Source organism: Dendrobates tinctorius, unplaced genomic scaffold, assembly GCF_039654945.1.
Source record: "Dendrobates tinctorius isolate UK_male_01 unplaced genomic scaffold, ASM3965494v1 ptg000086l, whole genome shotgun sequence".
In the NCBI taxonomy this organism is placed as follows: Eukaryota; Metazoa; Chordata; class Amphibia; order Anura; family Dendrobatidae; genus Dendrobates; species Dendrobates tinctorius.
In genome coordinates this window covers 7,146,475-7,218,563 of record NW_027361754.1, presented here as the reverse complement: position 1 = coordinate 7,218,563, position 72,089 = coordinate 7,146,475, and the positions used below count along the sequence as shown (strand labels likewise).

The 72,089-nt window shown below is 45.2% G+C and overlaps 1 protein-coding gene and 1 long non-coding RNA gene across 3 annotated transcripts; one reads left to right on the top strand and one right to left on the bottom strand.

Moving 5' to 3' along the window:
• Positions 1-36,227: 36,227 nt before the first annotated feature.
• Positions 36,228-70,816, bottom strand: LOC141097646 (uncharacterized). Of its 2 annotated transcripts, none has more exons than XR_012234019.1 (4): positions 70,713-70,816; positions 64,671-64,775; positions 38,069-38,333; positions 36,228-37,539 (listed from the first exon to the last, which is right to left on the bottom strand). It is a non-coding gene; the product is annotated as an uncharacterized lncRNA (long non-coding RNA). The 2 variants fall into 2 exon arrangements; XR_012234018.1 differs by having other exon boundaries at positions 64,671-64,772.
• ATP12A (ATPase H+/K+ transporting non-gastric alpha2 subunit) lies at positions 45,943-60,659 on the top strand. Its single transcript, XM_073584980.1, has 23 exons — positions 45,943-46,176; positions 46,602-46,760; positions 47,547-47,606; positions 48,140-48,343; positions 49,470-49,583; positions 50,092-50,226; positions 50,431-50,548; positions 50,696-50,964; positions 51,400-51,598; positions 51,821-51,930; positions 52,011-52,145; positions 52,228-52,420; positions 52,512-52,687; positions 52,877-53,013; positions 53,107-53,257; positions 53,337-53,505; positions 53,649-53,803; positions 53,939-54,062; positions 54,150-54,295; positions 55,120-55,253; positions 55,483-55,584; positions 59,933-60,024; positions 60,390-60,659. The coding sequence occupies exons 1-23, from the start codon at positions 46,165-46,167 to the stop codon at positions 60,416-60,418; spliced, it is 3,123 nt and encodes a 1,040-aa protein (XP_073441081.1). The 5' UTR covers positions 45,943-46,164; the 3' UTR covers positions 60,419-60,659.
• Positions 70,817-72,089: the final 1,273 nt, after the last annotated feature.

The window sequence follows — 72,089 nt, the reverse complement described above, 5'->3', positions numbered from 1 at the left end:
CCAGCTAGTGGCACATCATGCCGCCGCTATGAGGCCCATGTGAGGCAGGGGGACCCGCCTGCCCCCGGCGCTGACTCCCCCTGCCGCCATCACAGCAATGATGAAGGAGAGAGCGTCAGCTGACGCTCCCTCCCATCATTCCCCGCTCTGCTTCTGACACAGCAGGTGCGCGATGACTTCATCGCGCTCTCACTGTGTGGCGGCAGAGCAGGAGACAGGAGCCGGGAGCAGCGCGGGCACGAGGAGGTGAGGACTTTGATGCCAAAGGAGGAGAGGATCTGTAGTAGGAGGCAGTGGTCAACTGTGTCGAATGCAGAGGACAGGTCTAGAAGCAGGAGTATAGAGTATTGTCCGTTTGCTTTGGCTGTAAGTAGGTCGTTAGTAATCTTGGTCTGGGCTGTCTCAGTGGAGTGATGGGGGCGGAAACCAGATTGTAGATTGGCAAAGAGCAAGTTAGATGAGTGGTGTGAGGAAAGTTCAGCGTGGACGTGCAGCTCCAGGAGTTTGGAAGCGAATGGGAACAGTGATATTGGGCGATAGCTGGACATAGCGGTTGGGTCGAGGTTTGGCTTTTTGAGGATAGACATGATTGTGGCATGTTTAAAAGCAGAAGGGAAGGTACCGGACTTTAGCGATAGGTTGAAGAGGTGGGTTAGGGATGGGATATGTGTGGTGGTGAGGTTGGGGAGGAGGTGGGATGGGATGGGGTCAAGTGCACAGGTTGTGAGGTGCGATTTGGAGAAGAGGCGATTAAGCTCTCCTTCAGTGATGTTGGAGAGGGAGGTTATGGGGTTTGGGCATTGGTCTGGCATACAAAGGGGTTGTGGTGGTTGAACAATGAAGACTTGCCTTGTTTGGTCAATCTTATTTTTGAAGTGTGTGGCAAAGTCCTCAGCAGAGATGAGGGAGGTTGGAGGGGGCAATGGTGGGTGGAGGAGGGAGTTGAAAGTTTTGAATAACTGTTTGGGATTGTAGGATAGGGAAGGTATGAGGGTTGTGAAGTAGGCCTGTTTAGCAGAGGTGAGGGCAGATTTGAAAGCGAGTGTTGCATGTTTGAATGCAGTGAAGTCATCTTGCGAATTTGTTTTCTTCCAACGCCGCTCTGCAGCCCTGGACACTTGCCAGAGCTTTTTAGTGGTGTTATTGTGCCAGGGTTGTTTGTTGGTACGTGCGGCTGGGCTGTATATACCATGTGCGGCTGGGCTGTATATACCATGTGGGGCTGGGCTGTATATACCATGTGTGGCTGGGCTATATATACCATGTGGGACTGGGCTATATATACCATGTGGGACTGGGCTATATATACCATTTGGGGCTGGGCTATATATACCATGTGGGGCTGGGCTATATATACCATTTGGGGATGGAATATATACCATGTGGGGCTGGGCTGTATATATCATGTGGGGCTGGGCTGTATATACCATGTGGGGCTGGGGTATATATATCATGTGGGGCTGGGCTATATATCCCATGTGGGGCTGGGCTGTATATATCGCATGTGGGGCTGGGCTGTATATATCATGTGGGGCTGGGCTGTATATATCATGTGGGGCTGGGCTGTATACTATGTGGGGCTGGGCTATATATACCATGTGGGACTGGGCTATATATACCATGTGGGACTGGGCTATATATACCATGTGGGGCTGGGCTGTATATACCATGTGCGGCTGGGCTATATATACCATGTGGGACTAGGCTATATATACCATGTGGGACTGGGCTATATATACCATGTGGGGCTGGGCTATATATACCATGTCGGGCTGGGCTATATATACCATGTGGGGCTGGGCTATATATACCATGTGGGGCTGGGCTATATAGAATCATAGAATCGTAGAGTTGGAAGGGACCTCCTGGGCCATCTGGTCCAACCCCCTGCTCAAAGCAGGATTCGCTAAATCATCCCAGTCAGATGTCTGTCCAGCCTCTGTTTGAAGACTTCCATTGAAGGAGAACTCACCACCTCTCGTGGCAGCCTGTTCCACTCATTGATCACTCTGTCAAAAAGTTTTTTCTAATATCTAATCTGTGTCTCCTCCCATTCAGTTTCATCCCATTGCTTCTAGTCTTTCCTTGTGCAAATGAGAATAAAGTTGATCCTTCTACAATGTGACAGCCCTTTAGATATTTGTAGACAGCTATTAAGTCTCCTCTCAGTCTTCTCTTTTGCAAACTAAACATTCCCAAATCCTGCAACCTTTCCTCATAAGACAGGGTTTGCAGACCGGTCACCATTCTGGTCGCTCTTTTCTGAACTTGCTCCAGTTTGTTGATGTCTTTTTTAAAATGTGGTGCCCAAAACAGGACACAATATTCCAGATGAGGTCTGACCAAAGAGGAGTAGAGGGAAATAATGACTTCACGTGATCTAGACTGTATGCTTCTGTTAATACATCCTAGAATTGCATTTGCCTTTTTTGCTGCTGCATCACACTGTTGACTCATATTCAGTCTGTGATCTATTAGTATACCCAAGTCTTTTTCACATGTGCTGTCACTTAGCCCTATTCCTCCCATTCTGTATATGCTTTTTTCATTTTTATTGCCCAGATGTAGTACTTTGCATTTCTCCCTGTTAAAAACCATTCTGTTAGTTGCTGCCCACTTCTCCAGTTTATTTATATCTTTTTGAATCCTCTCTCTCTCTTCTCTAGTATTAGCTATCCTTCCTAGCTTTGTGTCATCAGCAAATTTAATCAGTTTACCCTCAATTCCTTCATCTAAATCGTTGATAAAGATGTTGAACAATACAGGGCCCAGGACAGAGCCCTGTGGTACCCCACTTGAGACATTCTTCCAACTGGATGTGCAGCCATTTATGACCACTCTTTGGGTCCGATCACTAAGCCAGTTATGAATCCACCTAACAGTTGCCTTGTCCATTCCATACTTAGTCATTTTTTCAATAAGGATTGTATGAGAGACTTTGTCAAATGCTTTGCTGAAGTCAAGATATAATATATCTACAGCATTTCCTTGATCCACCCAATCAGTGATTCCGTCATAGAAGGAAATTAAGTTAGTCTGACATGACTTATTAGTTACAAACCCATGCTGACTCTGTTTAATCACTTCATTCTTATCCAGGTACTGACATACATGTTGTTTAATAATTTGTTCAAAGATCTTTCCTGGTATAGAAGTCAGACTCACCATATATATATACCATGTGGGGATGGAATATATACCATGTGGGTCTGGGCTGTATATATCATGTGGGGCTGGGCTGTATATATCATGTGGGGCTGGGCTGTATATACCATGTGGGGCTGGCCTATATATACCATGTGGGACTGGGCTATATATCCCATGTGGGGCTGGGCTGTATATATCCCATGTGGGGCTGGGCTGTATTTATCATGTGGGGCTGGGCTGTATATATCATGTGGTGCTGGGCTGTATACTATGTGGGGCTGGGCTATATATACCATGTGGGGCTGGGCTATATATACCATGTGGGGCTAGGCTGTATATACCATGTGGGGCTGGGCTGTATATACCATGTGGGGCTGGGCTGTATATACCATGTGTGACTGGGCTATATATACCATGTGGGACTGGGCTATATATACCATGTGGGGCTGGGCTATATATACCATGTCGGGCTGGGCTATATATACCATGTCGGGCTGGGCTATATATACCATGTGGGGCTGGGCTATATATACCATGTGGGACTGGGCTATATATACCATGTGTGACTGGGCTATATATACCATGTGGGACTGGGCTATATATACCATGTGGGGCTGGGCTATATATACCATGTCGGGCTGGGCTATATATACCATGTCAGGCTGGGCTATATATACCATGTGGGGCTGGGCTATATATACCATGTGGGGATGGAATATATACCATGTGGGGCTGGGCTGTATATACCATGTGGGGCTGGGCTATATATACCATGTGGGGCTGGGCTATATATCCCATGTGGGGCTGGGCTGTATATATCCCATGTAGGGCTGGGCTGTATATACAATGTGGTGCTTGGCTGTATACTATGTGGGGCTGGGCTATATATACCATGTGGGGCTGGGCTATATATACCATGAGGGGCTGGGCTATATATACCATGTGGGGCTGGGCTATATATCCCATGTGGGGCTGGGCTATATATACCATGTGGGATGGAATATATACCATGTGGGGCTGGGCTGTATATACCATGTGGGGCTGGGCTATATATACCATGTGGGGCTGGGCTATATATCCCATGTGGGGCTGGGCTGTATATATCCCATGTAGGGCTGGGCTGTATATACAATGTGGTGCTGGGCTGTATACTATGTGGGGCTGGGCTATATCATAGAATCATAGAATTGTAGAGTTGGAAGGGACCTCCTGGGCCATCTGGTCCAACCCCCTGCTCAAAGCAGGATTCGCTAAATCATCCCAGTCAGATGTCTGTCCAGCCTCTGTTTGAAGACTTCCATTGAAGGAGAACTCACCACTTCTCGTGGCAGCCTGTTCCACTCATTGATCACTCTAACTGTCAAAAAGTTTTTTCTAATATCTAATCTGTGTCTCCTCCCATTCAGTTTCATCCCATTGCTTCTAGTCTTTCCTTGTGCAAATGAGAATAAAGTTGATCCTTCTACAATGTGACAGCCCTTTAGATATTTGTAGACAGCTATTAAGTCTCCTCTCAGTCTTCTCTTTTGCAAACTAAACATTCCCAAATCCTGCAACCTTTCTTCATAAGACAGGGTTTGCAGACCGGTCACCATTCTGGTCGCTCTTTTCTGAACTTGCTCCAGTTTGTTGATGTCTTTTTTAAAATGTGGTGCCCAAAACTGGACACAATATTCCAGATGAGGTCTGACCAAAGAGGAGTAGAGGGAAATAATGACTTCACGTGATCTAGACTGTATGCTTCTGTTAATACATCCTAGAATTGCATTTGCCTTTTTTGCTGCTGCATCACACTGTTGACTCATATTCAGTCTTTGATCTATTAGTATACCCAAGTCTTTTTCACATGTGCTGTCACTTAGCCCTATTCCTCCCATTCTATATATGCTTTTTCCATTTTTATTGCCCAGATGTAGTACTTTGCATTTCTCCCTGTTAAAAACCATTCTGTTAGTTGCTGCCCACTTCTCCAGTTTATTTAAATCTTTTTGAATCCATGTGGGATTCATAGCCCATGTGGGGCTGGGCTATATATACCATGAGGTGCTGGGCTGTATATACCATGTGCGGCTGGGCTGTATATACCATGTGGTACTGGGCTGTATACTATGTGTGGCTGGGCTATATATACCATGTGGTGCTGGGCTGTATACCATGTGCGGCTGGGCTATATACCATGGTGCTGGCCTGTATACCATGGTGGGGCTAGGCTATATACCATGTGCTGGGCTATATACTATGCGGCTGTGTTATATACCATGGGGGGTACATTTTACATTATTTTCTATGGGGGAGGCTGTGTTATATAATATGGGGGGCTGCATTATATTCCATGGGGAGGTGGGCTGTATAATATTCTATTTGGGGCTACATTATATTCTATGGGGGGCTGTATTGTATTTATTATATTCTATGGGGGGGTAATTGCATCATACTCTGAGGGGGCTACATTATACTATATGAGGAGGCTACTGTTGTGAGCTCATCTGTTCATTCACCTTTTGTGTCCGAGGATCTCCCTCTTCTGGTGAAGGAAGGTAGTGAGGCTGATTTGGATGAAAGAAACTAAACACCTGATCAGGTGGATTGTGACTGGGTAATGGAAACTTCAGACAGGATATAAGGCAGCCGACGCCCTTCTGAGTGGCTGGTGATTTCTCTGCTGGATTCTTGGAGACCAGTCTGATTCGTGCTTCCCAAAGATACGTTTTTGCTCTGCTATTGAACTTATTAGTTTTGGTTTTGTTTACCTTGTTTTCTCAGTTCTGCCATCCCCGGCTGGGGGTGTGCTGGATTCTTTTTCCTTGATCAGTGTTCTCTTTTGCTCTGCTTTCAGAATATTCTGAGTGCTGATATAGGGTTTGAAGTCCAGTGACTTCAGGGTCCTTTTTGCTTATCAGTTGTGTTGCTAATATTTTTAGCAGGGTTTTCTCGGATTGCAGACAGCAGCTTTTCTGTCCTGTCCTTTTTAGTTAGCTTGGGCCCCATCATTTGCTCAACCTATCTTTCTATCTGTGTTAGTGTTTTCATCTTGCTTCACCGTCATTATATGTTGCGGGCTGCCTATTGCTTTGGGGTCTGCTCTGGGGCAGTCAGTTTTTCCCTTTTCTCTCTTTAGGCTTATTTAGATCTCCGGCTGTGACGAGGTGTCTAGGATCACCGTCGGAACACTCCACGGCTACTGCTAGTTTTGTGATAGGATTAGGGGTCTGCAATCCGCTAGTTTCCAACCTCTCTGATTTTCTGGGCTGAGCTTGTGTTTTGTTTTTTCCTCCTCGGTGACTCAATCAGAACAGCTACATTGTATTCTATGGGGGGCTGCATTATATTCTGTGGGGGGGCTAGATTATATTGTATGGGGGCTTCATTATACATTATGAGGGGGCTCCATTATATTCTATGGGGGCTGCATTATAGTATATGAGGGCTAGACTGTATTCTATGGAGGGGCTACATTATACTATATAAGAGGCTGCATTATATTCTATGGGGGGCTGCTTTATATTCTATGGGGGGGGTTACATTATATTCTGTGGAGTGGCTGCATTATACTCTAAGGGGTGGCTGCATTATACTATAAGAGGGGGGCTGCATTATATTCTATGGGGGTTACATTATATTGTATGGCGAGGCTGCACTATACTATGTAGGGTGGCTGCATTATGCTTTATGGGGTGGCTGCATTATACTATATGTGGGCTGCATTATACTGTATCGAGGACTATGGGAAATACATTATATGATAAACTATGGGATGTATTACACTATGGGAAGTGTATTATACTATATGGAGGGCTATGAGGAGTGTATTATACTATATGGAGGACTATGGGGCACATTATATTATATAGAGGACTATGGGGAGTGTTCTATACTATATGGAGGACTATGGGGCACATTGTATTATATGGAGGAGTATGGGGTGTAAACTGTAGATGTGCTGCTGATAACATGATACTGTATGGTGATCTGTTAGTGATCCATTAGTGATTGTTCTGTCGCCATCATTCTTTCTCAGACGGTGGAAAGAGGCCGGGAAACAAGTGTTGAACGACTTCAATATTGTTGATCACACTCATTTAGCGGCCTGAACTCGCATGTAACTACAACCGAAATGCTTCTGTGTGATGTGCAATATGTTAGCATTTGGGGCCCCAATTTAAACTTTGCCTAGGGCCCCACTTTGCCTAAAACTGGCCCTGCCTCAATAATAGGTGAACCCTTCGTGGCCTGGGGTGTGCCGAATGTGAACATCCACCAGGCGAGCCTCACTAGCTATACTAGTAAGGGCGACGCTATCGTAAGTCAGCTTGTCTCTGGAACCTCCTCTATCTCGGGGCCTCATGACAGTATTGAAGTTCCCTCCAAAGACAACCTGCCGACCTGTAAAAAGGTAGGGCTTGATCCTCATAAAGAGACACTTCCGGTCAAACTTAGATTGGGGACCATAGATGTTAATGAGCCGGAGCTCTTGTTTGACCCTTCATGAGGACATCTAAGATCAGGCACCTCCCCATTTCTAACTCAATAACCCGTCTGCATTCCACCGGTGCAGTGGCGTCCAGGACAGTGGCCACCTTAGTAGCCCGGGGCTCGCCCAGCTCCCTCTCCTGCCTGCACCTGTCTAGACGCCTCAGCTGGGCAGGCATCTTTAATGCTTTTCCTCCATGGCCCCTCAGCTCCCTCACCCCTGCTAGCCCCTTCGCCAGCAGAATCAGCCTCACGACTTTCTCCCACCGGGGTCACGACTACATTAGAGAAGGAGCGAAGACAACAGCTGAATGGGTGATCTAAGTCACCACACAGGTGGCACCTAATATCCACACAAGATGCAGCAATATGGCCGACATCCCCACACAATGCACATTTCTGCACAGTGCAGTTTGCACTGAAGTGTGTGGGGTCGCCGCACCTGTGACAGAGCTTTGGTTGCCCCTGGTAGAAGACCTGGATACGATCCCTACCCAGGAAGGCAGATGATGGAATGTGGGCAATCGTACCACCTGAACGCTTAAGTTTTACCATAAACGTCCAGACCAGATACCAAACTCATCACGGTTCTTCTTAGGCATCTCCACCACGTCTCCATATCGGCCAAGCCACGTCATGAAGTCATAACAAGAAAGCGACTCATTACAAGTCATTACGGTCACTTTCTTTACTTGGTGTTGGCAAGACACTGCCTGAATGGCAAAGTCTCGCCAGCCGGGCTCATTTTTTGCCAACTCATAATTCGATGAGAAGAGCTCAAGCCCCTCTGGCCAAACAAAGCTGACATCAAACTCAGGCATGGAATAGGGATGTATCAAGGCGTAGATGTCAATCGCCTTAAAGTCCATCCTCAGCAGGAGCTCCACAACCTTAGACCTTGGAGGACACCGAAGACGGACCACATTCCTACACACACTACCCGGCCTGGCTGTTGGGAGGGATCACACTCTAGCCCCACTGTTTTGCTCTCGTAAGAACCCGAGGCCATGCCTCTCTATCCAGTAGGATAGATCAACTTCTCAACCCTCTACCATTAGTGATTTCTCCCCCTTCTTTAGAGCCTCCAGGAGACGCCGCTGCAACATGCCGTCCCCAGAGCCCGGAGACGAGGAGGATGCCCTATTTCCCCCAGAGGTGACAGCGGTATAACTACTAACGGGTGCTGCCACCACCGGGGGGAGCAACCATACCAGTGACCACATCAACACCAACAGTACCACTATTACCCACCTCCATAATACCCTCACCCTCCACCAAACCAGCAACCACACCACTAGAGAAAGAATATTCCTCATTCATACCCCCCCCCACATTCTCTCCTGCTGGACCAGTGACAACAGGGGTGACATTTTGACAACCGCATCATCAGGCACAAGGGGCTCTGTCTCCTCCACAGAACTGGAGGCAACCTCACTCCTGGTCTTACATGTGCCCTCCACATCATCAACTTGTAATTTCCGCTGTTTGACAGTTGACATCAGACGCAGCTGATCTTTTGCTTCTGTGAGGCGCCACTGATCCTTTATATCAGTAACTTGTTGACCAGCAGCGCCAACACAGAATAGGACTTTGGGAGGATCGGAACGTCCAGCCCCAACCCCCTCACACTGCCGCCGCTTCTCAACTATGTGAACAGCGGCAACAGCATTCAGGGGCGCCGAGGCTACCGGAACTGTCCCAACAATGGGCTGCTCCACAGTATCGTAGCCTACGCCCATCGCCAGGCCACCCTCACTGTCCAGCCTCTCAGCTGATGCACCTCCTTCTACGTCCCTGCTACTACAAGCAGAGACGGAGCTCTGCGCCTCACTACTGTACTCTCCCCACCCCTTTGCGCCAGATCCACAGTAAAACCCAGGCTGGGCAACGGGGCTTATACAGCAAGCTGACCCTGCAGCTGACTCAGGGGGTACAGGGAGGGGGGCATATACAAAGCTTACCATTTCCTGTAGCTTTGGCTTGGTGATCTTTCCCTTTTTCTTCTGGCCCCCAGGTGCCCCCTCTGGTAAATCATCACCAAGATGGAAGTTCTGAAGGCACACTGGGGACTCCAGGAGCTTAATCTCCGCCATTATAGCCCCTTCCTGGCCGCTGTTGTCACTGTCATGCCCAGAGCCAGCAGCACTACAACCAGATGCCAATGTCGCCTGTCCTGCAGGGAGCTCACTGCACGTGGCTTGTGGGTGACTTTGCAGGCTGCCAGGTGGGGCTTTCTGCTGGTCATCATCCTCGTCAACATCATCATTATCCACCTGGCTCTCAGGCTGCAGCCCCATCTGTCTTTGAGCTCTGTTATCAGCCATTTCTCTAAATCTGTCTTCATTGAGCAGTTTTTCTCTAAATGGTCCACTTTTTTCTCTAATAAAAGCTTTTCTCACCTCCAACTTATTAATTTCATGTTTAAGCCTCTTTACCTCCGCCTGGGTTTGGAAGAACCTGCAGCTTTGGCGCTTGTGCAGCGCAGCTCCTCCCAGAGCCTCCTGATGGTCTTACTTGCTTCTTCATACTCACAGAGGTGGCTCATGACCCAGGAGCCATAGGTGGACACAGACTCCTTGAGTCTCTGCAGCCCCAACCTCCCTCAGTGAGGTCAGCCTCACCTCCGTGAGCACTCAGCTTTCCTCCGAAAGGATCGCCTTCTTGCACGCTGCTAGCAGGCTTCTCCTCCATGTTGGAAGCCTTGTGGCTTCTCTGGGTCTCTGCAGACTTGGGGGGAGTAGGAGCCACATTGCTGTGACTCCTGGTGGAGCATCTCAGCCCCGAGTCCTCTGATGTGCAGGCCGGTTGCTGGTTTCTTCTGCCCCCCCACCAGCCTGGACTGGGAAACAGAAGCCTGGGACTTGGCTCCTTCGCTCATCCCAGGAACCCCACTCTCTCCCTGGGTAGGAGAGAGCAGGTCCTTGGGTGGTGAGGTGTTGGTTCTCTGGAGCTCAGGAGCACACAGCAGGATCAGTAACGACTACATCTACAATCACCACAGCGAGCAACAGCGGAACAGAACTGCACTCACTATTCTGATGGTGCAGTCACTGTGTATATACATTACATTACTGATCCTGCACTAACTCTGAGTTACATCCTGTATTATACTCCAGAGTTGCAGTCACTGTGTACATACATTACATTACTGATTCTCAGTTACATCCTGTATTATACTCCAGAGCTGCACTCACTATTCTGCTGGTGGAGTCACTGTGTACATACATTACATTACTGATCCTGAGTTACTGTCAGGGAATTTACTTTTTTGGGGTATAATCAATTTGTCGTGAGATATATCACCCCACAACTTTTTGATCCACTTTCAGTTCCAGTGAGGAACCTGCAGCTCTCTGGGGCCCCCTTATCCTCAGGTCAGTCAGGGAACTGGACACAGGATAAGCAGTCGCCGGAAAGGCTGCCTTGTCGTGTACTGGCTATTGGGCACTCTGCAGTGAGGGCGGGTGTATATCACCCGTCCCAGGCAAGGAGTACACACAGAAACCTCCGATCCATCACTTCCAGGGTTCCCCAATACCACCTGGACGCAATGCTGTCACCCATTCCTTATTTGATACTAAAGCCTATATTGGGTCAGGAACCAACCCACAGGTAGCGTGATTTTGCGCGGAGTACGTGTCGGTTCGACCATAGAGCAAAAAGAACGAAACTAACAAATTTATAAGTTTACTCCAGAAAATATAGGCAGTGTTTACAAAAATACAAAAAGATAATACAAAAGGAGATAAAATACATTATGTACAGATAGTTACAAATAAAAGGGATTAAAATAAGAACTTACTCAGTCACAGATATGACGTGTTGATAAAGGGGAGGAGGGCCTTCCCAAGGAAAATGGTTCATCAGCACAGCATGAATGTTATCTGGCTCTCCTGGCATCTGACACGTCCCCAATAGACCGTCTCAGCTTTATGCTTTTGCCAAAAACCAAGGGACCCCTCTCTTGCTGACCTCACTTGGTGGGCTGTGTTAGAGGACATACGCCTCTTTTGAAAATTTATTAAAACTCCTATCTTTCCATATCTTTGGCTGGGGGGCTCACAGGTTGATAACAGGAGTATTACCTTTTCCCCTGTGATGTGACCATTGTTTTGAGACCAAATATGACATGTCTGCGTGTTACTGAGGGGCAGAAACTGTTCTCCCGGATTCTGATGGCTGCATCGGCTGCAAAACGCTGCCCTGCATAGCCCTGATTCTACCGATTCTGGAAATATTTTTTTCCTGTCTCTATGATTATTGTGTGTTATTTAAGTGGACCTGGAATAGACAAAGGAAATCTTGGCTGGAAAAAACGCACTTAACTGACCAGATACAGTAAAAGTGACCAGCTGCTGAAGGGGGAGGGAGTGTATAGTGTATCACAGAAAAGAGAGAGGGGGGCTGCAGCTGCGAGGAGGAATCGCTGGTGAAACTTGCACTTTACAAACCAATGGGGGGAAGGGCAGTAATTCATCTCTGGATGTGTACCTGGGATATCAGGAAATAACTCATATTTCCTGACCGTTACCTCCTGTATTATACCCCAGAGCTGCACTCACTATTCTGCTGGTGCCGTCACTGTGTATATACATTACATTACTGATCCTGTACTGACCCTGAGTTACATCTTGTATTATACTCCAGAGCTGCACTCACTGTTGTGCTGGTTGTCATTGTGTCCTCTTACATTACATTATTGATCCTGAGTTACATCCTGTATTACACTTTAGCCCTGCAGCCAGGGCCGGACTGGTCATCTGGCAATTCTGGCAAATGCCAGAAGGGCCTGTCTGGTTGTGGGTCTCCTTGTCTGCTATGTTGTTAACAGAATCGGTGTTCTCAAGACACCCATAAGAGTTGTGATGGAGCACAAAGTCGCTGACTCCGTCACTTACCCCAGCAGGCCACGAGTATTATTAATAGAGTTGAGCGACTTTTGGTTTTTTAGGGTCGAGTTTCGTTTCGTGAAACCCGACTTTTCCAAAAGTCGGGTCGAGCAAGATCGGCCGATTATAGGGAAAAGTCGGGGTCGTCCCGAAACACGAAACCCAATGTAAGTCAATGGGGAATAAAAGTCGGCAGTGAGAGGAGGACAGGAAACACACCTACAGTGCCCATTTGAATGCCAAAAGCATCAATTCTTCTTACTTAAGCTTGTCAACCTTAATTAACTTCATGATACAAGTTACGCAGTGAAAAATGGGGGTTATTTGGCTAAAGTTGTTGGGGGGTAGGGCTGGCTCCAGGTTTTCGTGGGCCCTGGGCGAAAGAGCGCCCCTTAAACACATACCACAACTCATCATGCTCTGATACGGCAGAGAAATAGCGGTATAGTACAATGAAAAATACTTCACTTTTTACATCTCATGACGAGGCCCATCTATTTCTCCATATAGAATCATTGGTCCCATATAATGTTTGAAACGGGGTCCGTGGGTTCTGAAGGGAAGAGGTGCGACCCAGCTGTTGGTCTCTTTTTTTACAAGTCCCTTCTCCATTACCTCAAAGAACAACTTGTCCACTACAGACATTGCTACTTGGTTGTCTTGCTAAGTTCTCTGGAAGACTGTGCACCCCAACTGATCCTCATAGCTTCCTGACACCATACTGCTGTCATGAGTAAAGTCTATAAAATGATTAGGTAGTTGGATGCTGTGTGGTAGCTCCTTGACATGGAACTCGTTGTTGCAAGGTTGAAACAGAGATGGGCGTCCTTTCTCCAATGTGTTTGTTAGCATACTTGTCACAGAAGATGGGGCGTGCATATGTCCCAAGCATACGTTTCCTATTATGACCCATCCTAGGTCTAGCTTTTGGGCATAGTGAGTAGAGTTGAGCGACTTTTGGTTTTTTAGGGTCGCATTTCGTTTCGTGAAACCCAACTTTTCCAAAAGTCGGGTCGAGCAAGATCGTCCGATTATAGGGAAAAGTCGGGGTCGTCCCGAAACACGAAACCCAATGTAAGTCGATGGGGAATAAAAGTCGGCAGTGAGAGGAGGACAGGAAACACACCAACAGTGCCCATTTGAATGCCAAAAGCATCAATTCTTCTTACTTAAGCTTGTCAACCTTAATTAACTTCATAATATAAGTTACACACTGAAAAATGGGTGTTATTTGGCTAAAGTTGTGGGGGGGGAGGGCTGGCTGCAGGTTTTCATGTGCCCTGGGCGAAAGAGCGCCCCTTTAACACATACCACAACTCATCATGCTCCGATACGGCAGATAAATAGCGGTATAGTACAATGAAAAATACCTCACTTTTTACATCTCATGACGAGGCCCATCTATTTCTCCATACAGAATCATTGGTCCCATATAATGTTTGAAACAGTATATGATGAGCTCCACATAATGCTACAGTATATGTTGGTCCCCATGGATGAAGCTCCACTGTCTTATGGGCCCAAATAATGCTCCAAACATAATGGGCCCCATTTCTAATGCTCTAGTGTATAATGGGCCCTGTAAATGCTGCTCCAGTGTCTGATGTCCACCTTTGGAATGTTCCAGTGTATGGTGGGCCCCATCTATCATTCTCCAGAGTATAGTGCTCCCCAAAAATTGCTGTCCCAACATTGAAAACAATCAAATAAGTCTCCTCGCTAGGGAATCCCTGTACTAGTCTGGACTCCTCGTCGTCCCCATCTTCCATCTCACTGCACAGTATTTCAACCTTGCAAGTGCTGTGATCCTGAGCAAGCAGGGGGGGCCCACTCATTGGCGACGGCACTGGCACAGGGCCCCTGATAGTACGGTGGTGTGTCTGATGGCGGGTGGGCCGAACCTGCACTTTCATCTGCAGCTTCCTCTTTGTCACCGTGTAAGATGGAACTGTATATGGGAAGGGTAACCTGAGTTTCATCAGGGTCAGATTCAGGCCGTGTAGCGTGCGAGGGGAATGTAGTGGTCTGAGTCAATGTACCAGCAGATTCATCGAGCAGTGGCTGGGCATCAGTGCACTTGTGTCGCCCCCAAGAGTACGGTCGCCACAGTGGCATTACCTTCCTCCTAGGGAGTGTGATGTCATGCTTGGGAGCAACGAAGGATCTCTCTAGCAGGTTAACTGATTGGGCGGCGTTATTCCCACGAGTCATGACCCTCCAAACAGCGTTCATGAAGGCAAAGTGTTTGTTTTACGTGGGCAGTATGGTTGCAAAGCTGAACCTTAAAGGAATGTCCAGAAGGGCACCACCAGGAGTGGAGCCTACGGTTAAATTCGACTCCACCTGGGAAACCTCAACCATGCCAGCTACAGAAAAGATGCACACATTGCAAGCTTAATTTCGTTAACGAACGAGACTCCGTCATGGCCCGCGCCCAAGAGTCGGCCTACCCACCTGTCCAGGGCAACGGCACTCGCACGGTGTCATGCGCTAGGTGGTGACCCTGGCCATGGAGGGGGAGGCAGCACAGTTAGGGAGTTTTAGAAAGTGGCATATGTTGATGTTGGACATTCAGCTGATGCAAAAGGCGAAATAGGTCAAGTCCCAGGAAGAGGTGGACCAAAGCAAGCCATTTTTCAGTCACCCTATGTGTCATCAGGGGAAGGTGGGACAACATCCTTGGAAACCCATGCATGGTTCATTTTAATGAAGGTTAGATCATCCACATTTTGTGTTGACAGACGGGTCCTTTTTTCTGTCAGGATTGATCCAGCTGCACTGAAGACTCTTTCCGATAGCACACTTGCAGCTGGGCAAGCGAGCTCCTGTAAGGCATATTGTGCCAATTCAGGCCAGGTGTCCAGTTTAGCGGCCCAATAGTCAAAGGGGAATGACCTGTGTGGGAGAACATCGATATGGGAGGAAAAGTAGTTTGTAACCATAGTTGTCAACTGCTGTCTCCTGTCACTTTCCATCGATGCAGTATTACCAGTTGTGTGAGCGGTACTTGAAAAATCAGTCCACAACATTGTCATGAAACCCCTGTCTCCAACGCCACTTCTGCTGTGTGCACCATGAACACCTCTCCCAAGCTGCCCCCAGCCCGTACGGCTCGTGTGAGAACCATCACCGCTGCTGTGTGCTGGGAATGCCTCAAGCAACCGATTTACCAGAGTTGCTTGTTTATTAGCCAATATTAGGTCAAGGTTCTCCTGTGGCATGATGTTTTGTAATTTGCCTTTATAGCGTGGATCCAGGATGCTGGCCAACCAGTAGTCGTCATCGTTCATCATTTTGGCAATGCGGGGGTCCCTTTTTAGGATCTGCAAGGCATAATCTGACATATGGGCCAATGTTCCCGGTGTCAATGATGCACTGTGAGTGCTGGTTGGAGGAGCACTTTCTGGCAAATCCACATCCCTCCAGTCACGCACAAACCCTGTACCAGACCTTGCCATGCCAACATTTTCACTTGCCCCACGAGATGCATCCTCCTCCCCTAAGTAATCATCCCCATCATCATCCTCCTCCTCGTCTTCTTCCTCCACCTCGTCCAGGAGAGGTCCCTGAGCAGACAATGGCTGAATGTCATCAAGGATTCCCTCCTCCTCTTCCTCCTCGTCAACATTGGCTGCAGACGCCTGCTCCTTAAGGTGCGTCAAAGTTTGCATGAGCAGACGCATAAGTGGGATGCTCATGCTTAGGATGGCGTCGTCTGCGCTTACCAGCCGTGTGCATTCCTCAAAACACTGAAGGACTTTACAGAGGTCTTTCAGCTTCGACCACTGCACACCTGTCAACTCCATGTCTGCTCTCAAAGTGCCTGGCCGTGTATCCTCCCACAAATGCATTATGGCCTGCCTCTGCTCGCACAGCCGCTCCACCATGTTCAGGGTGGAGTTCCACCTTGTTGCAATGTCGATAATGAGGCGGTGGTTGGGAAGGTGGAGCAATCGCTGCAGCTTCTGCATACGAACGGAGTGTACAGGCGACCGGCGGATGTGCGCGCACAGTCTTCGCACCTTCTGGAGCAGGGCTGTTAACTCCGGATAATTTTTGAGGAAGCACTGCACCACCAGGTTCAAGGTGTGAGCCAAGCAAGGTATGTGGCTGAGTTTTGAAAGGGCTATGGCTGCCACAAAATTCCGGCCGTTATCACTAACTACCTTGCCTGCCTCAAGATGTATACTGCCCAGCCATGACTCAGTTTGTCGCTGAAAGTACTCAGCCAGCACCTCGGCGGTGTGTCTGTCGCCCAAACACATCATCTGCAACACAGCCTGCTGACGCTTTCCACTAGCTGCTCGATAGGGGGACACCTCGTGTGCAACAGTGGCAGCTGCAGATGGAGTGCTTGTACGACTGCGCTCTGTGGACGAGCTTTCGCTTCTGGAGGAGGAGGAGGAGGGTCGAACACCTACAGCCAACTGTTTCCTATACCGTAGGCTAGGCAGCACTGTCCCACCACCGCTGTCCCCTGTGGACCCTGCATCCACCACATTAACCCAGTGCGCAGTGATGGACACGTAACGGCCCTGGCCATGCCGACTGGACCATGCATCAATTGTGAGGTGCACCTTTCCACTCACTGACTGCTTGAGTGCATGGACAATGCGGTCTTTTACATGATAGTGGAGGGCTGGGATGGCTTTGCGAGAGAAGAAGTGGCGACTGGGTAGGTCATAGCGTGGTACTGCGTAGGCCATGAGTTCGCGGAAAGCTGCGCTTTCCACCAACCGATAGGGCATCATCTCAAACGAGATTAATTTGGCAATGTGGGCGTTCAAACCCAGTGTACGCGTATGAGAGACTGAGTACTTTCTTGACCTACTCATAGTGTCTGGGAGGGTGAGCTGGACTTGAGAGCTGCATATGGTGGAAGTAGCGGTGGACAGGGTGGACTGAGAGAGGGTTGATGATGGTGATGGAGTTGGTGTTCTTTCTGATGGCCTAGATTCAGTATTTCGTTGATATAACAGTGGGATTCCCTGACTGCTGTGGCCTTGCAACGACACCTCAACATTTGCTGCTGTGCTAACCGGTGGGCTTACAGTGGGGGAAACAATGTAGCGTTGCTGACTACCTTCTTTGTGATCAGTTGCACATGTGGCACTTGAGGTTTGGTGTTGTGTCCACGCTTGCAAGTGCATGCTGGTTAAATGTCTAAGCATGCAACTGGTATTCAAATTTTTCAGATTTTTCCCTCGGCTAAAGGTCTTTGCGCACTTCTTACAGATAACCTTGGCCTGATCATGAGGATTTTGTTCAAAAAAGTGCCACACTGCACTCTTCCTACTTTGGCAGACATTTTGCGGCCTAGCACGCTGTGATCTTTTGACCCTCTGGACAAGCTGTCCAGCAACTCTTTTGATTTTTGGAACCTGTCTTTGGAGTGCTCCGGGCCTGCCAGATAACAGCTGTTGCGATGTCGATGTCTGCTGTGGATGCTCCTCATCTGAGCTATTGGAAGCAGCACCCTCTTCCCCCAATGGATGCCAATCTGGGTCAACAACTGGGTCATCCATCACCTCCTCTTCAATGTCATGTGCACCTTCCTCTGTGTCACCGTGTATGGTGGTATAGTGTGCGGGAAGGAGCACCTGAGTCTCATCAGGGTCAGAATCTGGCTCTGTACACTGCGAGGACAATGTAGTGCTCTGAGTGAATGTACCAGCAGAATCATCTATCAGCGGCTGTGCATCAGTGCACTCCATGTCAGATTCATCTTGGCCTGGGTAATTCACCATTTTACTTGATAATCCAGGCATGGTATGTGAAAACAGCTCCATGGAGTAATCAGTAGTATTGCCTGCGTCATCCTTCAATCTTGGTTGGGGTGAAGGACACAAGGAAAGGTGTGGTTCATGAACATGAGCCTCCAATGACGACTCAGTGCTTTTACTTTTTTCAACTTCAGAAGAGGAGGCGATAGAGCTGGAGGCTGAGTCAGCAATGTAAGACAAAAATTTTTCCTGATGCTCTGGCTTTAAAAGCGGTTTGCCAACTCCTAGAAAACTAAGCCTTCGAAGCCTTATGGAGCCAGACGATGACGCAAGCTCAACACCTCCTGCATCCGGTCCTATTTTGCTCTTGCCACTACCATCAGATCCACCACCAACACTATCATTACCAGCTGCCAACCCCCGCCCAATTCCACGGCCTCTTCCACCAGCCTTCCTCATTTTTTGTAGAAATGTAGACAAAATCCAACAAACTATATAGTAATGTAAAACAAGGTACAAGGTGTCTATAGGACAGGGGAGATTTTGAATTTCTGCACACACTTGTGGACACTGGACACTTATGGATTGTGTGAGGCCCACTGAATATCAGAGCGCTATGTCACAGGCTCGATGGCACAGGTGTGAAAAAAGTGACTACAGGATAAGGGAGATTTTGAATTTCTGCACACACTAGTGGACACTGGACACTTTTGGATTGTGTGAGGCCCACTGAATATCAGAGCGCTATGTCACAGGCTCGATGGCGCAGGTGTGAAAAAAGTGACTACAGGATCACAGAGATTTTGAAATTCTGCACACACTTGTGGACACTGGACACTTATGGATTGTGTGAGGCCCACTGAATATCAGAGCGCTATGTCACAGGCTCGATGGCACAGGTGTGAAAAAAGTGACTACAGGATCACAGAGATTTTGAATTTCTGCACACACTTGTGGACACTGGACACTTATGGATTGTGTGAGGCCCACTGAATATCAGAGCGCTATGTCACAGGCTCGATGGCACAGGTGTGAAAAAAGTGACTACAGGATCACAGAGATTTTGAATTTCTCCACACACTTGTGGACACTGGACACTTATGGATTGTGTGAGGCCCACTGAATATCAGAGCGCTATGTCACAGGCTCGATGGCACAGGTGTGAAAAAAGTGACTACAGGATAAGGGAGATTTTGAATTTCTGCACACACTAGTGTACACTGGACACTTTTGGATTGTGTGAGGCCCACTGAATATCAGAGCGCTATGTCACAGGCTCGATGGCGCAGGTGTGAAAAAAGTGACTACAGGATCACAGAGATTTTGAATTTCTGCACACACTTGTGGACACTGGACACTTATGGATTATGTGAGGCCCACTGAATATCACAGCGCTATGTCACAGGCTCGATGGCACAGGTGTGAAAAAAGTGACTACAGGATAAGGGAGATTTTGAATTTCTGCACACACTTGTGGACACTGGACACTTTTGGATTGTGTGAGGCCCACTGAATATCAGAGCGCTATGTCACAGGCTCGATGGCGCAGGTGTGAAAAAAGTGACTACAGGATCACAGAGATTTTGAATTTCTGCACACACTTGTGGACACTGGACACTTATGGATTGTGTGAGGCCCACTGAATATCAGAGCGCTATGTCACAGGCTCGATGGCACAGGTGTGAAAAAAGTGACTACAGGATCACAGAGATTTTGAATTTCTGCACACACTTGTGGACACTGGACACTTATGGATTGTGTGAGGCCCACTGAATATCAGAGCTCTATGTCACAGGCTCGATGGCACAGGTGTGAAAAAAGTGACTACAGGATCACAGAGATTTTGAATTTCTGCACACACTTGTGGACACTGGACACTTCTGGATTGTGTGAGGCCCACTGAATATCAGAGCGCTATGTCACAGGCTCGATGGCACAGGTGTGAAAAAAGTGACTACAGGATCACAGAGATTTTGAATTTCTCCACACACTTGTGGACACTGGACACTTATGGATTGTGTGAGGCCCACTGAATATCAGAGCGCTATGTCACAGGCTCGATGGCACAGGTGTGAAAAAAGTGACTACAGGATAAGGGAGATTTTGAATTTCTGCACACACTAGTGGACACTGGACACTTTTGGATTGTGTGAGGCCCACTGAATATCAGAGCGCTATGTCACAGGCTCGATGGCGCAGGTGTGAAAAAAGTGACTACAGGATCACAGAGATTTTGAATTTCTGCACACACTTGTGGACACTGGACACTTATGGATTATGTGAGGCCCACTGAATATCACAGCGCTATGTCACAGGCTCAATGGCACAGGTGTGAAAAAAGTGACTACAGGATAAGGGAGATTTTTAATTTCTGCACACACTAGTGGACACTGGACACTTTTGGATTGTGTGAGGCCCACTGAATATCAGAGCGCTATGTCACAGGCTCGATGGCACAGGTGTGAAAAAAGTGACTACAGGATCACAGAGATTTTGAATTTCTGCACACACTTGTGGACACTGGACACTTATGGATTGTGTGAGGCCCACTGAATATCAGAGCGCTATGTCACAGGCTTGATGGCACAGGTGTGAAAAAAGTGACTACAGGATAAGGGAGATTTTGAATTTCTGCACACACTAGTGGACACTGGACACTTTTGGATTGTGTGAGGCCCACTGAATATCAGAGCGCTATGTCACAGGCAGAAATTGGCTAGTGTATCACAAACTACAAGGTGTATGTAGAATTGGGCAGAATAGGAATCTCCCTAGAGTGTAGGTCTGTAAGAACGGAACAAGTCCTCCACTTATCCTTCCACAGTGACACACAGATAGCTTCACTGTGGCCGTGATAACAGCCGTTACACGGTACTGAGAGGAGCGTGCACGTACACGACTGTCCGGTGTACGTAAAATTGTCAAGCTCCGTGTTTTTTAAGTATACGGACTGACACACGCTGTCTCTCTATAGTTTTGAATGTGATCAAACAGCAAATATATTTAACTGTTTGAAAGCTAGACAAAACTAGTAGGTGCAGGTCTGTAAGAACGGAACATGTCCTCGACTTATTCTCACAGAGTGACACACAGATAGCTTCACTGTGGCCGTGATAACAGCCGTTACACGGTACTGAGAGGAGCGTGCACGTACACGGCTGTCCGGTGTACGTAAAATTGTCAAGCTCCGTGTTTTTTAAGTATACGGACTGACACACTCTGTCTCTCTATAGTTTTGAATGTGATCAAACAGCAAATATATTTAACTGTTTGAAAGCTAGACAAAACTAGTAGGTGCAGGTCTGTAAGAACGGAACATGTCCTCGACTTATTCTCACAGAGTGACACACAGATAGCTTCACTGTGGCTGTGATAACAGCCGTTACACGGTACTGTGTGAGGAGCGTACACCGCTGTATGGTGTGAAAAAATGCACGCTCAGTACCTCAGCAGGACAAAAAAAAAATTGGGATTGCTTTTTAAAAAGCAGTTTGCAGAGCAGTGGGTAAACAGCAATGCAGCTGTCAGGAAGCCTTAGAAGGCAGCCTAACAACCAACACCGCTGATCCACCACAATATAGCCTCCCCTTGCACTGCACACACAGTGACTGGTGTGTTGTACAGGCAAAATTGCTAGCAGCAGAAGCAGTTTTTTTTTCTTCTTCCCTGCCTAACGCTCTCCCTACAGAATCAGCAGCAACCTCTCCCTATGCTAAGATCGGCAGAAGTAAGATGGCGGTCGGCGTGCACGCCCTTTTATAACCCCTGTGACGCCCACCAAAGCAAGCCAATCACTTGCATGCCCTTCTGAAAGATGGTAGTGACCCCTGCCTATGTCATCACGTTGCCCACAGTGTCCGTGGATCCTGATTGGCTGAAAAAGAGCGCAAAACAAACTTTTGAAACGAGACTTTGGCGCATAAGTCGCCGACCTCGTGACCGACCTCATCCTAGGGTCGGGTTTCGTTTCATGAAACCCGACTTTGCCAAAAGTCGGCGACTTTTGAAATTTTTCGACCCGTTTCGCTCAACTCTAATTATTAGAAATATTGGTCTTGTAGTAAATGTTCCTTTCCTTCATCCAGGGTAATATTAGTAGTAATATATCCCATCTGGTTCTTGAGGATGGGGACAGCATGGGCCTGTGTGATTTCAAATGCCAGGGCTGAACTTCAGTCCCAGTCCATATCTGCCTGCAGCAATATTTCTGTTAGATGGTTTTGGAAACAGTCAACTTTTCTTGGACACTCTCTCCCAAAAGGTTTCTCGACCTCCTAAAATACAAGAGGCCAGTTTCTGCTTGTGAACTGAGTTTACAGGATGTTTTCTTTGTTGCGGACTGGAAGCATTGTGCAATGGGCAAATTTTTCTCTTTTATTACCGTAATCATTTTTAGGGATGATTAAAGATTATCAGCAGGTCATTCAAACCTCTGGGAAGTCATAAAGTCTGGATTGGGATCATGAATTCTGGATGTATTTATGGATAGCTAGAATATAACACTGGGAATATCTAGTTCTCCACAAGCAGACAATCCAGTAATGACTCAAAAAGCTGGGTGGCTCTGTGGATATATTTTGCTTGATTTGTTATTAGTAGCTGTACCATTTAATAACACATTACAGCACTGGAAGAACAGAACGTATTCCTGGCTCACTGCATCTAACCCTTGTATGTGTGGTTGCACTATCACCATGCAATTCAAGCTTCATCATCTCGGCATGTCCATTAATACTGGCAACTGCAGTCATTATAAGACATGACCCAAAATATGGAATTTAACAGGGAAGATCAGGGAGTATCCATGAGGTCAGAGTGATGTGAGACCTGTATGGCAAGCATCAGTATAATACACTACTTTTCTGTCTCTCTGTATAAATATCTGATATTCACAATAAGTCTAAGAACATGTCCTATTCGAAACGCATCTGGTGAATGTTTTTTTTTCCTCCAATGTCTCCCCCCTTTTCCGAATGTTTTTGTATATCTTCTTTTAAATGAGCAACAATAAATCTTCAATTTTATCCATAACGTACTGGGAGCTGGATCATTTACTTTCCTGCATAAATATCTGATACAGGAGGCTCCATGATACCTATAATGAAGTACAATGGACAGGGTGATGGCTACAATGAAGCACGGTGATGTCTACAGTGAAGCACGGCGGGGGCTCGGTGATGCCTACAATGAAGCATGGCAGGGGCTCGGAGTCATTTACAATGAAGCACAGCGGGGGCTCAGTAATGCCTACAGTGAAGCATGGTGGTAGCTTGGTGTTGCCTACAGTGAAACACGGTGGGGGAACTGTGATGATTGAACTGAAGCTCGGCATGGGCTGTAGAGTGAGGCACAGTGGAGGCTCGGTGATGCTTACATTAAAGCATGGCGATGGCTCAGTGATGTTTACCATGAAGCATGGGGGCTCAATGATGTTTACCATGAAGCAAGGCGGGAGTCAGTGATGCCTACATTGAAGCACAGCGGTGGCTTGGTGATGCCTACAATGAAGCACGGCGAGGGGGATCGGTGATGCCTACAAGGAAGTATGAGGTCTCAGTCATGCTTACAGTGAAGCACGACAGAGGCTCTGAGCCCCTGCTGTACTTCACTGTAAGTATCACAGAACCCCCCGTCGTGCTTCACTGTAAGTATGACCAAGCCACCCGTGCTTCATTGTAGGCATCACCGATCCCCACTGTACTTCATTGTAGGCATCACTGAGTCCACTGTGCTTCACTGTAAGCATCACTGACCCCCTGTTCTTCATTGTAGGCATTCCTGAGCCACCACCGTGCTTCACTGTAGGCATCATTGAGCCCCTGCTGTATTTCACTGTAAGCATCACAGTGATGCCTACAGTGAAGCACGGCGGTGGCTCAGTGATGCCTACAATGAAGAACAGGGGGGGTCACTGATGGTTAGAGTGAAGCATGGTGGAGCTCAGTGATGCTTTCAATGAATCACGGCGGGGGCTCGTTGATGCCTACAGTGAAGCATGGGAGGGTATTGAGGATGTTGACAGTGAAGCATGTTGGGGGCTCAGCAGGGGCGGACACAGGCTGTAGTGGGCCCCTGCGCAAGAAATTTTTCAGCCCCCCCGCCCTTCATAGGGCAACAAAGTTATTTGTTATCTAATATTGAGGTTATGCAGGGCTGGATATAATATCTGTAGGGTGCTGCTGGGCTGTATTTATTATTTGCCAGTTGCAGCCTCCAAATTATATATATAGGCCAGCACAGCCTCCAAATAACATATATAGCCCACTAGCCCAGCATTGCCTCTAGTTCCTCCTCCCCCACAGTGGCAGCACAGAACAGCACTGACGCTGGGCTGGCTCCTCTGCACCAGCGCTCGCACTCAGGACCAGCTCCCGCGCGCCTCTCCTCCTTGCGCCTCGGCTCCGCGGCGCTCCACATGGTAAATTTGAATAGGTAAATAATTAGCATACCTCCCAACTTTTGAAGAAGGGAAAGAGGGACAAAGACTTCGGCGCAAGTTTTAGGCCACGCCCTGACAACACCCATGTCCACGCCCAGCCACACCCATTTAGCACTGCTGATCACACTGATAGCTATTAAGGGCATAGTGACTGGTACTGTGGGCACACTGACTGGTACTAAGTAAAAGAAAGAAAGAAAACAGAGAGAAAAAACAAAAGAGAGAGAAAGAAAGAAAGAAAGAAACAGAGAGAAAGAAAGATTCTATAAAGATACTATAGCAGCCCGGCTCCCATTGTAATGCCCACCTGAGCCTCCCACTGCAGGACATATCATGATCCGCTCACACGGCCGGCATCCCTGATTCCAAGGCGATCCTGCTGTCCGCACTGTCGGAGGAGGACATGGTGATGGATCTGAAGCATTCCTGGTTCCGTCACAATCTCCTCATGAAATTACCTCATTTCCGGTCAGCTTCCAGCACATCACTTCTGGTGGAACGTCATTTGCGAGTTTTAAAGTGCTCCTCGGGGCTCTGCCGTGTACTCCTGTGCACGTGGGAAAAGCCCACTTTGTATGCCTCGTACACACTAGGCTCCGCTCCTTACATCCAGTACACATATGGCTCCACTCCGTACACACACGGCTCCACATACCCCATACACACGCGGCTCCGCTCTGTACACCAAGTACACACACGACTCCTCTCCGTACACCTCGTACACATGCGGCTCCGCTCCGTACACACGCGACTCTGCTCCGTACACCCCATACACACGCTGCTCGTACACTTGCGGCTCCGCCCTGTACACCTTGTACACATGTGGCTCCACTCTGTACACCTCGTACACATGTGGCTCCACTCTGTACACCTTGTACACACGCGATTCCGCTCCGTACACCTCATACACACGCGATTCCGCTCCGTACATCTCATACACATGTGGCTCCACTCTGTACACCTCGTACACACGCGGCTCCGCTCCATACACCTCATACAAGCGCGGCTCCGCTCCATACACCTCATACACGCGCGGCTCTGCTCCATACACCTCATTCACACGCGGCTCTGCTCCGTACACCTCGCACACGCGCCTCTGCTCTGTACACCTCGCAAACACACGGCTCCATACACCTCGTACACACACAGCTCCGCTCTGTACACCTCGTACACACACAGCTCGATACACCTCGTACACACACAGCTCCGCACACCTCGAACACACACAGCTCCGCTCTGTACACCTCGTACACACACAGCTTCGCTCCGTACACCTCGTACACACACGGCTCCGCTCCGTACACCTCGAACACACATGGCTCTGCTACATCCACACTGTAAAACCCTCCTGACCCCACACAGAAACTTTACGGGTATGTGCACATGCTGCGGATTCTGCTGCGGATCCGCAGCGGTTTTGGCTCTGCGGGTCCGCAGCAGACTCTGCTGCGTTGTACAGTACCTTTATTTCCTATGAAAAAAAAAAACGCTGTGCACATGCTGTGGATTTTTCCGCGCGGATTTGCTGCGGGTTACAATCCGCAGCATGTCAATTCTTTGTGCGGTTTCCGCTGCGGTTTCACACCTTATCATTATGATAGGAATCGGGACGGTTGGAACTTGGGAGCCAAGAATTAGCCATGCAGTGCAGGAGACTGGCAGGGCCCCATCTTCCCCGGGGCCCCCGTTCAATGAACGGGCTGCACTGGCGGTAGGACCGCCCCTGGCTGAGGCGTATCTAGGCTTTCTGGCACCCAGGGCATGAATTTCGTCTGGCACCCCCCCAAGTACATATGCGACTTGCACAGTTAGTCATGTACCCCTGAGCTGCTTTCCCTAATCCGCTCAATGATCAGTAAAAAGCTGAAAGCAGGAAGAGAAGCTCGTTGTCACAGGACCATACCTATGAAAATCGCATATGAGTGAAGTGTCTATGTGATGACACTGGAACCTGCGGAGCTGAATCCTGACATTGCAGCTTCTGAATTCTCACAACGAATGCACTGCACACTTTTAGGATTCTCCCTTGCCGATATACAGTCATGTCAGCATAAGTATGTGATTTGTGTACTTCTGGCCACATTCCAACTAGACGTGCCCGGCCTCGCTCAGTTCATTTTCATTGAGTGAGGCCACATATGTCTAGTCAGCATGTGACCGCATGTATGTAAATTACCGGCACGAGAGAATCCTGACAGCGTTCAGTGAGCACTGTGAGAATTCTGAAGTCTGCAGTCACATAGAATGACTGCAGACTCAGCATATACCTGGACAAACCCTTTAATGTTCATAACAAATAAAAACATGACAATTAGTCAGTATCACAAATAACATTTACATCCCAGTACCTTATAGATGACGTCGTCTCTGGAGTCGGTCTCCTTTTCTTCTTCTTGTCCAGACCCCGTGATGAGTTTTCTCATCCACAGCCGTCTCTGCAGACGTCCATTTTCTCCTGTCTTCTGCAGCAAATCTCCACACGATGCCCTTAAAGATAGAAGTGTCATTATAATGCTCCTAAATAAAAATATCTGCAATATACTGTCACCTCACACTATTCCACTCCCTCCTCATACTGTCTCCTCTAACATCCCCTCTGTTCACCATACTGTCTCCTCATATATTTACCCCCTCACTCTCTATACTGTCTGCTCACACATACCCTTCTCCCCGTACTGTGTCTGCACACATCCCATCACTTTCACTCGCTATACTGTGTCCACATACATTAACCCGTTCGCTCCCCATACTGTCTGCACCCATCCCCATACTGTTTCCTCATACATAATCTTCATTTTTGTTCTCAAATCTCCCCACACACATTAAATCCCCCCATCCCCACTCCAAATCCCCCATCCCTCACACACATTAAATAACCCCCATCCCCACTCCAAATCCCCCCCACACATTAAACCCCCCATCCCCACTCCAAATCCCTCACACACATTAAATAACCCCATCCCCACTCCAAATCCCACCACACATTAAATCCCCCCATCCCCACTCCAAATCCCCCATCCCTCACACACATTAAATAACCCCCATCCCCACTCCAAATCCCCCCCACACATTAAATCCCCCATCCCCACTCCAAATCCCTCACACACATTAAATAACCCCATCCCTACTCCCAAATCCCACCACACATGTATCTCCCACTCCAAATCCCCCCACACATTAACCCCATCCCCACTCCAAATCCCCCCACACATTAAGTATCCCCATCCCCACTCATTAACCCCCCACACATTAGCCCCCATCCCCACTCATTAACCCCCCCACACATTAACCCCCTTCCCAACTCATTAACCCCCCACACACATTAACCCCCCACACACATTAACCCCCATCCCCACTCATTAACCCCCCCACACATTAACCCCCATCCCCACTCATTAACCCCCCACACATTAACCCCCATCCCCACTCATTAACCCCCCCACACATTAATCCCCATCCCAACTCATTAACCCCCCCACAAATTAACCCCCATCCCCTCATTAACCCCCCCACACATTAACCCCCATCCCCACTCATTAACCCCATATTCCCACTCATTTACCCCCATCCCCACTCATTAACCCCCACACATTAACCCCCATCCCCACTCATTACCCCCCACACATTAACCCCCATCCCAACTCATTAACCCCCCCACACATTAATCCCCATCCCCACTCATTAACCCCCCCACAAATTAACCCCCATCCCCTCATTAACCCCCTTCCCCACATTAACCCCCATCCTCACTCATTAACCCCCCACTGATTAACCCCCTTCCCCACATTAACACCCCCCATCTTCGGTGTCTTCAGCTCCACAGTGGAGCACTTACCACCAGCGTTCGCTCTGGGTGCCGGGGAGTGACGTCAGCAGCGTGATCACATGACCTGATCACGCTGCTGACGTCGCTCTGGCCGTCAGAGCTTCAATTGTACTGGCGTCTGTATAGACGCCAGTACAGTCGTTCCCTTGGAGCCGGCACGCGCACCTTCTCTGCGCCAGCTGTCAGCTTGACAGCTGACACAGAGAACCGCCGACTCTCAGGCCGGGGGGGCGGCAGAATGCCGCCGCCAGGGAGGACACTGCGGACTGCTGCATTAGGCGGCCCGACTGCGCCCCCTGCCAGCTGTGCCCGGGGCAACTGCCCCGCCTGCCCCCCCTAGATACGCCCCTGAGGCTCAGTGTTGTCACTGTGAAGCACGGCGGTGGCTCAGTGATGCCTACAATGAAGAACAGGGGGGGTCAGTATGCTTAGAGTGAAGCATGGTGGAGCTCAGTGATGCTTACAATGAAGCATTGCGGGGGCTCTTTGATGCCTGCAGTGAAGCATGGGAGGGGCTTGGTGATGTTGACAGTGAAGCATGTTGGGGGCTCAGTGTTGTCAACAGTAAAATACGGTGGTGTCTCGGTGAAGCCTGTAGTGAACCATAGCAAGATGAATTATTATACATTTATATAGCGCCATTTATTCCATGGCGCTGTACATGTGAAAAAGGGGAAATATAGACAGGTACAATAAACGTGTAAGACAAGGGACACACAAGTACAGAAGGAGAGAGGACCCTGCCCACGAGGGCTCACAGTCTACAGGGATGGGTGAGGATACACTAGGATAGAGTAGAGCTGGTTGTGCGGTGGTTCAGTAGACCGAGGATCATTGCAGGCTGTAGGCTTGTCGGAACAGGTGGGTCTTCAAGTTCTTCTTGAAGGTTTCCGTTGTTGGTGAGAGTCTTGAATTAGTCAAGTATCAGGAATACCTAGGAGAAAACTTCATGTATTCTGTGAGGAAGCTGATGTTTTGGCTCCATTGGATCTTCCAACAGGATAATCCCAAATAAACCTCACAGTCCACCAGGAAGTGGTTTCATAAATCCTGGGAGATTCTGGAGTGGCCACCATAATTGCCTGATCTGAGCCCCATAGAAAATTTCTATGTGGGATGTGAACAAGATTGTTTCAGCATGAAAACCCAAGAATATTAGTGACTTGGAGTCCTTAAGGAATGCGCTAAGACCCCTCAGGAACAGAAGCCGGCATCTGGTTACACATCACGTCTGCAGCAGATTATGACAGAGGGGTACTACTAAGTGCTAAAGATGCTGGTCATGAATGAGTGAATAATCCTGAGGCTGAAGGAGTCAGTAAAAGTGGCATTTTCTACAGAAGTTGGTGAAATCACTTGTTATATTAGTTTATTAGCCTTGTTCAGATTGTTTAATTGTTTTTGTTTCATTGGTTTATTTCCTACAGCAAAAACGGTGACATTTTGCTAATAAACCAAATTTACAATTGGGGGTAGTGAATACTGTATCTACCTATCTCTGTCTACTGCATATCATTATATCTCTGATATTGATCTATCTTCCATCTCTCTGTCGGCATATTTGTCAGTTTTCTATTTTTCTTGATAGGGAAAAGCTGGTTATATACCGTAAGTACATTAATTTTATGTAATTGGAAATCTCCACATAATAGTTATACCAGTAGTTTAGGACCCTTTCACACATTGTTTTTTTTCCATCAGTCACAATCCGTCGTTTTTTTAAAAAAACGGAGTCGGCGACTGATGCCGCTGGATCCGTTTTTTTCTCATAGGCTGGAGTCACACACAACGATTAAAAAAACGGTCCGATTTTAACGGTACGAAATCGCACGAAGGTATCTTAACCAGTGATCCGTTTTTGATGCGATTTTTCTTCATTGATGCGATTTTACTCGCATGTAAGGATCCGTTTAACATCCGTCTGGCGAGATTTTCTCGCAGGATAGCAAAATGGACATATAATGGAGCCCAATGACAGGTTTCCCAACACAAACGAATGAATAGATCTAGACACAATAAATATACTGTATATATATATATATATATATATTTTATACATGTCATAGAGACACATTTATATATATATTTCTAATTCATACAGTTCACCATAGCAGAATAGCCGCTGAAACATTTGCCGGCTTTTGGATAATCATTCTCCTAGCCGACTTGAAATGACACATGGTTTACATATAGTTAACCATTTCATTTCATGTTTTTTTTTTATGTTTATCACTATTAAATAGATGAGGGTTTGTGGGTAAAATTTTGGTGTTGTAGGGGTTCATTTAAGGGGTTAATTCATTGTATTAAATTGTGGGGACTCCCTTCAGCCTCAGTGACGTCAGCGGGAGTCCCTGCAATTTAATACAACGAATTAACCCCTTAAATGAACCCCTACGACACCAAAATTTTACCCACAAACCCTCATCTATTTAATAGTGATAGTCTAGACATAAAAAAACCCACGAAATGAAATGGTTAACTATATGTCAACCATGTGTCATTTCATGTCGGCTAGGAGAATGATTATCCAAAAGCCGGCAAATGTTTCAGCGGCTATACTGCTATGGTGAACTGTATGAATTAGAAATATATATATAAATGTGTCTCTATGACATGTATAAAATATATATATATATATATATATATATATATATATATATATATATTTAATGTGTCTAGATCTATTCATTCGTTTCTTTATTTAACCGGTCACTGATTTTACTGTATGTGAAAAAAAAATTGCTGGCTTTTGGTAAAGGACACCGGGTGCGATTTTATCGCAACTCACACATCTGGTCCGTTTGTAATCCAATTTTTTCTCGCCCCCATAGACTTGCATTGTCAAATCCGATCCGAAAATCGGTGACAATCGCAGCATGCTGCGATTGTCTCGGTCCGAGGATCGGATCCGATAAAAAAAATCACATGATGGGAGCTGCCCCATAGAATATCATTGGGACGAATGCAATGCGATTTTTTATCGCATTGCATTCGTTCGTTTTAATCGCTAGTGTGACTCCGGCCACAGACTTATATTAGCGACGGATGGCCTCACGTTTTGTCCGTCGATGGCTGGATCCATTTGAAAATTTTTTGTCCGGTGGCCGGTCACGACGCACAAAGCAACGTTTTTTGTGTCTGTCATAAAATCGGACAGCTATGGATCCGTTGTTGCCCGTCGTTTGCTAGAATGAAAGCCTATGGGCGCAGGATCCGTCGTCATCCGTCAAATGACGGATGCCGGTGACGGATTTTGTTTTTTTTAACTGAGCATGCTTTTGTGAGGTTAAAACACAAAAGAAAGAATAGATATATACACATAGAATATATATATATATATATACACATGTCATTGAGACACATATGTATGTATATATATATATATATAGAGAGAGAGAGAGAGAGAGAGTTCTACATAGCATAATTGCAGCTAAATCAATTGCCGGCTTCAGTAAAATCATTCCCGAACCCGACATGATGTGACACATGGTTTACATATAGTAAACCATGTCATATTAAAACAATTTATATATGCCAGTGTTTAATCAATTTAGTAGTTTGTGTTAGGAAAATTTTTGGAACTCTAGGGGTTAAATTTAAGGCTATAATCGCGGAAAAAAATTGTGTGTGCTCCCGCGCAATTTTCTCCGCCAGAGCAGGAAAGCAAGTGAGTGAGGGCAGATATTAATAGCCTAGAGAGGGGCCATTGTTTTTGGCCCCCTTGGCTAAAAAAAATCTGCCCCCAGCCACCCCAGAAAAGGCGCATCTATAAGATGCACCTTTTCTGACACTTATCCTCTCTATTCCAATGGCCTTTAGAAGTGGTTCATGGGTTAATAATAATGGGTTAATGTCACTTTGCTATTGAAAGGTGACATTAACCCGGGTTAATAATGGAAAGGTGTCAATAAGACACCTATCCATTATTGACTCTAGAATAGTAAAGAGTTAAAAAAAGCACACATTAATTAAAAATTATTTTAATGAAATAAATACACGAAGTTTTTGACCAAACTTATTATTCTGCTAATCTATAAAAAGCCCTTGTTCTGTAAAAAAATAAAATAAAAAAACAATATACATACCTCACCGCCATGTCTGCGTAGGCACGCCGGCTGACCGGAGATGAACTGATTAGCATGGGAAAGTTTCTGAACTTTTCTCCATGCTGCCAGTTCACCTCAGGTTAGCCGGGAACTCTGCGCAGCCTCAATGACTACCACTGACATCACTGAGGCTGCGCAGAGTCCCCGGCTGACCTGAGGTGATCTGACAGCGTGAGAAAAAGTTCAGAAACTTTCCCATGCTATCGAGTGGGAATAGAGAGGCTAAGTGCCAGAAAAGATGCGCCAATTCTGGGGTGGCTGGGGGCAGATATTTTTAACTGGGGGGGCAAAAACAATGGTCCCTCTCTAGGCTATTAATATCTGCCATCACTCACTGGCTTTCCCGCGTGAGCCCACACAATTTTTTTCCTCGATTACAGCCTTAAATTTAACCCCTAGAGTTCCAAATTTTTCCTAACACAAACTACTAAATTGATTAAACACTGACATAAATCAATTGTTTTGATAACACATGGTTTACTATATGTAAACCATGTGTCATATCATGTCGTGAATGATTTTACTGAAGCCGGCAATTGATTTAGCGGCTATCATGTTATGTAGAACTCTATGAACTATAAATATATCTATACACAGTATATATAAAAGTGAATGTATGTGTGTGTGTATCACCAACCAATCACAAAGCAACTTTCATTTCACCAGAGCTGTTTAAAAGAAGCTGAGCTGTGATTGGTTGCTATGAGCAACAGTTTTCCTTGCAACCAATCACTAAGCAAAGAAGCTGAGCTGTGATTGGTTGCTATGAGCAATAGTTTTCTCACTCCACGACAACACCTCAGCAGACAGTGCCATGATGGGAGAAATCTAGCATCCCCGGGAACATAAGCTCTCAGCCATTTTCTGCCCCTAGAAAGGAGCAGAGAGCACGACAGAAATGAATCCCACCTCCCTGCCCATATCCCCATCACACATCCTTCATCCCGTAGGCACATCGTCCCTCTTAAATGGATACCCGGTATGGAAGTTAGGATATGGGATATTCGGTGTAGTAGTCCGATGGCTCTGGCTGACGGGATGATGTGGGATATTAGGGGTAGTAGTCCGATGGCTCTGGCTGACGGGATGATGTGGGATATTAGGGGTAGTAGTCCTGTGGCTCTGGCTGAAGGGATGATGCTGGATATTAGGGGTAGTAGTCCGATGGCTTTAGCAGATGGGATGATGTGGAATATTAGCGGTAGTAGTCTGGTGGCTCTGACGGGATGATGTGGAATATTAGGGGTAGTAGTCCAGTGGATCTCGCTGATGGGATGATGTGGGATATCAGGGGTAGTAGTCCGGCAGCTGTGACGGGACGATGTAGGATATTAGTGTTAGTAGTCCGGTGGCTCTGGCTGAAGGGATGATGTTGGATATTATGGGTAGTAGTCCGATGGCTTTGGCTGACGAGATGATGTGGAATATTAGGGGTAGTAGTCCGGTGGCGGGGCTATACACTCAGCTTTATATATACAGTACTGTATATAGATATAATCATTATAATTTGTTATAACTAACCGTAGTTAGTTACTATGCTCGGGCAGCGCTGGGCTCTTCAGCTAGTATACAGTTGTGGCCAAAAGTATTGACACCCCTGCAATTCTGTCAGATAATATTCGGTTAACTCCTGAAAATGATTGCAAACACAAATTCTTTGGTATTAGGCTGGAGTCACACACAACGATGAAAAAAAGGGCCGATTTTAACGGTCCGAAATCGCACAAAGGTATCTTAACCTGTGATCCGTTTTTGATGCGATTTTTGTTCATGGATGCGATTTTAATCGCATGTAAGGATCCGTTTCACATCCGTCTGCCGATTTTTTATCTGACCATTCCAAAATTGACAAATAACGTTTTTTAGGCCTGAAACTCATTTCAAAATCATCGCACTCTATATTTATGGCCTCTCCTACAGGTGTGAGGCTGCTACCTTTGAAATACACTCACTGCTTGGATTTGGTTAGCTCTGCTTTGTGCTAAACATGACAGACAGGCTCACTTTTAACTCTGCTGAGCGTGTTCTTTTCTATTGGGTTTTATCCTGACGTTTTGGGGAGCAATACCCTGTGATTGTGGATCCGAGGAGGCGTAGGCTAATGTGGGTCCATCCCCTTATGCTCCGAAGGATATCTAAAGGTCATTTTCACCGTCTCTATACATCTCTGCGTAGCCATCCGGAGAAGTTCTTTCAATATTGTCGGATGAGCCTTGCTACCTTTGATATTTTGCTGGAGATTGTGCGCCCTGGGATCACATTTCAGGACACGAGGATGCGCAAAGCTATTTCTGCAGAGGAGCGTCTACTCCTCACATAACGGTATGTCTCAAACCAATATGTTGATGATGTGTGAAGCTGTATATTTATTTAACACACCTTGAATCTTATTTCGTATTGCCCTATTATCTTAAATGATGTAGAAATCATTTACCCAAAAAATTTGTATGCTTGTGGCTTACGTAACCAAGCCATGGCATTTAATGTAATGTTCATCATGCCTACTTTAGACTTCCTCGACTTTAAATGTTTCTGAAACTGTATCTGTTGTTTGTTGGGCTGTGTACTCAATGTTTTTTTTTTTTCCTTTTTTTTTAGTTCCTTTCAACTGGCCTTTCATACGCTGGTCTGCATTTAGAATTTTTAATTGGGAAATCAACAATCTCCGGCATTGTATGGTCTACATGCTCCGAAATCTGGACCAGACTCCATCATGTGGTAATGCCGGAGCCCAAAATGCCTGACTGGTTGCGTATCTCCCGTGGATTTGAGGACACGTGCCAGTTTCCACAATTTATTGGAGCCCTAGATGGGAAGCACATCCGTGTGCGTAAGCCGCCCAACTCAGGGTCCCAATTCTATAATTATAAACAATATTTTTCAGTAGTATTGTTGGCTTTGGTTGACACTCACTACAGGTTTATAATTGTAGATATTGGGGCCTATGGAAGAACTGGAGACTCCAGAGTCTTCACATCTTCCATTATGGGTCGGCAGCTGCGTAACAATGAGATTGACCTACCACCACCACGTCAACTTCCCAACTCAAATCTGGAACCGGTGCCTTATGTTATTGCAGCAGATGAGGCGTTTCAATTGAGCAGACATGTCATGAGGCCATATCCACGACGAACCCTTGACCACCGGCGGAGAATATTTAACTATCGCCTATCATGTGCTCGGCGACTGGTGGAGTGTGCCTTTGGCATTCTTACGGCCAAATGAAGGGTCCTACAGTCAGCAATTCAGCTGAGTGAAGCTAATGTCAATGAAGTTATTAAAGCCTGTGTTGTCCTACATAACTTCACAAGAATTCAGGACTGCCCCTCATATGATGATGCTCAAGTGGACTCTGCTAATGTGTCTAGGCCTATGACACATGTAAACCCACCCCGTCGTCCAATTTCCGGACTCAAAGTACGTGATGTGTTTACAAATTATTTCATAACACCTCAGTGTGCAACTCCATGGCAAGATGATGCCTTATCTATGTAGTGGTTTGGTAGTGTTGTGTTCTCATAAAGATTGTTTGCTTCACCTTTTTGTTAATATTTTTTAACCAATACTTGTTACTATATCTATCTAAGACATTACAGAACATGTACGTACATGAACAGACACACATTGTGAATATAACCAAGTTTATTACTTGTTTTTTTTTGGGCTTATTGCTGTACCAAATAACCATAGTACTGGCCTATGGCCTAATGTTGTCAGCACATTAGTATTAAACATTACAATCAAAAAATTAAACATCATGTAGAATGCACAAAACCTACCAACAAGGTAAAAAGGAAAACCTACAAGTCATGGTAGGTTGGGGGTGGTGAAGGTGGGGGGCCTGTTTGTACATTTGGCCTTGGTTGCTGGCCCACATCTCTGTCCCCCTGTGCACTGGCAGCTGGCTGTGGCATCTGTTGCATCCTGCCAGGATCATTTTGTTGGTTTTGGTAGGGGTAATTTGGATATTGTTATGGGTAGTCCTGGTAGGGCTGCCCAAATTGCCCATATCCCCCAATATGTCCATGTCTAACATACCCATGTTGGGGCCAACCACCGACATTGGGTAAGTTAAAGTGGCCACATTGGGCATGTGCGCCCTGGCCCATATATTGGACCTGTGGAGCCACATTGGGGATGTGTGCAGGCTGAGGCGGAGGTGTTGGCACCCATGGAGGAGGAGGAGGAGGAACAGGTTTCAAGGATGGTTGACTTGTCACATCAAGTCCAACCAGCCTATCAATCTGATTCTCATCTGACAGCTGCCACCTTTCAAGAAACTGAAAGACACTGCGGGGATTATTGGGTGGTCTGCTGGCATCCAAAACAATTTGGAGAGCCTCTCTCGTACGCAGCCTGTACCCACGGGGAATTGCCCTCAAATACTGTGCGAGACTGCGCCCATAAGCCTCCTCCCCATCATCATGAGCAGCTGTGGACAAGTAGTCCAATACACCTCGGTCAACCTGCATCCTTGTTCCCGAAGCTTCTCCTTCTCTCCTGCGCCTGCCTCATCGTGGTAGGGCAGAAGGCTGTGGCGAGGTCACCAGTGGCATGGTGGGGCTGCTACTGTTGCCCCGGTCATCAGGCTGGCTGGCAAGCTGATTCTGGTGGTGGTGATCTTGGTGGTGGTGGTGTTGCTCTGGGAAGTCCTGCAGATGGGCCGGAGCCTGCAGCAACATCCAACTCAGGATCATTCAGCACCTCAGAGTCGGAATCCGTCTCCCCTTCTGTGAGGTTTGACTCGGTGCTACAATGGTAAAAATAACAAAGTAAATTGTAAAGTAAAGCTTCATCACAGGAGCCAGGAAATGTAGGCGGTCGTAATAGAGGCATTTCCTCTTGGTGGTTCCGGCTGCTCCACTACGGAACCTCAGCTGTCTCTCCCACCTATATGTGTCCCTGCAGCTGCGCCAACGCCTTGTCACATCATTCACTACAATGTTAACAAAAACACAGGATTTAGTTACAACACACATATGGCTATGGTATCAAGGGTTAACCAATGCTTAGGCACACATTTTACAAATGATATGATTTATATTCCTGTTGACTCCACACCAATCCAAAATAAAAAAAAAGGTTGAGGTCTACTACAAAGGACCTTCGAAACAACATAATTGCTGAAAAAATGTAAAAAGTCCTGTAGTATTAATGCAAACATCTATGATGTTTTTCTTACAAAAACACTAGTTATATAGTGGCTAAGATACGGGCCCTAAAAAAAAGAAGATCACTGCATTTGGTGGCAGAACAATTAGCTAAATAATTTAAATTTTTTTAAGGCAAAATCTTCATGCTGCCACCAGTCAGGGAGTTGGAATGTAGATGTTGTAAATATTGGCCAAACAAAAAAGGCGAAGTAATTAATTACTGATATCTGAGCAATGACGACACTTATTGGGCCTTACATTGTGCAGATTAGATTTGGCGATTTGATTATGTGTACACATTCTTTCACTTACTAATTTGGTCACGCTCCTCACGAGGTCTTGCTGCATATCCAGGGAACATCTGGCCACAGATTCTTGTCCTCGCTGCCTCCCTGCATCTGCGGTCAGCATAGTGGGGATCTCTCTGGTCCCATAGTTCTGGCCTCTCCTGGACCAGAACTATCAGCATTTCCACATTGACAGGCATGGACATGAAGGAGGACTCCGTGGAGGCGTTCTTCCTGGTTTTTCAGTGTCATCAAGAAGTTTAAAGCCCATTGCACTGTGGCTAACCTCCCTAGATGTGGACGGAAAAGAAAAATTGACAAGAGATTTCAACGCAAGATTGTGCAGATGTTGGATAAAGAACCTCGACTAACATCCAAACAAGTTCAAGCTGCCCTGCAGTCCGAGGGTACAACAGTGTCAACCCGTACTATCCGTCGGCGTCTGAATGAAAAGGTACTGTATGGTAGGAGACCCAGGAAGACCCCACTTCTTACCCCGAGACATAAAAAAGCCAGGCTGGAGATTGCCAAAACTTACCTGAAAAAGCCTAAAATGTTTTGGAAGGATGTTCTCTGGTCAGATGAGACAAAAGTAGAGCTTTTTGGGCAAAGGCATCAACATAGAGTTTACAGGAGAAAAAAAGAGGCATTCAAAGAAAAGAACACGGTCCCTACAGTCAAACATGGCGGTGGTTCCCTGATGTTTTGGGGTTGCTTTGCCGCCTCTGGCACTGGACTGCTTGACCGTGTGCATGGCATTATGAAGTCAGAAGACTACCAACAAATTTTACAGCATAATGTAGGGCCCAGTGTGAGAAAGCTGGGTCTCCCTCCCTTGGTTTGAGAGAAAGCACTGGAGACTTCTAAGGTGGCCAGCAATGAGTCCAGACCTGAATCCCATAGAACACCTTTGGAAAGATCTAAAAATGGCAGTTTGGAGAAGGCACCCATCAAATATCAGGGACCTGGAGCAGTTTGCCAAAGAAGAATGGTCTAAAATTCCAGCAGAGCATTGTAAGAAACTCATTGATGGTTACCGGAAGCGGTTGGTCGCAGTTATTTTGGCTAAAGGTTGTGCAACCAAGTATTAGACTGAGGGTGGCAATACTTTTGTCTGGCCCATTTTTGGAGTTTTGTGTGAAATGATCAATGTTTTGCTTTTTGCTTCATTCTCTTTTGTTTTTCATTTAAGACAAATTAAATGAAGATAATAATACCAAAGAATTTGTGTTTGCAGTCATTTTCAGGAAGAAACTGAGTATTATCTTTTAGAATTGCAGGGGTGTCAATACTTTTGGCCACAACTGTATGTGTGATCTGGTGATGGGAACTGTTAATGTGTGATTGGTGAGAAGTGGAGTTTTTCCAAGAGAGGGCTGTGGGACTGTGGACAGTTTGAGGGGTGGAGGCGGGGCTGGGGTGGAGCCTGGGCAGAGTCTAAAGGGGGCCCCGAACATTTTGCCAGTATGGGGCCCCAAAATTCCTAGTGGCAGCTCTGCCTGTCTATATATAGTTATTACACGGGGCAGAGCAGCAGTTAACATAGGAACAAGCTCTGCTCCTAAGTCACTTTATATACTGTACATTCTCCGCATACATTTATGTATTGTATTTCCCTATTATTCTAGACTGGCACATGTGCACGCAGTACAGTACTAAAAATATCTCCTAATGTTATCTAATAAATCCTGGAGACACTCAGTAAGCTGCTGTTGATGGATGTTATTCTTACCATGTATTAGTACAATGCTCAAAATATTTGAGGGAACACTTGCACAGGTTGAGGCCACATTCACATGTTTCATGGTCAATAATTTACAGACTGGCTACGTGTCCTTGACTCAAATTCAACAGCCTCCTAGGCATGTAACAGGATCAGTGGTGGATCTTAATAGGGGCGGATGGGGCGGTCGCCCCGGGCCCAAGGTTTTTTGGGGGCCCAGGGCAGGGGCCAATCCGGTCGGCATCTGTGTGAGCCGCCGCCGCCCAGTGGCGTAGGAAGGGGGTTGCGGGGGGGTGCGGGGGGGTGGGCCGCCCCAGGCGGCACGTGTGTGGGGGCGGCGCAGCACGGCAGGAGCAGAAATTCCTCCTCTCTGTGCTGTGGGACTCGGGAGAGAAGCGTGGAGGCGGCCAGCCGAGGCACAGTGAGGAGAGAAGAGGACTGAGCATTAGCAGGAGATTTTGGCAGCGGCTAGCGCAGGTGGGTCACAGGTCACTCACCATTTGGGAGGAGGATGCTCTCTGCCTCTCCCCAGCCTCCCTCCATGCTCAGTCAGCTGCTGAGCTCTCCCTGCGGGCGGCTTCCTTCCTCAGTGTCACACAGAGTCACTCACACTCACACACACAGCAGCCAGGCAGTCGCAGGCAGCCTGTGTAAGGCTGTGTGCACACACTGCGGATTTTGCTGCGGTTCCGCAGCGGTTTTTGACATGTCAATTCTTTCTGCGGATTCTTCTGCGGTTTGCCATCTCCTCTATTGAGGAGATGAAAAACCGCAGGGCAAAACCGCAGAGCAATCCGCAGGTAAAACCGCAGGTATTTTGACCTGCGGTTTCACCTGCGGATTTTACAAAATCCGTGCGGATGAATCCGCACCTAATCCGTAGCGTGTGCACACAGCCTAAGTGTAACTTATATGTTAACACAAAAAAAATGGAGTGAAAGTCCAAAATATTTTAGAAACGTAAGAAATTTATTTGAGGAACAACCCCGTTATCCCGTGCTAAAGTGCTTACCCATCATGTGCTCCAGGACAAGTGCAGCGCCGCTACCAGCGCAAGTGCAGCGTGGCGGTGCTGCACTTGTCCTGGAGGCTGGAGCACATGATGGGTAAGCACTTTAGCATGGGATAACCGGGTTGTTCCTCAGGGTGCGCACCTGGGTTCTTCCCTACACTTTGTGTCCCGGTTTTATGGCCCATCATTACAAGAAGCACTTGGCTCCTTTTCACTTAATATTATATGGACAGGACAATTAGCAGCTGATATTACCCGATTCCTTCATTGTAGATGTTGTTTATAATTGTCAGTACGATTTTTATGTATAATAAATTTCTTACGTTTCTAAAATATTTTGGACTTTCACTCCATTTTTTTGTGTTAACATGTTATGTGGGAGTGTCCATTATCGATCCCCTTTGAGTCATAATTTTACAAATGGTGACTCGCCTGGGGTACATTGCGAATTGTTCCATTTGGTATTGTTATATATATATATATATATATATATATATATAAGTGTAACTTATACTGCGGCCAGGGGCAGAGGAGGCGGAGCTGAGCCTGCAATTTACTGTCTGTGCTGCCTGGGAGCACTGTCGCAGGCAGTGTGTCAGAAATGAATGTCTGTCTGTGACTGTGTGATTAATCATTAACATCCCTAACCAGTAGCCGGCCAGGCCGGTACCCCCTCCCAAGCGCGGCCATTTTATTCCTTTCCAGACCCCGCATCCAAGCAGGCCATTCACCGCCCGGGGGGGCGCCAAATTCGGGAACAGCCGATTTAATATTATTTATATTGTTTGACCATACAATACAATTTCTTGTGAGAAAAAAGTAATTTTTCTTTGTTTTTATGGTCTAATAAATGTTACAATTTGTATACCTAAAAATCAGCATATGCAGTGTTTTTGTGAGAAGAGCCACAAAATTTTGACAGAAAATGTTTTCCTGGGAAGTGGGGTACAGGGGCCCAGGTTTTATGAACAGCCCCGGGCCCATAGTCCACTTAATCTGCCACTGAACAGGATGCTATGTTCAGTACAGGAGACCAGCGGCCGGTCTGGGCATTTAGTTCAGTATTTGTGACTAGAGTTGAGCAAATATGTTCGGAATCGGTCACTGAATAGGAATTTGCCATATTCATGCCATATTGCTAGCCAATTCGTGCCAAATTTATGTTTGATGATCAGTTCTGATCATATTCGTTCATTTCTACTCCCATTGACTACAATGACGTTCGGCTGTGTTTGGCGAATATTGTTTTTGTCATAATCGGAACCGAATTTTGAAAATTTTGCTCATCTCTACTTGTGACACACAGATGTGTGACTCTGCCCTTACCCCAAGTGAATTAAACTTAGTGATTATCAATCTGTCCAGTTAAGAAGCAGAAGCGATTGTGACTCTATGTCACTTGGTTGGTGTTGATGAAAGCGACAACAGGTGCACTGAAAAGGAACAGTAAGTATCAAGTGTGTAATGATTGATTAGTAAGTGACCCCTTGCTCACTGACTTATTTATTGAAGGGCCTTCACTCCTCTTGTAGCTGCTGGTAGTGAGAGTTATGCAGGGAGACTTGCTCATCCTGCCCTTCTGGTCCATACAGTACAATAAAGATCTGGAGAGCAAAGGAAAGTGATTAGGAAGAATGCCATCCCCTTGTATTCCTGCTAAAAACAGAGCCCCAAGCTTCACCGCTTTTTCCTCGCTGCTCCTCCTATACTCATCCTGGCAGCAGTGTGTTCCCGTTCCCTATTCTTTACATTTGGTATCAGGGAATGGCATAAATAACAGTTACCTAATTTATTATTAGCTGATCCTTTTCTAGCAATACGTGGAGATACACAAGTGCTTCTCACTAAATTAGAATATCATGAAAAATTTAATTTATTTTAGTTCAGTACAAAAAGTGAAACTCCTATAGTTATATAGAGTCATTACAAAGAGAGTGATCTACTTCAAATGTTTATTTCTTTTAATGGTTATGATTATGGCTTACAGACAATGAAAACCCAAAAGTCATTATCTCAGTAAATTAGAATACTTAACAAAAAACACCTGTAAAGGCTTCCTAAGTGTTTATAAAGCTCACTTAGTCTGTTTCAGTAGGCTCCACAATCATGGGGAAGACTGCTGACTTGACAGAAGTCCAGATAGCAGTCAGTGACAAACTCCACAGGGAGGGTAAGCCACAAAAGGCCATTGCTAAAGAAGCTAGGAAGGAGAAGTACGGCTGATTAGGGCGCTCAGACCAAGAAAGACACTTGTTTTAGATGGAAAAGAAACTTCTTTACTTGGTCATTATGACCTCACAAAGCTTTTCGGCGGTGAATCCGTCCTTCATCAGGTGATCAGCCGTACTTCTCCTTCCTTGCATTTTATACCCTTCTGGGTGAGCGGCTTGGTGCAGCATGGACCCAGCAGACTTTCAACCATCCTGCAAGACCTGAAAGACGAAGGACCTGTGGTGACATCAGCATCACGTGGCGCTCCATGTGACTGGCTAACCTCTGAACCCGGAAGCCGGGACGGCGAATGGTGCACAATATAACCGCAGGCTCTGCAAGCGTGGTTTTGCCGGCAGCATAACCACGACAGGTTAGTGTACTTTGTTCTTAACGTCCGCCACTTGACCACCGGGTTTCACACCAGGAGCGCCCCCTCCTCTCTTCTATTTTGTTTCTATTGCTAAAGAAGCTGGCTGTTCACAGTGCTGTGTCTAAGCATATTAATGGAAAGTTGAGTGGAAGGAAAAAATGTGGTAGAAAAAGGTGCACAAGCAACCAGGATAACTGCAGCCTTGAAAGGATTGTTTAGAAAAGGCCATTCAAAAATTTGTTGGAGATTTACAAGGAGTGGACTGCTGCTGGAGTAATTGCTTCAAGAGCCTCCACACACAGACCTATCCAGGACATGGGCTACAAGTGTCACATTCCTTGTGTCAAGCCACTCTTAACCAATAGACAACGCCAGAAGCGTCTTACCTGGGCTAAGGAGAAAAAGAACTGAACTGTTGCTCAGTGGTTCAAGGTTTTGTTTTCAGATGAAAGTAAATTTTGAATTTCATTTGGAAATCAAGGTCCCAGAGTCTGGAGGAAGAGTGGAGAGGCACAATCCAAGCTGCTTGAGGTCTAGTGTGAAGTTTCCACAATCAGTGATGGTTTGAGCCGTGTCATCTGCTGGTGTAGGTCCACTGTGTTTTATTAAGGCCAAAGTCAGCGCAGCCATCTCCCAGGAAATTTTAGAGCACTTCATGATTCCCTCTGCCGACAAGCTTTTTAGAGATGGAAATTTCATTCTCCAGCAGGACTTGGCACCTGTCCACACTGCCAAAAGTACCAATACCTGGTTTACAAACAACAGTATCACTGTGCTTCATTGGCCAGCAAACTCGCCTGACCTTAACCCCATAGAGAATCTATGGGGTATTGTCAAGAGGAAGATGAGAGACACTAGACCCAGCAATGCAAATGAGCTGAAGGCTGCTATCAAAGCATCCTGGGCTTCCATAACACCTCAGCAGTGTCACAGGCTGATCATCTCCATGCCACACCGCATTGATTCAGTAATTGATTCAACAGGAGCCACGACCAAGTATTGAGTGCATTTAGTGAACATAATGACTTTTGGATTTTCATTGGCTGTAAGCCATAATCATCAACATTAACAGAAATAAATAGATGACTCTGTAATGACTCTATATAATGAGTTTCAATTTTTGTAATGAAGAACTGAAATAAATTAACTCTTTGATGATATTGTAATTTAGTGAGAATCACTTGTATAAATCCAAACATAAATATAGGGGAATAGCTGTAATCGGTGCAGATGCGGCATATCTGGACCCTGGAGTTTGAGGGAATCCAATAAGCCCCATGTGGATATACAGTATATCAGAATTGACTGTGACTGAAATATCCCTTCTTATACATCAGTTGGTATCTGCAGCAGGTGCATGGATTTCTGCAAATTCAGGTAGTCACAGATATTTCTGCAAAATATCTTTCCACGAGAAAATACTTATAGCTGGAGAAACGTGATATAGGCTTTCATTGGACCCAAACCCTCTGATCCATGGATCACTATCATGTATGGTACTTTTACATAATGTCAAGTTACATGACAGCAACATTGTATCATTCAGCTGTCACCCCTTTCTAGACTTGATGAAGACATATCCAAATAATGTCCACTACAAAAGAATCATGGCCTGAAATAAATGTTTATGGATTTTTTTTTTCATATTTCTCAGATTAAATTATCTGAAATTTAGATAAAGTATAAAGAGTTAAAGTGTATATAATGAGACTGTAAAGGGAGTTAGTGGACAAATTTTGGGCTGCCAACAGAATTGAGACGGATCAGTATGGTACAGTAAGCTGGTGGTTTATTTCAACGCATTTCGAAGTATATAGTTACTTCTTCAGGAAAAAACACTTTTATCGTGGTAAAGCATAGATAATGTCATGGATTAAGAATGATGTAAAAAAAAATGAAGAATCTTTTAGTCTTGTGTTGCATGAATTAGTCTGATTCGGGATCCCGCTGTGTCCTGACTACTGGGAGTGCAGCGCCCCCTGTCTGCGGATTCACACACTGATCTCAATGTGCAATGTGTGATGCGGGGATCTGCCTTTCTCATGCAGTCTGTGACTTACTGTATGTGAAAAAACGAAATTGTGTCACAGAATAGTTACCGTACTTACATGACATCTTTTAGCTAAATGACTTATTAATATTATGCTTTAATATTCTAGGATTTAAATTTGGATTTAAATTTGGATATCAGCAGCGCATGAGTGATACCTCCGTCTTCCTCTCAATAATATGCAGCGACTTTCTTGTATATCTGTTATAGATCATTTCATGTGTTGGGTGTAATCCTATAACCCGCAGATTTAGAAAATAAATGTGGCGTAATAAAATGTACTATTCTAAAATTGTATATGATACAAAATTGTGTGTGTGTATACAGATATGCATATAATAGTCTCCCTGAGATGGGACCGGACACTGAGGGATCACATGGAGATAGGACTTTTTGTGTAGTTATTTTCCACCTGGCCAGGTGATGATGTGGGGCAGGGTTACAGGAGATCACTATCTGTAGGGAGGAGTCACAGCAGCAGCTCAGAGCTACAAATAGGACCAGCCACTGGATGCTCAGGTACAGGACTCTGGAAAGTTTTCCTGTCCTGCCTCACGATGTCAAGGTGTGGAGAAGACTGCAGCTAACATTGGCTCCTCGTTGGGACAGCCACAACCTCTAAAGCTCTTGCATTTGAACTACCTAGTGGGCACCCCTTCTTTGGCCTGATATTACCACCTGTCTTGGTGTCTTTGTGACTTTATTCCAGAAGTGAGCTGCAGGTTTCTAGACCTAAAGTAGAGTAACAAACAATGGGAACCGAGGTAAGTCACCTTCACATGGAAAAGTACAACTAGAGAAAGTAGTCACGTAAGGAGCTGAGAAAACACTACTGATGAGAAGATGCACCTATTATTCGGATAGGTGTAAATCTCTGCAACCCGTGTCATTCAAGGCTCTGATACAATGAAAACAGAAAGAATTCAGTAGTGGATTCCTGTTATGGCTAATGTGACACAAATAGAAATGTTTTTTTTCCTTGGTACATTGTATGAGAGTCTGAGCGATCTGCACCCTCCACGCTTCCCATTATGGTCCATCAATGTTTATGTATCCAGGGTTTGCTGTCTGAAGATTTTGGTGATTACAGATACTATAGAACATCTCAGTGTGACTTACTAATATTCTGTATCTTTTCTGTAATTTCCTAAGTATCGCTAATGAAGTTTGTGTTTTGCTGCTATTACAGGATAAGTCTGATGACTACACTGTGGAGATTGATGGAAAAAAGGACATGGAAAATCCAGATAAGAGAAAGGATGAAGATCTGGATCAGGACACGAAGAAAAAGAAGAAACAAAAGAAGAAAGACAAGAAGGTTGATGAACTGAAGCAAGAGCTTGAGCTGGTGAGAAAAAAATCCTACTGCTCCAAACATCTTCATGCTGTAATAGACAGAACAGTCTTTATGCTGTAGTAGTCCTGTCTACATTATATACAGCAGGGTTCCCCAACTCCAGTCCTCAAGGCCCAACAACAGATCATGTTTTCAGGATTTCCTTTGTATTGCACAGGTGAAGCAATTATCACCTGAGCAATACTAAGGAAATCCTGAAAACATGATCTGTTGGTGGGCCTTGAGGACTGGAGTTGGGGAACCCTGATATACAGTATATATAGTGATAACTAAGAGATGAGAAGGACGAGGAGTTTACATTCTTTACACTCTGTATAATTAGTTATCGGTAGTCTTTCTACATAGCTGTGTATTTGATGTGGTCTTGGTGGTTACTGCCTGGGGCAAGGCTCCTTAGCTCTCTATATATTCCTGCATGCTATGACTGAGCTGCTCTTCTGTGATGGGGGCTGCCGTCCTTTACATCCTCCAGTAGTGTAGTATTTGCCTCGGTCTCCGCAGCATACCTAAACATGTACTCGCCAGGCGTGTGCTCGCTGAGTGGTTTTTATGTACATTGTGGGGTGTTTCCCAATGAAGAATTTCATGACAGTACAGTGTTTCCATTTTATTATATATGGGTTTATGTTGTGGTATCACAACCAGACAGTAAACGGTTACTTTGTATCCATCCAAAGTTTTGGCACCTGTAGTAAAATGCATACATTGGGAGACACATCAGTATAAGCATGTGATTGTTGCTCCTTTGTTCATGGCTTTATTTTTTTTTACTTTTAGGAAGACCATAGACTCAGCATTGAAGAAGTGGAGTCTAAATATGAAACAAATCTTCTTAAAGTAAGTAATCAAGGACCCAGTGCATTATGGGCTGTCAGTCACCCATTTCACGAGCTTGGCAGAGATTATAGTCATCTGCCTGTGACATGCGGCTTCATCCAGCCTGTGCCCGGCTGGAGACACATGCCAGTTACGGGCGATGGCCAGCTGCAATAAATGCCGCTGTTAAGATACTATCAATATAATACCCATGACCTGCAGGATATTGCACTGGTTAATCAGTACTGAGAATTACACTGGGATTTTTTTAGTTTATAAACAAGTTTTTAGTTAATGGTAACCAAGCACAAAGTTTCCAGAGATGATATCAGTCACCTCCAGGGGAGTCTCTTTGATCAGAATTGGCCAAATAAGTCGTAAAAGAACCTCATGTTGTATGAACGTGGTTGGCGCAATCTCCCCTTTTGGGTGATGAGTTTACTTGCTCTTTGGTCTCAGATTTCCAATAATTTTTCTGCCAGGCAGATATATAACATTGTATCAAGGTTCCTGCTGTATGTAGTAATTAGCAGTTTATTATTCCGTACTGACAGGGTCTCACCAGTGCAAGAGCTGCAGAGATTCTGGTGCGTGATGGTCCCAACGCACTTACACCCCCTAAAGGCACTCCGGAAATCGTTAAGTTCATGAAGCAGATGATCGGTGGCTTCTCCCTCCTGCTTTGGGCCGGAGCCATTCTCTGCTGGATCGCGTATGGAATTCAGTACTCCCAGGACCACACTACATCCCGGGACAATGTAAGTGTCTCCACGAGTCTCACCGTCACCGCTGACCTCAGGTATTTTTGTGTGTTTTTACAGGAGGAGACAATTATGCTCAATGATCAAAAGATCCATTATCCTTGCCTAGATATACTTATAAATCACCCAAATTGGACTGCTATAATCAGCTAGCCGGAAGAAGAGAACCATGTACGAAGAATAAAATCAGAGCTTTATTATTACTCCATAAAAACAGTAATAAGTAAAAAAAACTAGCACAAAACAAATTATTACAGAGCGCCTAGTAGGGGGAACCCGAATGCTGTCCGAAAAAGGTGGTTAACAGGTTCACCTATATAGTAACAAAGTAAGAGGATAAACATCCTATAAAAAATCTAGTATAGGAGATAACTGAGGCTAAGGAAATTATGTAAGTGAGGTGGGAATAATGACTATAATGGACCAGGTAAATAGGTGCATAGATCATCCGGTATAAAATCTGGTGACCCTGTTAACCACCTTTTTCAGATAGTGTTGGGATTCCCTCTACTGGACGCTCTGTGATAATATGTTTTGTGCTATTTTTTTTACTTATAATTACTCATGGATTAATAATAAACTTTCTTTTACTTATTATTACTGTTTTCATGGATTAATAATAAAGTTCGGATTTTAATCTTCATATATGGTTTTCTTCTTCCGGCTAGCTGATAATACTAGCCCGATTTTGTCTATTCATTGTTTGAAGTGCCATAGTTGCGTTACATGGACATTATTGGATAAATTTACTAGCTCTACTCATGAATGAAGGTATACATTTATAATTTCCTGAAAATGAGCTTGTAAAGTAATACAATTATACAACTTCAGCAAATTTGGAAAGTGCAAGGAACAAAAACGCAAAGCATAGTAGAAAGTTGCTCATTATATGGGGAAGGGTTTCTTGTATTATTTTGTCCTATGGCTTGCACACAAACGAGGGGGGAGGCAAAACTCATGGCTGAGGGGCCCACGATCAGCTCTGATCACTTCTTTTAAAGAAATGCAATGATATAATCTGGGCAGATTCATCAGGAGATCAGCAGTAACCTAGACGTCTCTTCTGAATATGTCTCTTGTTCACAATTTCCATATTTGTAACTGACCCTTGCTTTCTTCTCAGTTGTACTTGGGTATTGTCCTGGCTGCAGTTGTCTTTCTCACTGGATGTTTTGCATATTTCCAAGAAGCCAAAAGCACTAACATCATGGCAAGCTTCAATAAGATGATCCCACAGGTTAGTGCACATTTATCATACAGTGCCTTCTTATTCTGTCTGCTTAAGTTGTTAAAAAAATATTAATATACTGTACAGCTGCTTTAAAAATCTGAAACCAGCGCGCAACCTGTCTACAGGCTGTGGGTGTGGGTAATACTGCACCTCAGCCTCATATAGTTTAGTGGAGGTGAAGTGCAATACCAGACAAACCATAATAGGTAAGAGGATCGTGGGGATTGGGCATCCATATTCACTCATTAGAAAGTGCTCTGTTACTTATAATACCAATATACTGCATCATTTTCCGCTGATACCTTCTCCATGTAATTCCATATTCATAAGTAATACACAGTGAGGTCACCTATATATCACGACTCAGCACATGGATATAAAGAAGTGTCCCCAGCCGTAACACTATGAGTGTTTGCTCTGGATGTCATCACGTAATAGATTTTTGTTTTTACTATATTTCAGTAGATTTACAATGTAGCTGTACATGAATGACTCTTATTTATGTGTCCTCCAGCAAGCACTCGTCACCCGGGATGGAGAGAAACTGGAGGTCCCGGCCACCGAACTTGTAGTAGGAGATCTGGTTGATATTAAAGGTGGAGATCGAATCCCAGCAGATCTCAGGCTCACCTTTGCACAAGGCTGCAAGGTAATAATCCTTTCAGGCCCGCTGTTATGAGATCTATGTAATAGTTACAGTAGGACGCTTCAGTTATGTTTAATGCCTGATAATAAGGTAGCATGCATGAATATTGAGAGTGCTTGTGATAGCGGCTCTGCACAGAGCTGCCTGGACTAACGTTATACATAAAAACTCCTTATCACCAGAGTTTCACCTTTGGCTCCATTTCAGGTGGACAACTCATCTCTAACTGGGGAGTCAGAGGCTCAACCTCGATCCAGTGAATTTACACATGAAAACCCTCTTGAGACTAAAAACATCGCCTTTTACTCTACAACCTGCTTGGAAGGTAAGCCGGGGACTGCGGCTTCTGAGGTGTGTAAAGGTGATGGTTCGAAGACTTGTCAGAGCGGTGGTGGCCACACAGCTCCATTTCTGACTTTCTGCCCTTGTATCATGGACACTTCTAAGGCCCCATACATGTTCTCTTCTATAGGTACTGCAAAAGGATTTGTGATCAATACTGGTGACAGGACGATCATTGGTCGGATTGCTTCACTGGCATCAGGAGTTGGAAATGAAAAGACCCCTATCGCTGTTGAGATTGAGCACTTTGTGCACATTGTAGCCGGGGTGGCCGTGTCAATCGGAGTTCTGTTCTTCATCATTGCAATGTGTATGGGGTACTCAGCTCTCAATTCCATAATTTTCCTCATCGGCATCATCGTGGCCAACGTGCCCGAGGGTCTCCTCGCTACTGTAACAGTGAGTACTTCTTGCTTGGACATAAAACTTCTTGCCTAAGGACAGGTTAGAGTTATTAAGTTTTACTATGGGTTGTATTAAATATACATAGCTGCCTTCTTCCGGAGACTGCGTCAATAGACAAGGTTGTAGAACAATAATATAGGGAGGCTAGTCACATTCAGATGACCCATGGAAGGGATGACGTGGTTTCTATAAGTATGTCGCCATGTTTTCTAACCGCTATATAATCTCTTTATAGGGGTTCTCCCATAAACAACACACAAACTTATCCCCAGGCCAGATGATAAATGTGTGCACTCAATGGGGACTTAGGGATCAGTGGGGGTACCAGTATTCAGATCCACATCAATGATACCTTCCTGTGTAAAGTGATTTTGAGCACTAGAAGTAGTGGGGACAAATGTTGAATCTCTGCAATTTTGGGTCTTTTAGGTAACACTTTCTCTAACTGCAAAACGTATGGCAAAGAAGAATTGTCTTGTCAAGAACTTGGAGGCCGTGGAGACTCTCGGTTCAACTTCCATTATTTGCTCTGACAAAACGGGAACCTTGACACAAAACAGAATGACTGTGTCCCATCTCTGGTTTGACGATCAGATCCACTCAGCTGACACGAGTGAAGAGCAATCACGTACGTGTGTAAACACTTGAACAGCAGCTCTAGACCTTTTTCCTTCAGGTGTTTTCTGTAGATTACTCTGGAGTCACACCACTCGATCTTCAGCATTCTGCATGTAGATGAAATCTTTTGTCTGGGTCATTATGGGTGGGGAAAAAAGGTTCTTATCTGGGATCTCTGTCCCTTCATCGGAGGTTATGGGGTAGCCTTTACATAGGATGTTTGTTTCTCCAGATCACTCATTTGAGCAGACATCTGACACATGGAATTCCTTATGCAAGATTGTGTCCCTGTGTAATCGTGCCGAGTTCAAGGCTGGACAGGAAGACGTGCCAATCATGAAGGTACGTCCACTCTGCCAGTGTATCCATACATGTGCCCTTGTTTTCAGATAGGTCATTAACCCTTCTCTGTATCTCTCCAGAAAGTTGTAGTTGGAGATGCTTCTGAGACAGCTCTGTTAAAGTTCTCAGAGGTGCTCACCAAGAACGTGATGAATATTCGGAGTCATAACCGCAAAGTCTGCGAAATTCCTTTCAATTCCACCAACAAGTTCCAGGTATGAGATATCCAATTGTTCTGAGACATGTGCAGATGTACACGAGTCTTGTAAGCTAACGGGAGGATACCTTTATGTACAGCTATCCATACATGAGACCGATGATCCCCAAGATCAGAGATTCCTGCTAGTCATGAAGGGGGCCCCGGAGAGAATCCTAGACAGATGCTCCACCATTATGATTGGAGGCAAGGAGCTGCCATTGGATGAGACTATGAAGGATGCCTTCCAGACAGCATACATGGAGCTAGGAGGACTCGGGGAGAGAGTGTTAGGTACAGAACTATAGACAGTTGCAGTTCTATGTAGGATGGGACGGGCATGTATGAGTCTGTGGTATATAATCACTTGCCTGTTTTGTTTTAGGATTCTGCCATTTATATCTCCCTGTCCAAGAATATCCCTCAGCCTATGCATTTGACTCAGAATCCATGAATTTTCCAACCTCAAACCTTTGCTTTGTTGGGCTCCTGTCTTTGATTGATCCTCCTCGGTCAACTGTGCCGGACGCAGTTGGCAAATGCCGGTCTGCAGGCATTAAGGTAGGATTCATCATTGTATATTGTGTGTAAGGCACTGTTGTAAAACTACAACTCTCAGCATTCCCTGACAGTCAGAGGCAGGTGGTAATTTGAGCATTGTTGGAGATGAATAACCCTTTGCTATATATATATAAGTTTTGGATAGTCTGCATAACTGTGACTAAATACACCTTGTTTTATTTCCAACAGGTTATAATGGTGACTGGAGACCACCCAATAACAGCAAAAGCAATAGCTAAAAGTGTCGGTATCATTTCAGCTGGGAGTGAAACAGTGGAGGATATTTCCAAACGCCTTAACATTCCTGTGGAGCAGGTTAATAAGCGGTAAGATCCATAGATGGGGGTCTACTGAGTTGGTTAGACCTCCGTGCTAGCCCCAGCTAGAGCCTTAACCTGTTAATGTTATTTCTGGTACAGAGAGGCAAAGGCAGCTGTGATCAATGGTGCAGTACTGAAGGACATGTCGTCTGAAGAGCTGGATGACATTCTGACCAATCATTCAGAGATTGTATTTGCCCGGACATCACCTCAACAGAAGCTGATCATAGTGGAAGGCTGTCAGAGACAGGTGAGAGGGAGGTCTCCTCACCACCTGGGTGTCTCCTCACTACGACTGTGATCTACTAATGCCGCACTCTCTGTTCTAGAACTTTGTGGTTGCTGTGACTGGTGACGGTGTTAATGACTCTCCAGCTCTGAAGAAAGCAGACATTGGAATTGCCATGGGTATTGCTGGTTCAGATGCCGCCAAAAATGCTGCAGATATGATTTTGCTGGATGACAACTTTGCTTCAATTGTCACCGGAGTAGAAGAAGGTGAGGAATATGCTTTATCTAGACATATAGTAATGAACAGGAGAAGGGATAAGTACAGCACAGTTATTGAGAATGTTGGGTGCACACATATACGTGTAGCAGATGGGATATTTCCACGTTTTCACCTCAGGTTTCCTTTACAGGTCGCTTAATCTTCGACAATATTAAGAAGTCCATTGGCTACACCCTGACCAAGAACATTGCGGAGCTCTGCCCGTTCCTGATATACATCATTGCCAGCGTCCCACTGCCTATTGGTACCATCACCATTCTGTTCATTGACCTGGGTACAGACATTGTAAGTACAAGTGTGGCTGTAATTATTGAGAGGGAAGGGTAGAGGTAATGGTACATTGGTAGTCAGAGTTCATGTAGATCTGCTTCATCTAGCCCTCCAGAATCCAGCTTCTAAGTACATCTGCTCTTCCAACAGATCCCATCTGTGTCATTTGCCTATGAGAAGGCAGAGAGGGACATAATGAGCAGGAAGCCTCGCAGAAAGAACATAGACAGACTGGTGAACCAGCAGCTGGCGCTCTATGCCTATCTGCAGATCGGTGAGCTTAAAAGTCGCCAGTCGCCACCAGGATGTATAATGTAGGTAAGAAATGAGCCATCTAATCCTGAACCTGCTCTCTACACAGGCATCATTCAGTCTGTTGGAGCTTTTCTCAATTACTTCACGGTTATGGCTGAACAAGGCTTTCTGCCCTACACCCTTCTGGGCATTCGTGTTCCCTGGGAAAGAATTGATAATCAGGAGTTGGAAGACAGTTATGGGCAAGAATGGGTAAGTGCCTCCAATAATCATCTTACAAAGGAGAAAGGCTTGACCTAATGTAAAGAAAAAACGGCTGATGCCACCATCGCTCAGTAATCTTTTATTATCTTGCCCGGCGCCTTTATTTTGATGCTGCCAGGTGTTGTGGGCAGGAATACCAGGTAAAGGATTACAATGGCATTGAGTCCTCTCCCTTTTCATAGACATTGTACTATTATTACAAGGTATAAGGTAGTGTTCTTACTCCTTGCAGTCAGCATTATGTGCTGTTCTGTAGGAGAAACACAATCCAACTGAGGACAACAGGGCAGGGTGGACAATGCTAAGTGCTATGTCCCAAAGGTGTGGAAGGGGGAACTAACCAGCAGTTCAGTGCACAGACATCACACCAGCAGATGAACCACAGCTCATACTGCATGTAGTAAGCGCTTAAGGAGGCATGTCAGCTACAGCCATTACATTCGTGACAGATCTTGCTGCATTCTGGCAATGTGCAGACAACCTAGAAGGAACGTTCCAGAGAGTTGTTGTCGCCTTTTGCTGTGCAGTGAGGTGATATGATGCTGTAGTGCGGCAGCCCCAAAGGCACTAAGTCATCTGAGCACTGATGTCATGTGACCTTGACATACAAGAAGAGATAGGTTCACATGGCATGGGTGCTTGGTCTGGGATTGCCATTGCAACATAACTCTTCCAAGGACAGTATTTATTCATAATTTATAGAAAGAAAGAGGAAATAAGGAAAATATCAGAAAGTGTCATTATATAATCAATATTGTGGAACACTTCTGTACCCACCTAGTGCTGATCATGCTTTTTCTGTCTAATTGCAGACATTTGGTCAGAGGCAGTTCCTGGAGTGGACGGGGTACACGGCTTTCTTTGTCAGTATTGTTGTGGAACAGCTGGCAGATCTTATCATCCGGAAAACCAGGAGAAACTCACTTTTTCAACAAGGTTTCTTTAAGTAAGTGGATTATTTGAGATAGGAGGGAGCGTGGCGTTCTGTGCACTGCTGTGCACACATACCTGGAATTCTTCCTACATTACAACAGCAACAATTACACCAAGTGGTGGAATGTACAGAACACATTAAGCATCATCTTGAATAATGACCTGTGAAGTGTTCAGATCACTTCATGTTATCTGATCTGCAGACTATCGCTCAATTCACTCACTGCTCTGTATTTTTTCAGAAATAAATTTCTCCTGATGGGTTTGGTATCACAAATCATCATTGCAGCCTTTTTGTCTTATTGCCCTGGTATGCCGGATGCCCTAAAGTTTACCCCATTAAGGTAAGTGTTATAAATTACGAGCATGGTCATGTTGTTAGATTTGGATTATGACGTTGCGTGGAATTAAGGGGTTTTCCAGGAATGTATTAAAATGGCTCATATCATGTAACTCAAACATCTGGTTGTCCTAGTTGGGATGGGTTATAGTCTGAAGAAACCGCTCGTGCAACTTGTGTCTCAACTCCAAAGAATAATTTGAATATGAATTTTTATTTTATTCAAGAGTAACATAATTCATCACATAACAATAGGAGTGAGGACAAGAGCTTACAATCTAAGAAGAAATAGGGGGCTTTGGGATACAAAATGTTTGAGGAGGTGCTTATAATGTATTAGATGAGTGAGGTGATGTAATGCGATAGGCCAGTCTGTAGAAATATGTTTTTGGGCAAAGTTAAAATTGCTGATCCTGGAAATTAACTGAATGATTTGGGGTAGTGTGTTCCAAAAACTAGTGCAGTGTGAGCCAAGTCCTGGAGATGGGAGCGAAATGTTTTGATTATTGTGGATGTTAATGTTAGGGCATTAGTTGGACAGAGATTATGGAGGAGATGTAGGATGGTGCAGAAGTGTGGAGAGATTTGTGAGTGAGAGAGAAATATGTTTATGTTGAACTCTGTAGCGGATGGGGAGCCATTGCAATGATTGGAACAGGTTGGAGGCATTGGTGTAGTGACTGGACAGAAATATGATCCTGCCTGCTGCAGCCAGGATAGACTGGAGCAGAGTGTTGAGGGAGACCAATTCGTAGTTATTTGGTAGTAATGTGGGGTGATGTCAGGAGATGCTGTATATAATTAGGTATCAGCATTGAGATGGCACTGAAAACACAATCTGTTAATAGTTTGTCCACTATGAGCAGTATACAGAGAAAAGAGGGGAAGGGTCTAATACTAAGCTTTGAAGAACCTTTATAGTAAGTTGAAGAGGAGAGGAAGATGAGCCAGTAAATGATACAGTGAAGGAGCAGTCAGAGATATAGGAGGAGAGAGCGGAGTTGTGATGCTGCTAACTAGACCAGAGCATTTTGAGGAGGAGCTGATGATCCGCAGTGTCAACTGCTGCCCAGCAATCCTGGAGAATTAGCAGAATTAGGTTTAGGGCAGATTCTGTGGAGAGTAAAGAAAGGGAAGTTGATTGTAAAGGGACAAGAAGAGCGTTATCTGAGAGATAGCGAATTAGCCAAGAGTGGAGCAATCATTAGTTTAGAGATGAGTTGCGATTGTTGAGTAGTTTGGTCAGGGGTTGTTTTTTCAGTACTGTGTTTATGATGGCAGCGTGTTTGAAGTAGGAGGAAAAGATACTGGAAGAAAGAGAGAGGTTAACTGTGTTAGTTAGTTGGTAGTGACAACCGGGAGAGGAGGGAATAAGGTCATTGGTGCAGTTAGTAGGACGAGAAGAAGCAAGGAGCTGGGTATTATTATTGGTTACCAGTTATTCTGTGACCGGTTTGACTATGAAAATTGAGCTAATGTGCTTGGGGAATTTGGAGACAATTTCCAGTTTGATTCATGGTCAGTTTTCTATTTGAAATAAGTGGCCAGATCATGAGAGCTGAGGTTGGTGACCGGGAATGGCACTTTAGGATTGAGGAACGGGTGCAAAATGTCAAACAGTTGGTTAGGATTGTTGGAGAAAAGGGAACAGAAGACATGTATTTGGAGAAGTCAAGGAGGAGGGTTATAGTTAGCAAGCATCAGCTTAGAATGGCTGAAATATTTGGCCAAAAGGTGTTTTCTCCACTGATGTTTTGCACTTGTAGCGCTACTGGAGAACATGTGTGCTAAGGTTGTCGGTGTCAGGGTTTTCTTGGTGTAGGAGGGCTGCAATTTAATCAAGTGTAATTTCCAGTGTTTGATTCTAATGTTGTAAAGGTGAATTGGGACATGAGAGGAAGGAGATGAGGCCAATGATGAATGCACTATTTCTATGAGTTGGTGGCACATGTATGTTGGGAAAGTTTTCCTGATCAGGGCAATAGTTATAAAGAGAGAAGGAAAGACTGTTGTAGTCAGAGAACAGGAGAGTGCAGCTAGTAAAATCAATGCACTGTGCTGAGTCGGTAGTAGACCAGGTCCAGTGTATTTCTATCTCCATGCATAGGAAAGACAGTAAGCAGAGAAAGGTTCAGAGAGGAGGTTAGAGAAAGAAGATAGGTAGATGGATTCTTAGTTGGGATGTTGTTCCCGCATAATGAGAGTGCCTTAAATCATACCCTGGATTAGTCTCATTTAGGTGGGCAAATGAATCAGGACCTGGTGCGATTGTTGTGGAGGGAGTGACATAACTTGTGTGTATAGTGCCTGACTTGCCTATTTAACTGCTTTGCATTTTGCCAAATGTGGCACTTTGCCCAAATCTGCACGAGTGATCTTCCTCATGGCTAGGTCTACATTTATCACGAAGTAATAAACCAGTTTAGATAAGGACAGAAGCTTATGGCATATAGGCATAAAAATAATTACATATTCCTCATTTCAAAACATAGTAGTATATATATATACCCGCAGACTAGAGTGGAGACAACTCAGTGAATACTGAAGCCAAAAAAGAGAAAACCGAGGACCAGGACCGGTCAAAAAGGTGCAATACAAGAAGATTAATATAATTAAAAATGCCTTCATTTTGTGTATATGGGCATGTGGTAGCACATAAGGCACGTACACACAGTTAAAACATCAATAAATATTCTACAAAGCAGCATATGATATATTGAGCAGCAGCAAGCATAATTAATAACTAATTAGTAACTAATAATAAGTTACTGTTGTACATATAGGCCTATAATCTTGAATAAGACAGACAATAGAATTGCACAGACCTCAAGATAAAGTGCACTGATTCTAGAAGTTCATTATAGGTCTAAAACAATGTATGGTACATAACCATCAAAGGACTATTAAAGAGGAAGATGTCAAAATAGAACAAATCAATAGAACCAGTTAGAATATTTAGTGAGTGGTGGACACATTCAATTGTGGTGTGTAATTGCCATCCATGTACTACAGGGGGCAATCATAATGTTAATACTGCTTGGGTGTAAATGTATATACCAAATAAATATATAAAGAGCTGCTGATGTGTGATTCCGAACCCAAACACACATTTCGGACCCTGACGAACGGGTTTATTTGAACTATGTGTGAGCGCCTTATGTGCCACCACATGCCCATATAACTAAATAAAGGTATTTTTAATTATATTAATCTACTTGTATTGCACCTTTTAGACTGGTCCTCTGTTTCCTCTTTTTTTGTTTCATTGATCAGGAAGCTTGTGCTAACACCTAGATCTAATTTAACTGGTTATTCTATTAAGAAAATTACATTTAACAACAAACCAACAAGTTTACAGGCCAACATGCTCCAGAAAGTCTGGCAGATACAAAATTACACGTTTTGGGAAGAGACTCATAACATTGACCATTTATCACAAATTAAATGAAGGAAGTGAAAAGTCACTTTTAAGATGAGTTCATGAAGCCAAGGAAATTAACAATTGACACAGGAGCCGTATCATAACCACATACAGGACTTGAAGAACAGTCTAACAGGACAAAAAAAAAACTTTGCCTCAGCTGGCTAAGCACTAATGATTTGTCTCCATAGCCTTTTTCCTCCATGCACAGTCAGACAAGACTTATTTCTTCTCATGTCACAGTCCTTCTTTGGCATCTCACCGCTATGTGTGTTCACTATACTGATCTTCTGTCAGTTGAGACCCAGGTCTCAGAATGCAGCCCATCCTGACATGTGACTAGAACACCTTCAATTACATGAAGGGGGATCATTTTATTCACATGGTTTTTGGAGAACCTCTTTAAGTTGCCTGGAAACCTTACATTGAACTCGACCAACAGCTCATCCATTCACACATTCAGTTTGTATTTTCATTGGTGAGTGTGGAGTAAGTAATTGCCAGACACCTCAGGCGATGGATACTTTACATGTCTTAGCCTTCTTTTCCCAACATCAGCTATCTGGTGAGACACAATAGATGCTCATCACAGGCCACAATCTTTCATCTCATGCCTATGGGAAGCTTTACCATAGTATCAGATTTGTGTTTCAACTCCTTCTTGGAAGGCTACTGCCTGATCTGATAGTTTACTGAGAAGTGACCCTGGGGACCTGAATGTACTTCTTTTACTATTTTGGAAGGTGAACATGGCTGAGGCACTGCTCAGGAGCTCTCACACCTTGCTTATGGCTTATACTTTATCAGAAGGCAGATGGGTTTAACATCACTTGAAGATTATCACTCAAATATGAGACATTTTAAGGAAATATCTTACCTGTATAAACTCAGATATTCAGTGTGTTATAATGTTGTCCTCTCCTTTCCGCAGGGCTCAGTATTGGTTCGTGGCCACTCCATTTGCTGTTCTGATATTTGTATATGATGAAATCCGTAAACTGTTCATAAGGCGCTATCCCGGCAGTAAGTATAATATCATACATATATATATCTTTGGAAGCCGTCGCAGCCTGTGGGGTGCTGTCTTCACTACCAGCATGCTTGGAAATGTCTTAGTAACCTATGAACACAATGCCTGGAGCAGACTGATTAAAGAGGGGAACCAGCTAGATCTCATAAGGCCCCTGAACCTCCCAAAAGGAGTCATCAAGGTCCCATAGATTGTAACTTATAGTGAGACCCATGAGAAGGATATGAGTATCGGTCACTTCTCGTGGATCCTGTAAAAGTTAGGGAAATCCAATGTAATTACCATATACGTTGCAGCCTATGATTGTGGTCTGTCCACTTCAGTTATGTTTAATTAACCCGTCTTTCCTTGTTTCCAGGCTGGTGGGACACGAACATGTATTACTGAGGTGGCCGGACCATCCCTGGTGGTGTGGACTCCCTTCATTACTTTTCCAGTCCTGTTTGTTGAACAAATCAGGAGGATAATCTTATATATTGTAAATATCATGTATATATAAAACACTATTTTTTACCAAAAAATATGCCATGTAAATAAGATCATTGCTCTGTCTCTGGCAGATACTGAACATGTAGATTTTCTGTATAGACCAAACGTATCAATAAAAATCTTTTTTTTTTGCATAAAATCACATTGTTTATATTACATGAAAGACAAATCAATCCTAATGTGTCTTATAGGAAAAATCCGCCTTGTGTCAGGAGCAAAGGCCAATCACTGTGATGTGTGCACAGCCCAAAAGCCGCAGACATTTATATTTGCAAGCTCCTTTCCAGGAGTGGAGATATCAAATACCAGACTTCTGCTCTCATTGGGCTTCTAAAGCGGGATATTTAATCTTATGCAATAACGGCAGTCTTTAAAGGTGATTTTATCATGAATAAATGTCTGCGTCCTGAGGGTCCCAATCCCCAAGTCAGGATTACATGTTTCTGCAACTCCCGTCCTAGTGATTGTGGGAGACACAGCAATCAGACATCTATGACACATCTTGTTGACAGATGATAACTATTTATGGGGGATATAACTGTAGGTCATAGAAAGAACACCGTGAGCACAACTCAAGATGGTGCTAAGGTTAGGTTCCCAAACGTTAAAGCAACAAATATAAACCTAGCACTCAACTTAAAGGTATTTGTAAGGCAGTTTATTGTAGTACACGAAAAAAGACGTTTCGGTCAATGTGACCACCTTCAGTTACGTGTGGTTTATAGATTGTGTAGAGCTTATAGGCATCTATCAGAAAGGACGATGGTGCTTTAAGCATTGAGGAGAATGATCTCTCTAAGCTAATGAGCTTGTCAGTATATAGGAGAGGGGCAAACGTGCCTCCAGATGCGGTGTCCACCGGCCATGATGGCCATATGGCAAATGCCTGATAAGCCTGTCCAGCACTGGACAGCCTGGCACACAACACAGGAGTATCAACGTCCTGAGGATATGGATACTATTGATGACTGTAGCAGAACACAGAACCATTGGTTCCCTTCTCCACCACCTAGGCAGAACACTTCCAGGCTGCTCTTGGAGAACATTATAAGATAGGAGGCAAGTTATAGGAGCCCCCTTTACATTTAGCGATGCACCAGCGATCCCGACAACAATACGACCCGGTCAGGATCGCTGGTGCATCGCTATATGGTCGCTAGTGAGCTGCCACACAGGCAGATCTCACAGTGATGCAGCAGCGACACAGCGGTCGTTACTTACCTTTCAGATGCGGCGATCCTGATGTCCTCCCGTCCGCGTCCACATGTCGCTCGTCGGCGCCAGCAGGAAGCGCCCAACGAGAAATGGAGCCACGCGATCAACGACAGACAGTGGGGGAGCTGGTCGGAGGTAAGTATCACACATAGCGATATCGCTAGCGATATCGCTGCCACGTCACCAAATCGGTGATGCTTTAGCGATATTGCTAGCGATATCGCTATGTGTAAAACCCCCTTTAGAGAACATAATTAGAGGCTCAGGGAGAGTATTCGTATAATAAAACAACACTATCACATGTAAGCTTGGAGCTAATGTTGGCAAGTAATTTAATCAGTATTATCATAATCTCTCCCACATTAGCAGTCTTTGATTTCTCCACTTTTCATTGGGAGCAGTTATTTTATCTTAAACTGAGTGGAGAGTCCAAGATACCCAGTTAAAGACTGCAGAATAATAGTTCCTTCCCACCTAGTCCAACACTATGCCATCAGATGGATACATGCTCTTCTCCAGTCCTCTGCTACAGAGGCCCCTTTGGTCCAAAATAAATCAGTTCTCACAGCTGCAATGATCCTTCTCCAGGGCGTTGTTGCAGTCATGGGTTACAACCTCGGAGCCCATACTGGGTATAAGGAAAACAGAAAGAAATATGCTACGAAGATCTTGAATAACATTCATTTCGATGTCCTGTAGGTTTAACATTGAAGTGCCGGGAAGTACAGTTTATTCTGGATCTACTGTAGGTAGTATATTTCTTTCTGTCTTCCCTATACCCAGTAGAGTCTCCTTATAACATTCCCTATTCAAAAAAAGGCTGAAACAAAGCTCTGGAAATGATCATTAGTAATATTTGTCTTGCAGTAAATATCTATTTTGTCGATGACAGGCAGGATCATATTTGTAATAGAGACTCCCCAATTGGGAAGTATGTGTGGGGGCAGCACATGCCTGTGTAATTTCAAATGCTGATTTTCATTCCTATTCTACCCATAGATAGAAGCCATCCAACCTGGCCAGCTAATGTGTGTGACAGATTTCCTAGCAAAATCTTGAACTGAACTTTTAAAAATAATTAAAAAAAAAAAAAAAAAATAGAACAATGCGTTCATGATGCCTAAAAACAGTCCCATGGGGGGGGAGGGATGTGCTAATCAAATTCTGATGAGAAATTAAAGAAAAAAGTTGCATAGGACTATCCAGTGTTATCTGTTCATAAAAAAAACAATCTGCATGTGTATGATCCACAGGGAGAAACAAGGTCTTATCCAGACAAACAGTCTTTACACTAACATGAAAAATCAAGAAAAGTTTTGAGCGATTCACTGATAAAGTGGATAATTCAAGTTCCTATCTGGAAGCAGCAAAGTATAGAGGGGTGAAGGGCGAAATCTGCAAAATATAAACGCAACAGGAAAACTTGTTGATTACCGAGCGGACAAGGCGGGGGGGGTAGGACTCCAAGTCCTCTCTAAAAGTGAGCAGAGGATGTGGAACTCCCAGGCCTCTCTAAAATAGAGCAGACGACGTGGGACTCTCAGGCCTCTCTAAAATAGAGCAGACGACGTGGGACTCTCAGGCCTCTCTAAAATAGAGCAGACGACGTGGGACTCTCAGGCCTCTCTAAAATAGAGCAGAGGACGTGGGACTCTTAGGCCTCTCTAAAATAGAGCAGAGGACGTGGGACTCTCAGGCCTCTCTAAAATAGAGCAGAGGACGTGGGACTCTCAGGCCTCTCTAAAATAGAGCAGAGGACGTGGGACTCTTAGGCCTCTCTAAAATAGAGCAGAGGACGTGGGACTCTTAGGCCTCTCTAAAATAGAGCAGAGGACGTGGGACTCTCAGGCCTCTCTAAAATAGAGCAGAGGACGTGGGACTCTTAGGCCTCTCTAAAATAGAGCAGAGGACGTGGGACTCTCAGGCCTCTCTAAAATAGAGCAGAGGACGTGGGACTCTCAGGCCTCTCTAAAATAGAGCAGAGGACGTGGGACTCTCAGGCCTCTCTAAAATAGAGCAGAGGACGTGGGACTCTTAGGCCTCTCTAAAATAGAGCAGAGGACGTGGGACTCTTAGGCCTCTCTAAAATAGAGCAGAGGACGTGGGACTCTTAGGCCTCTCTAAAATAGAGCAGAGGACGTGGGACTCTTAGGCCTCTATAAAATAAAGCAGAGGACGTGGGACTCTCAGGCCTCTCTAAAATAGAGCAGATGACGTGGGACTTTTAGGCCTCTCTAAAATAGAGCAGAGGACGTGGGACTCTAAAGCCTCTCTAAAATAGAGCAGAGGACGTGGGATTCTCGGACCTCTCTAAAAGAAGTGAGCAGAGGAGGTGGACAGTTTTTACTTAAAAATTCTGCATGAAAACATAGACAACAGTATATCCAACATTGCAGATGCCACACAGATCTCCACCTGATTGATTGGAAGTAGAATTATAGCACGATAAGCGTCTTAAACTAAACCAGGGTAGATCTGTGCATAGTATCCGTAATATGGGCATAATGATGCACACCCGTTGTGCTTGATGTATAACATAATTTGTAAGAAGAAAAGTCATGTGATGATTACTAAATTAATAACAGGCTGCTGGGATTCATAGAGGTCAGCTGTAATCTATGGCAGAGGAGTTCAATTTCCCTTCAAATTACGCAAAAATTTTGAACCTTTGGCAGTTTTATGCCTTTTCCGGGCAATGAGGGTAAAGCTAAAGTGGGACAGTGTAATATCAAACCCACTTGTGGTAGCGCTAAGCAGTTGTAAGATGTCAAATTCACAGAAGGGGCACAGGGCGTTGTAATGCGTGTACGCCTCTTAATGGGCTGGGTGCATCTTATTCCTTACTCCAGCAGTCTTTATAAATCGGGCCATTTGTGTACCTCTCTCCACTCTGGATACAATTCAACAATTATATTAGAAGAAGAATATTACACACCTTGCTCACCCCATAAATGTAAGTTGAAGACATCTTAAGAAACAACTGGATTCGGGTGTAAGTTGGTTATTTGGGCGATCAGATCGGTTCTGAATTTGAAGCCTGCTAAGAAAATTAAACATTAAAAAATATTCTGGAACAAATGTCACCTTTTACATCTTAGAATATCCATACATTGTAACTTCATCTCATCTGCTATCAAGGAGGGGGATATGAAGGTGATGCTCAAATATAACAAAATAAGCATTACTGCTGCACCCCCAGCCTTTCCTATTGTAGTTATTTAAATAACGCTTCGTCTACCACACGTGACCGCTGCAGCTACCTTGTCTAAATCAGTATCATTGCTATGCCAGGTGATTGTCTGTAGCGGTCATGTGTGGTAGACAAGATATCCCCCACTGTAGCAGGGCGGTAATTAATGAATGCTTATTTTACTATTTTTACTCGTTGCTTTCTTGTCATGCAGCTTTATCTGAACCCCTTTATTAGAACAATGGTTGAATTGTACAATACACTACTATTTCCTCATAGATTGTAAGCTCTTGCAATCAGGACCCTCACTCCTCTTGGTAATTGGTGAATTATGTGTTACCCTACATTCAAAGCAGCACAATATGGGGTTACCATGACCTCGTGCGCTAACAGGACAAAGAGGAATATTTAATGATTTTAAGTAGTCTCACCCTCTCATCTCCCCCAGGATAAAGGGGGAAGCATCCCAAAAGCCATCAGTTTTTACTTTGTCCCCGTGCTAGCGGGACTATTTTTTGTTTCCCTCCCTCCCTATCCCCTGGCCTGCTTATCCAGGTTTTTAGTCTGCTCCATGTGTGCTGCTGCCACGCCGGCGCCATTGCTGAGTGTGCTCTTCAAGGTGAAATAACACTTTCCGTCCACCATTTTCTTGGTGGGATCCACATTGTCTTCCTGTCTCCTCTATGGATGCCACCATGTTGTTGATGGTTTGCTGCTGTGATTTGCAGACTTCATCACAGAGGGTGGGAGAAGTTCCGCCCTTTCCTTTTTAAGTGTTTTTTTTCAGCCTGCAGACTACTCATAGCTTTTTACCTGACTTGTCTTGTAGCTTGTTATCCAGTATGTCGTCTCGGAATTCTGCCGGCTGTGCCTCTGGCGGCAGAAAAGCTACCGCCAAAAGACATCACCTGGAGTGTGCCTCCTGCGGCTTACCCCTCCTGGATGGTTGGTCTAGGACCATGCGCAATACTTGCGTTCCCAGTACGGAGGAACCCACAATTAGAGATGTAGTTATCTGGGTAAAAGACCTAATAGGTGGCTCCACAAGGTCTAATCCCTTACCTTCCAGGGCCCAGAAAAGTGCCCGACGTTCCCGCTCTCCTCAAGGAAATTACTCCCAGTTTGACGACCTTATGGTTATTGATGAGATCATATCTTCATCATCGGATTCTGAGGAAGAATTGTCTAAGAAAACCTACTTTCCAGTGGAAAATTCAGGCAGGTTTATTAAAGTTGTGCAGAAGGAACTTCACCCTTCGGAGCTACCTACCACCTCTAAAGTGCCTAGGGCCTTTACTGTGGATGGATCTTATGAAGGCTGAATGGCAAAGACCAGAGAAGGTACCGTTTCAAGCTAAATGGTGTAAAACGCTCTACCCTCTGTATGAGTCTCAGTCTTTGTACTGGGTGTCTCACCCTAAGGTGGATACAGCTATCGCTAGGTTGTCCAGAAAAAGTATTGCTCCTTCCAAAGATGCTGCAAGCCTTAAAGATCCTATGGACTGGAGAATTTAGGTCTCCTTGAAGTGAGCTTATTCCTCGGCAGTTGCACAGTCGTCCATTGGGATCTCAGCCCATGAAACATCTAGGTGGCTAGCCAGACTGGAAGAGGATGTTGAGTCCGGGGTCTCCAGACAGGATCTTCCTAAGGGGTTTAAGCATATGAACCTAGCTGTGGATTTCCTGGGCGATGCTTTGGAACAGATGACAAAGTCGGCGGCTAGGACCATGGCCCTGTTCACTGTGGGGAGGAGACCATTGTGGCTTAAGCCATAGTCAGGTGACGTACCTTCCAAATACCATCTCTGTAATCTGGAATATTCTCCAGGAAGGTTGTTCGGCCAGAAGTTGGACTCAATTATGGAGGACCTAGCCGATAACAAAGGAAAGTCACTTCCTTAAAGACGGTCCTTTCGTGGCTTAGCCTCGTCCCGTTGGGATCAACGCCGTACTTCACCCCCCAGATTTAGAGGAAGATATAAGTATGATGGAAGAAGAGGGGAAATGGCATCGTCCCGTCCTGGAGCTTATAGGAATCCCAGAGCAACCAAAAAAGACTTCTGATGCCAAAAAGTTACCGGTGGGGGAAAGGTTGCCACTTTTCACAAAACTGGAAAGATTTAATAAAGGACACCTGGGTGATTGAAATTATAGAGAATGGTTGTATGATTCCTTTAATTTCTTATCCTCAAGAAAGATATTCCATGTCCAGTACTCTTCCTCCCTCCAGGCAGGAAATTCTAGACAAAGTGATACAGAATTTAATTCTTCTATCAGCCTTGGAACCTGTTCCTGTTCCAACATCCCAGGTTGGAAGAGGCGTATACTCTCCTGTCTTTCTGGTTCTGAAACCATCAGCAAGTTTCGTCTGATAATCGATCTAAGGTACCTAAATCGGTTCATTCAAAAGGAAAGGTTCAGGATGGAAACTATCAGATTCATTCTGAAGAGAAGCGATCTTATGTCATCCATAGATCTGAAGGATGCATATTTTCATATACTCATATTTCCCTCACACAGAAGATACTTAAGAATCACAGTCACCCTCAATGGAAACTTTGGACACTTCCAGTTCAAGGTTCTTCCCTTTGGAATAAAGACCGCGCCCTATGTTTTCACTAAGGTGGTATCAGCGATGGTGTCCAGGCTCCGTATTCAGGGGATACGAATAATTCCATATCTGGACAATTGGCTGATTCTTGCAGCATCCCGCCCTCTCCTTCTGGAGCACCTACAGATTTACCCTGGATCTTCATAGGACCTCGGCTGGATAATAAATACGGAGAAGTCGGATCTGTGCCCAGACACCTCCAAATCCTTCCTGGGGTTTGTAATCGACTCTCTAGAGATGAAATTGCATCTCTCTCCACGGAAGAAGATTCATATTCTCAATGGAGCAAGTTTTCTCTCACGGAGTCGCAAGGTCTCGATAAGGACTCTCATGAGGTTCTTAGGGGTATTAACTTCCACTGTCGAGGCTGTTCCTTGGGCCTTAGCCTACATGAGAACCCCTTAGACCGAAGTCCTAAGGGCATGGGACAGAGGTCTTTCCAACTTGGATGCCATGCATGTCCTTTCCACAGCAACGAGACAAACCCTCTCTAGGTGGCAACAGGCTACAGACAGCAGGAGTCTGGAAGAACCAACCTGGATAATTATAACAACAGACACCTCAAAAACAGGTTGGGGAGCCCACTTAGAAAGCAGTACCATCGCAGGAGCTTGGTCCAGTACTGAATGCCTCCTGGCTTCCAATGTAAGAGAGCTAAGAGCCATTTACCTTGCTCTTCAAAACTTCACAGATTCCCTAAGAGGTCAAGCGGTGATGGTCCGCACCAACAACATGGCCTGTGTGTGCTACATAAACAAGCAGGGTGGCACAAGATCTCCCCTTCTCATAGCAGAGGAAGCTCAAATTTTCCAGTGGGCAGAGTCAACGTTAACCAGGTTATCGGCTACTCATATCAGAGGGAAGCAAAATGTCCTCGCCGACAGACTCTATTTATTCCGGGAGATTGGTCACTGAATCCAGAGGTGTTCAGACTGATTTCACTAAGGTGGGGTCACCCAGAAATTGACCTGATGGTGACCAGGGAGAATGCCAAGACTGTGAATTTCTTCTCCCTGTATCTGGAGGACAACCCAGTGGAAGTAGATGCCATGACAATTCCATGGGGATTCAGACTGGCTTATATTTATCCACCAACTTCTATGATTTAAAGGGTATTGATGAAGATCAGGTGTCTGTCATAGCCATGCTACCGTTCTGGCCAAAGAGATCGTGGTTCACTCTCCTCATGACAATAAGCTAGGGCCAGTTCTGGAAGCTTACCCTCCAACAGAACCTGATTTCTCAGCGGCTGGTTCTGTGTCAGACCCTGAGAGCTCTTAATCTGACAGCATGGAGGATGACCGCCCCTTATTGAAAACTAAAGGTTTTTCAAATAAGGTGTTAGGGTGCTAGCTCACTCTAGGAGTGATGCAACCAACAGGTCCTACACGCGGATAAAGAAAATATATTCCTCTTGGTGCTCAATGAGATCCATAAACCCTGGGGAACCTTCCATCCCACAGATCTTGGAATTCTTGCAGGATGGATTTGACAGAGGACTTAAACCTGGTACAGAGTCCAGGTTGCAGCTATCTCTGCTTGCCTTAGAAGATGATTTACAGAATTTCCAGAGATCAGGGATTATCTGAAGGCCATTTCAAGAATGAGACATCAAATTTATAAACCAGTTATCCAGTGGGACCTCGTCTTGGTGCTCAAGCAGATAACTAAGCCACCATTTGAACCCCTGATCTCAGTAGAATTAAAATTCCTGACCCTCAAGACAGTTCTCTTGCTAGCAGTCACCTCAGCCAAAAGAGTGAGTTAGCTTCAGGCTATGTCCTCCAGGGAACCCTACACTGTATTCACACTGGATAGAGTTAATTTGAGACTTCTTCCTTCCTTCAGACCAAAGTTTCCATCATCTGAACCAGATGATCTCTCTACCAGCTTGTGTTCCTGAAGCAACATCATCCCTGGAAGATCTCTCTACTCTCCACATCGTAAGATGTCTAAAAGTTTACCTTGAAAGATCTCGGGCGTTCAGAAAGGATGAAAACCTCCTGGTACTTCATTAAGGAAAGTTCAAGGGGAAGAAGACCTCAAAATCTTCCCTTTCGAGATGGATTTGTCATTGCATTAGGCTGTGCTATCAAAATACCAATGTTTCACCTCCTTAGTTCACCTCTGCCCATTCAACTAGGGCAGTATCTACTAACGAGGCTGAGAGGGATTCGGTGTCTATTGACCACATATGTCGCTCAGCTACATGGTCAACACCAATGACCTTCTTTAAATACTATAGGTTAGACGCTTCCTCTGCTCCATTTACCACCTTTGCCAGATCTATTCTAGACTCAGTCTCAATCCCTCCCAAATAAAGAATACGTGCTAGATCCCATATTGTGCTGCTGTGGACGTAGGGGAATATTGGATTATTGGGTTAATCTGTTTTACCCTAGTCCAACATCAGCACAAGGCTCCCACCCTGTAAATGATGTGTTATTAATGCCATGCTATTGAGGGGCGTGGCCTGAGCTGGCGATGGTGTAACACGCACGGCTCAGGATCTCTGAGGAGGCATCTCCTAAAGCGACAAATAAAGCAAAAGAAAATCGCTCTCTTCGATAACCCACGGAAGGATTGTTTTCTCGTTACTCAGAGGTACATTCTGCTACCCCTTGTCTGAGCTTTGGACATTAAAAAAGACATTTTTGAAATCTGAGGCCTTTTACCGCCATTTTACTGCAAGGTGACACCATTCTGAACTGTGAGTGAAAAAATCCTTTCCCTGCTCCCTCCATTACCCACCGGCTGTCCTTGTCCTCAGAAAAAGTATCTCCACGCTTGTCTACCACATTTTTAAGATTTTTATTGTCTTTTGGAGATATTTTTTTTACAAAAATCCTGTCATATACCAGCTGATTGGCGGAAGGATACAAAATAGTCCCCACCCTGTGCCTAATCTGACAGGATTTCTCTCGTTGCATAATTAAAAGACATTGACTTTTTTTTTTTTTTAATCTCCTCTTGTCTGTTTTAGACCCTTTGGAAGTCCCTGGGTGTCCTAATTTAGCTATATTCCCCTGCTTTGTGCGAGGCTGCTGGAGCTATAACGGCTGCGGAGGGATCTCTTTCATCTCAACGTCCTATCTCAAATACACCATTTTCCTGTCATAACAGATCTTTGAGGCGGAAGGACACAAAATAGTGATTTGTGCCTATTTCTATGTTACCTCCGCTCCCCACTGCTCCTGTGCGGCTCCACTGGGGTGATCTGCCTTTCTTCAGCGGTGCCGTGTATCAGCTGCCGGCTCCCCTGTTGCATATTTTATGAGCGGGGACTGACGTCACTGAGCCCTGTGTGAAGACTAGCCGCCTGTCGTGGCTGCATTTAAAGTCACAGGGAGCGCGCCTATATCGGCGCGCAGTTAATAAAGGATTTTACTGTATGCATCATACAATATTAAAAGTACCATCTGATTCTGTGGTGTATCTCATTCCTCACGGTCCCTTTTATAAAAAGGCATAGGAAGACACAAGAATTTTTTTATATTTTTAACGTTTATTCAGTATAAACATCACCAATAATATCAATTCTCTCTAATATAATCCCTGCAAGGCAGGATTCAAAAAAGGGCACAAGATGAGTCACAAGTAGAGTTGAGCGATACCGTCCGATACTTCAAAGTATCGGATCGGAATGGATAGGCCGATCTTAAAAAAAAGTATCGGTATCGCCGATTCCGATACCGGAAGTCCCATTCAAGTCTATGGGACTTCCGGTATCGGAATAAGAAAAATCCTGTTTTTCCCTTGTACAGCCTCTCTGGGGTCTGTACGGGCCTTTCGGGGGGCTGTGCCGGCCTGCCAGGGGGTCTGTGCAGGCTCCGGTGGGCTGTGCCGGCCTGCCGGGGGGGCTGTGCAGGCTCCGGTGGGCTGTGCCGGCCTGCCGGGGGGCTGTGCCGGCCTGCCGGGGGGATGTGCAGGCTCCGGGGGGCTGTGCCGGCCTGCCGGGGGGCTGTGCCGGCCTGCCGGGGGGCTGTGCAGGCTCCGGGGGGCTGTGCAGGCTTCGGGGGTCTGTGCAGGCATCGTCCGATGGGACTACAAGTCCCATCGGGCGATGCCTGCTACCATGACAGTGATTGACACATTAGCCAATGATGGGACAGTAGTAGTCCCATCATCCGGCTAATGTGTTGAATGTAAAAAAAAAAAAAAAATTACATGCTACATACATGCTACATACATACAACATGCATACTACATACATGCTACATTCATACATGCTACATTCATACTACATATATACTACATGCAACATACATACTACATATATACTACATGCATGCAACATGCATACTACATATATACTACATGCTACATACATACTACATATATGCTACATACATACTACATATATACTACATGCATGCTACATACATACTACATGCTACATACATACTACATATATACTACATACATACTACATACATACTACATGCATGCTACATACATACTACATGCTACATACATACCACATACATACTATATACATACTACATGCTACATACATACTACATATATACTACATGCATGCTACATACATACTG

Bases quoted from the DNA above. Each gene is read 5' to 3' on its own strand.
- ATP12A (XM_073584980.1), top strand. The intron at 52,421-52,511 runs GTACAGAACTAT...GTTTTGTTTTAG, and splicing joins ACTCGGGGAGAGAGTGTTAG to GATTCTGCCATTTATATCTC. The intron at 52,688-52,876 runs GTAGGATTCATC...TATTTCCAACAG, and splicing joins GCCGGTCTGCAGGCATTAAG to GTTATAATGGTGACTGGAGA.